The following is a 54,926-nucleotide window of genomic DNA, read 5'->3' on the forward strand; positions in this document are numbered from 1 at the left end:
GCTCTCCAAGATGGATTTCTGGCCCTTGATGCCTCATGATGATGATGACTTCATCTGCTTCAATCCCTGCCTTCAACCATCACTTCGCCACTCTAGCTACTCCCTGTGGTGGTTGAGCAGAATCAAAGACAAGCCATGCTTCAAGAATCTCCTCTAGCTGGCCGAATCTTCTTCTTCCATTTTTGAGCATGAAAGGCTCAAGATAGCTTCACCAAATCTAACCACATTTGGTAAGCATCTTAGCCACAGCTCATCTTTCTTTTGGTATGTTTTCTTGCCATCATTAGCTTGATGGTCTTGATGCATGCTACTCTTTTCTTTTCTTCGTTGAAGAGCACGGCGTCCATGGTTTACTGGACAAGGACCAAAGAGAAAAGAAGAAAGAGATGAGAGAGAAATAAAGAATCTGAAAGAAAAGCAATACAAAGTGGTTGATCAAATTAATTAGGCATAGCTTGCTTTTACTTCCCTATTGAGTGGTGTGTAAGTCATAATAACCATCAATCACATCAGCTGAATTTTATAAATAAATAATTTAAAATTTAATATTTATTGTATATCGTTGTTTAACAATTTAAACTTTAATTTGAAGTATTATATACTAAAAATCATTCAAACTAATTACATATATAACAATCGATTAGAATTGACCAAATAGTTAATTTATTCGTCTATTTAATTATCAAAAATTTTAATTTCGTTTTATACATGTTATAATTTATTAATTAACGATAAATTTTTAAATAAAATTTAAATTTATGATAAATTATTCTTTAATTTGTTAAATTAAAAAATATAATAAAAATAATTATTTATATAAAATATATATAATATCTAATTTTTAGGGTATACGAATGCTTTTAATTAAATACCAAGAACATGGACAAGAACACAGCACATATATAGAAGAGAATAAGAAAATAATAGTATTAAAATAATTTAAATCCTATTCCTACATGATTGGTATTAAAAACTTTTATGTCATTAGGACTTTGCAGCCATTGGGCAGAGAGTATTATAAACTAACTTTGCTTCTGGCCCCAGATTCGGGGTGGCGCTCTGATTAAAAGTACTTTACCAAATCTCACTTTCTAACTTCCCTAGCAAGATCGAACATACATACATTAATAACGTTAAAGATATGGAGCATCTATAAGCATTGCTCATTATTATGTTAACAAAGCTAGCCTGTCATGGGCCTCCACACTCTCTATATATTACATGACTAATTACTTTCTAGCTACAAATTTTGTCTTCACTTACAAATTGTCTCATAATTGACTCTATTCTTTTCTTTTTGTGTTATCTTAGCAATTTTAATTTCTTTATCTTAGATGATATTATACATGATATATATGACATTCTATATATATGTCACATAATATATATCATAATAATGTATCTTAATTTTTATTCAACTGATCAATATTAGCAACCCTTCTTTCTCGATAAGTGTAATCTTATTCTAAAAATTTAAATTATTAGATAAAAATATATAAATAGTTATATGTAAACTATATAATTTTTTTAAAAGAAAAAAAAGGAAGAAAAAATTATTTCTTATCTCATAATGTTTTTTCTAAAAGATTAAATTGATAAAAAAAATATATGAATGATTATATATATTTAATATATAGTTATATTTTTAATTTATTTTTTTATATAAGAGTCTCTTTTTGAGTCTGTACAAATTTTAGTATAGACTTTTTTTTTTGCGTATCCTAGAATTTTTTATTATAAAAAAATCAAACTCTAAATTTTTAAGTTATAAAAATTTTAATACTATGTATAATGTCACTTTTTTTTAAATTTAAACTGATAAAAAAATACATAAATAATCACATATCTAACAATTAGTTCTCACTAGTTTTTCGATCTTTAGATAATAACAAAACTCGTTTCGTTTGTGTTTTTTAATAATTTGTGTGGCATAATTCTAAACGTGATTGCTAATTAATCAATCGAATGTCATCGATACCAAATAAAAGTACAGTATATATGGATCAATCAAAGATGAGGAATAGAATCTTCTACAAATTGTTTAGTTCTATATATTATCAAAATGTCCAAATTAGATAAAGATTCCTTAGTTTAATTATTGTATGCCTTTAATTTTTCTCAACTTTTGATGCTGCGCTGCCCCTATAAATATAAATACAACTCTAGCTTAGGGACTAATATTTGCTTAACTTTCACTTGAAGCTGTTAGTGTTGCAAGTGTGAGGAGTGTTGAAGTTAGTCCCACATCTAAGAAAGCATGGAAGAGTGAGGAGTTTATAAGATGAGAGACCCATTAACTTGACACCTTAAGATTTTGAGTTGGATGTGGCGTCATCTCATCTTATGTTCTCTCACTTGATTCCTCCCCGAATCTCCCCGATTGTCGAGAGCTCTCCACGGTTGGCCTAACAGAAGCTTCATTCAATCATGTTGAGCAGTTTATAAATACACAAACTAAAGAGAATAGAACAATATATAATATACTTTATTAATTAGTTATTAGCTCATCAATAATAAATATACTCCAACGAACCTAGCTTGTTAAGAAGACCACGTATTAATTATAAAGTTTTATTTTTGTGTAGATTCCATTCCAACAAGATTTTCTTAGAGAGTCATGTGTAATGTCAGGTCTACTTCATCATGTTTGATAGTCCTTGGAATCCCAAAAGAATAAAATAAGATAAAAATTTGAAATTGATATGGTGAAATTGATGAGCGTGGCTATAATAAGCTTTTGTTTTACAAATTTTGTCATGAAAAGATGGAACTATAGATGGTGCGTGCAAAGCCAGAAGTAGAGACTCATGGATCCAAAGGAGTGATAGGAGGAAGAAAAATGGGACAAAATTGGACAAGAATACGGAAAAATGCTCTGTGAATCACATGACACTCATGCTTTCAATTTCATTTATTTCTTTCCACGGATGCATGCCAATTTGCTTTCTTATGCATGGATCATAGGCTGTCTAATCACTAACTTTATTATTACCATCTTATTTCAAAACCCAAATAAATCTTGTTAGAAATTTGAAATTTCTCCAGTCATGCCAATTTTAAAGTTTGAATATGCTAATTTTATGTATACGATACAAAAACTATTTTGCTATCATACATTAAATTTTATATTCATGTTATATAAAGTAAGATTCAAACTCTCAATTTTAAAACTATTAGACTACCACAAATTGGCTAGGAAGAGTAGAAATTAAATTTTATTCAAGTCTTACATTATCTATTTAAATACTAAAATAAATTCAACTGAAACAAAATTATATTCTAGTATTGAGTAAGAAAATAAAAACTCTTTTTCCCCCTCTGGCATTCATCCAAAAGGTGTAGTAACATGTTGGTACTCTAAGACATCAATGGCTTTTCTTTTAATTTTGCACTCTCTGCCTTTTTCTGCTCTATGGCTTTTTCATTACAAACCTCACTTGTTTGCCTTTTACCATGAGACTCAAGACATGACAAAATTAAACAGAAAAATTACAAAACAGAGAACATTGAAGGAGAAGAGAAATCTGTTAGCTCAGGTAGCTCTGAGAACTCTGTGCCTTGCACTCTCAAATTTTCTCCTTGCCTCAAACAGTGGTTGTTTCCCCTTTTTAAACAAGAAGAAAGCCTCCACTCTTGAAGCCAAAACCGAACCAACTTTCTTCCTCCTTCAACAAACAGAACCGGTTCGGCCACTTAGAGAGAGAAGAGATAACCATGCATTAACCAACATGCAATTACCTCTAGTCCTTTCTTGATCATCACCCTTCATCAATCCGGGCTCTCCATCCTTGGCTTGCTCTCCAAGATGGATTTCTGGCCCTTGATGCCTCATGATGATGATGACTTCATCTGCTTCAATCCCTGCCTTCAACCATCACTTCGCCACTCTAGCTACTCCCTGTGGTGGTTGAGCAGAATCAAAGACAAGCCATGCTTCAAGAATCTCCTCTAGCTGGCCGAATCTTCTTCTTCCATTTTTGAGCATGAAAGGCTCAAGATAGCTTCACCAAATCTAACCACATTTGGTAAGCATCTTAGCCACAGCTCATCTTTCTTTTGGTATGTTTTCTTGCCATCATTAGCTTGATGGTCTTGATGCATGCTACTCTTTTCTTTTCTTCGTTGAAGAGCACGGCGTCCATGGTTTACTGGACAAGGACCAAAGAGAAAAGAAGAAAGAGATGAGAGAGAAATAAAGAATCTGAAAGAAAAGCAATACAAAGTGGTTGATCAAATTAATTAGGCATAGCTTGCTTTTACTTCCCTATTGAGTGGTGTGTAAGTCATAATAACCATCAATCACATCAGCTGAATTTTTCTCTCTCATGTTCCCCATGCATTAATTAACAATGTAATAGATTTTGAAATCCATCACATGGTTAACACCTTGGTTCCGTTGGAAGCACTTAGCTTTCATTTTTCCTTTTGTTTCGGACCAAGAATGGAAATATTCATCATTTGTGAAACTTGGGCTAGTAGTGTTGAAATTAAAAGCTGGCCCAATTAGTAAGCATTTGCTTTCCTGATAAGTTGTGTAGCGGATCAAGCATAGGAAGCAAACAAGAAAGCATTTGTTTGGGCTTGCAATCATTAACAATTATTCTGGCCCAATTATAACTAGCTTTTTAACACAAAGCTGAATTAATAATGCAACAGTTGGGCTTTGTTAATTTTTTTTTGTTTCGGCCCAACAAAATCTGCACAACAAAATTATTTTAATCAGCACATTAATCAAAATTAGCTTAATAATTTTGCTGTTAATAATGTTTGATCATCATCAATTTGGTTTAGAGTTTTCCAAACTCATCAATCTCCCCCTTGATGACAAACATTATTAAAATTGAAATGGAAAGAAATTAAAAGATTGAGTAAGGAATACTCCCTTTGATTTTGAATTTCTCCCCCTTTCAAAATGTCACAAGGCTCCCCCTTAATATATGCTATTTTACCAAGGGAAGCATAAACCTGTAACATTTAAAATCAAGCTTCAAGTAACAATGTTATTTAGCAAATTTTATAATGCTAAATGCTTGATTTATGAGCAGTTTTAATTGATAATCAAAACTCATTTGATATCATAACTGATTTACTGCTCAAACTAATTCATACAACACAAAGCTATCCAAATATTTTTCAAACATTTTCCTGTTTAGAATATCAGAGCAAAACAATATGATGAAAAATATTTGAAGAACAAAACAAGGCAGTTTTGATATGTTACACAATTAAAGGAACTGCCAAAAATAAATTTTTAAACCAACAAGTTTATCAATGATGAATCAATCAGCCAGGCATCAAAATAAATCAATCATTATAATCCAAATGCCAAATAAACTAATCATGATAAACTTCAACATGCAGTTCAAACAGTAATAATCATAGTAAAACTGATGCATTAACAACATGCATGTATTCTTTGAACAAGGGTAATCATGAATTTTCAAACTGAAAATTTCAACCCCTGTTGCCCTGTTTTTCCAGCCCCTGTTTTGTTCCAATTTCAATTTTGGAACCTAAATTTCCTCCCCCTTTTGTCATCAAAGGGGCACCTGCAGAAACCATAATTATCATAACAAAATATTAAAGATAAAGTAGCAGAAATGTATCAAAGCATCCTAGGAAGTATCCTAAAGCAGTGAGTATCAAGTCATGCTTATACAAAAAAAGATTGAGCCTAATGGAGCCAATATCAAACAGAAAAAAAATCACTAATCATCAGAGAATTGCATGTCCTCTTCTTCAGCGCCTCCTTCACTCTCTTCTCCCAAATCCTTGTGAAGATGTTCCAGCATCAAGTTGACCCTTTCTTTGCAGTTTTTCCAAGCTTTCTCATTCTCATAAGCCTGTTTCCGGGCTTCTTTATGAGACCGAAACATCATGTCAGCCATGTTTGAGAATTCTCCCAAGATCTGTTGAAAGGACCTGATGGTTTTGGAAGATTCTGGCCTTCCCTCATGCTCACTGTCCGATTTTCTTCCTTTGGTTTCTTTAGTCATGCCTCCACCTCGGATTGTAGACACATCGTTTTCTACCTTCTCATTCAACAAATCAACTTTAAAGTACTCAAATATTCCAGTTAAAAACATACCATAAGGCAGGTTAGCCTTTCTGGTGCTTCTAACAGAATCCCACATGTGTCTAATCATAATATAACCAAAAGAGATAGGAGTAGAAGTAACCAAGGCAAACAATATGAGACAGTCAGAAAATGTTACTCGGTTATGTGAGCCGCTTTGGGGTGTCAGAATATGAGTGATGATCCTGTGAAGCAGGGAGTTGATTGGTCCAAGGGATTTGTGGGTTGGAATGGTGCCATGCAAACCAGAGAGATTCTTGCAAATATGTTGGAGAACGGTTTTGTGTGAAACACCAACTTGTGTGTCCCATTTTTCCGCCATATATGCACGCGGACCTTCATCCTTGAAACCCAGGGCCGCTCCAATTGTCTCAGCATCAAGGGCTATTTGAACCCTTTTGACATAGGAATGAAGAGTTCCATCAATGAGTCGCATATTAGCATAGAATTCTCGAACAAGACCTGGGTACACTGGCTTTTTGATAAGGAGCAGAGGTTTCTAGTTGAGAAGTTCAAACAGAGAGGGAATGTTGGTGTTCTTGAGATTGTCGAGACTAACAAGATATGTAGTGCACAAGTGACGTTTCTCCACAACCTCTTTGTGAAACTCATAAGATGTGCATGAGTTGAATCTGCTTGGATCAAAATGAGAGTGAGACTTGACATACTTGTCTCGGAATTCCATGGATTCCAAGTTCTGAGGTTCGGTTGTGTCATTTAGTGCAAACCCTTGATTTTTCTTTGAGCCTTTTCCGGGGGTAGTCTTCTTCGGTGATGATGGAGGAGGTGAAGGAGTAGGAGAAGTGTGAGATTCTTGCTCTTCTTCTTCAACTGCGGGTTGTTTGTTCTTTCCTCGGCCTGAGCTCTTGTGAGCAACCACCTTCTTTCTCATGGTGGTTGTTTGTTTGGATGGTGGTGAAGGAGAAGATGATGAGGTTGAATGAATGTGGATATGGGTGTGGGTTTGAGGTGTTGATGGTTTCCGAGAAAGAAGAATTCTCTCACTCTTTCTTGGCGCGGTTTTCTTTTTCATAGTAATGGAGAAATGAGAATATGAAAGGGTGTGGTTGATAACCGAGTGGAGTGGGAGAGAAGCAAGGTGGGTGACGCATTAAATGTGGCTTGGAGAGAGAGAATGATGGAGATAATGATCATTAGTGGGCGGTTAATGACCATTATGGGCGGTTATTGCCCAAAAAAAATGATTTCCCTTTTAACTTTTGAAATCAAAAAACTGAAAAGTGGTTACCTTAAATCAAGGGATTAGATGGAGAGAAGGATTTGATTTGACAATAACCACTTCCAAGAAGATATTATGACACAAGAAGGAAGATTCTTAAGTACATAGAGAGATAACCAACAAAACTGTTAGGGTAGGGTTATGGAAATTTTGGTGGGGCCCATAAAATTTTGAATTCTGCGTTCCCTCCCCCTAGACCACAGCTCTTCCATTGTGCCATTTATTTTTATCTCGTCCAAACCTACGAGCAAAACAGAACAGAGTCACAAATTCACAGATTTTCAATAAAACTCAAATCAAACATTCCCAAACTTTTTCTCATGGTACAGAATCTGTCTTCACAGAGAGGTTTTGTAAAAATATCAGCAATTTGGTCTTCAGATTTTACAAATTGAATATCAATAGTACCCTTTTGCACATGTTCCCTAATAAAGTGATATTTTATCTCAATGTGCTTAGTTCTTGAGTGCAGAACAGGGTTTTTTGAAATGTTTATAGCACTCATATTATCACAAAATAAGGGTATACTATTGATTTTTAATTTGTAATCTTCCAATTGTGTTTTTAACCAAATTAATTGTGAACAACAAGCAGATGCGGAAACATATTCGGCTTCAGCAGTGGATAGAGCCACTGTGGCTTGTTTCTTGCTTGACCACATGTTGAGTGAGCTTCCAAGGAAGCAACACATGCCGGAGGTGCTCCTCCTATCCACCCGGTCTCCCGCATAATCTGCATCACAAAACCCTACTGCACAAAAGTCATCAGATTTAGGATACCATAATCCATAATTACAAGTTCCCTTAATGTATCTAATGATGCGTTTAACAGCCGTGAGGTGGGATTCTTTTGGATGAGATTGAAACCTTGAACATACACCCACACTTTGGACTATATCCGGTCTAGAGGAGGTAAGGTACATGAGTGAACCTATCATTCCTCTATACCTTGTTTCGTCCACATCTTGGCCATCATCATCTTTTTCAAGTTTAGTATTGGGATGCATAGGAGTGCCCATTGATTTGGAATTTTCTAGGCCAAACTTTTTGATAAGTTCTTTTGCATACTTTCCTTGGTGAATAAAAGTACCATTAGGAGTTTGCTTAATTTGGAGGCCAAGAAAGAAAGTAAGCTCTCCCATTAAACTCATCTCAAACTCACTAGTCATGAGTTTTCCAAACTCTTCACACAAGGAAACATTGGCCGAACCAAATACAATGTCATCAACATAAACTTGAACAAGAAGAATATCATCATTAGATGCTTTAATGAATAAGGTAGTGTCGGTGGTTCCCCTTTGAAAATGATTTTCCAACAAGAAGGCACTAAGCCTTTCATACCAAGCTCTTGGAGCTTGTCTAAGACCATAAAGAGCCTTAGTTAATTTAAAAACATGATTTGGAAATTCTTTATGTTCAAAACCGGGGGGTTGAGCCACATACACTTCCCTATCAATAAAACCATTAAGGAAGGCACATTTAACATCCATTTGAAACATTTTGAAACCCTTATGGGCAGCATAGGCAAGAAGCAACCTAATTGCTTCCATTCTAGCTACCGGAGCAAAAGACTCATCAAAATCAATACCCTCTTCTTGATCGTAACCTTGGGCCACTAATCTAGCCTTGTTACGAACAACTTGTCCATCCTCACCAAGTTTATTCTTAAAAACCCACTTAGTACCCGTTACCTTCTTACCATCCGGATGGGGTACTAGTGTCCAAACCTTATTCTTGTCAAATTGAGCAAGATCCTCTTGCATTGCTTTGACCCATGATGGATCCTCAAGAGCTTGTTTGACATTGTTGGGTTCTATTTGTGACAAGAGAGCAAGATTGCTAGGTTCGGTTGGCCTTTTGGTGGATGATCTTGTTGTTATTCCTTGAGAGGGGTCACCAATGATGAAGTCATGAGGATAACCCTTCATAGACTTCCATTCTCTAGGCTTTCGAACAGGTGTTGAGCTTTGATGAACTTCTGGTGGTCTTACTGTTTCAGTTTCTCGTCCCTGCTCAGGAGACAAATCGAGAGTTTCTCCTTCAATCTGACGAGACAAAACTGGACTGGCAGATTCTTCATTCTGGACAGATTTGGGATTTTCTTTGCTTGTTCCAGCTCCTTCTCCATCTGAATCATTATCTATCACAGTACTGGGAATTAAGTTAGAATCACAAAAAGTAACATGTATGGATTCCTCTATTGTCCTATGTTCCTTGAGATAAATTCTATAAGCCTTGCTTGTGGTGGAATATCCAACAAACATTCCTTCATAGGATTTTGGATCAAATTTTCCAAGATTTTCTTTATTGTTAAGTATAAAGCATTTGCATCCAAAAACATGAAAGTACTTAAGATTGGGAGGGGTTCCTTTCCATAGCTCATAAGGAGTTTTCTTTAACCCTTTTCTAATGATTGTTCTATTCAAAATATAACATGTTGTGTTCACAGCTTCAGCCCACAAAAATTTAGGAATTTCATTCTCACATAGCATGGCCCTAGTCATTTCTTGAAGGCTTCGATTCCTTCTTTCAACCACCCCATTTTGTTGGGGTGTTCTAGGGCATGAGAAATTATGAGAAATCCCTAAGTCATCACAGAATTTTTCAAAATCTTGATTTTCAAATTCTCTTCCATGATCACTTCTCAAATGGGCAATTTTCAAATCCTTTTCATTTTGAAATTTCTTACAAAGGGTGGAAAAGGCATAAAATGCATCATTCTTATGAGCAAGGAAAAGTACCCAACCAAATCTAGAGTAATCATCAACTACAACAAGACCATAATGTTTACCTCCCAAACTTTGAGTTCTAGTAGGACCAAAAAGATCAATATGTAACATTTCCAATGGCCTTTTGGTTGAGATTCCATCTTTTAATTTAAAAGAGGATTTTACTTGTTTGCCCAATTGGCAAGCTTCACAAGTAAGATCCTTATCAAACTTGATGTTTGGAATTCCTCTAACCAAATTCTTTTTTGACTAGCTTAGAAATTTGGTACATGCTAGCATGTCCCAACTTTCTATGCCAAAGCCATTTTTCAGATTCAAAAGATGTAAAGCATGTTACATTTTGTTCCTTTAAATCCTCAAGAGTTAATCCATACACATTATTGCATCTTTTAGCTTCAAATAAAACTTCCCCAGTTTTCTCACAAACAACCAAACAAACAAACTTCTTAAAGATAACATCAAAACCTAAATCACACAATTGACTAACACTAAGTAAGTTATGTTTCAAACCATTTACAAGCAGCACATCATTTATACAAGAAGAAAAGTTTTTACCAACTTTCCCAACAGCCACTATTTTTCCTTTTGCATCATCACCAAAGGTAACAAGTCCTCCATCATATTCATCAAGCTTTATGAAGAAGGTTGTCTTTCCGGTCAATGCCTAGAGCAACCGCTATCCATGTACCACATATTTTCCTTTTTCTTGGATGCTAGGCAGACCTACAAAATAAACTCAAGTGACCTTAGGTATCCAAATTTTCTTGGATCCTTTCACGTTAAACCATCTCTTATGTCCCAAATCATTGTAATCAAAAACAACTTTGTAAACTTTGTCACCAATCATTCTTTCACCAAAGAAGCATTGAACTGGAAAATGACCGCTTCGGTTGCACATTCTACAAAATCTTGGAGTTGTAGTTTTGTTAAAGTGAGTTGGGTCTTGATATGTTACATCATTTGAAGATGAAGCAATATTTTCAAAATGTGATTTTTCAGATTTATAAAAACCCAACCCAGTTTTATCATAAAGAGGTTTTTGACTAGCCAAAATTTGGTTCAAATTTTCAGAACTTTGGGTGAACTTGGCTAGGTCATCTTTAAGTCTCTTAACCTCTTTGTGCAACTCTTCATTTTGCTTAAAACAGTTCACATATGCGAGAACGGAATGATCACTTTCACAGCTTCTAACTTGGGCTTTTAACAGCTTGTTTTCTTCCACAAGATCACAAGCAGTTTCGGCCTCTCTTAGTTTTTCTTTGAGAAAATCATTTTCAGCTTTAAGAATGAAATTTTGCTGTTCAAGATCTTGGTTCTCATTTAGAAAACATCTTATTTTTTCAGAAAGGTGATCTATCATAAGATGAAGGTCTTCAGTGTTGGAGTTTTGAAATGATACCTGATCTATCTCATTTGCCATGAGACAGTGCTGTGATTTAGTCTCAGACTCTTCATTATCATCATCTGAGTCATTTTCCAAATCTTCCCATGTGGCCATCAGTCCCTTCTTCTTCACCCTTTTCGGCTTCTCTTCTTTTTTCAACTTGGGACAATCAGATTTGAAATGACCCATTTCCTTGCAATTGAAACAGGTTACCTTGCTAAGATCTTTCTTTGTCCTCCTGGAGCTGCTGCCTTTGCTTTTGAGCTTTGCCATTTTCCTGAATTTTTTTGCAAACAACACAAACTCATTTTCAGAAGAGTTATCACTGGATTCATTATCCAGAGGGTTAGTCACAGAAGAAAAAGCAATTCCTTTTTTTTTGAATCCTTTTTCAAATAGGAGTTTTCAAAGGCAAGTAAGTTTCCTCTCAAATCATCAAGTGTCATAGAATCTAAGTTACTACTCTCAGAAATAATTAAGGCTTTTGTTTCCCACTCTTTTGTGAGACATCTCAACACTCTTCTCACTAGCACAGATTCTGAATGTGTGATTCCAAGAGCATCTAAGCCAACAGTGATGACATTGAACCGTTCGAACAGTTCATCAATGGACTCTCCTTCCTTCATTGCAAACATTTCATACTCCCTGTTTAACATATCTGTCCGAGTCTTCTTTACAATGGTAGTTCCTTCATGAGTGATTTGCAACTTGTCCCAAATTTCCTTTGCCGTTGTGCATCGTGATACTCGTCGGTATTCCTCAAAGCTGATAGCACAGTTGAGCAGATTGGTTGCCTTGGCATTTAACTCCACCGTCTTCCTATCTTCCTCAGTCCAGCTTGCTTCTGGTTTAAGAGAGACTACACCTTGAGCATTTGTGGTGGTTGGAAATTTAGGACCCTCCAAGATGATCTTCCAAAGTCTGTAATCCACGGCTTGAACAAATATCTTCATCCTCTCCTTCCAATAGGTATAATTTTTCCCATTGAAGAGGGGAGGTCTGTTGCTTGATTGACCTTCAGCCAGATTGTATGATAACACATTTGTGCCACTGTTTTCTGCCATGAGGATCTTTACTCCAAGCTGCAAAGCTTGATCTCTTTGAGACCAAGCTCTAATACCAATTGATGGTTTCAGTGGCTAAGAGAAGGGGGGGTTGAATCTTAGCCCTCTTTTTAAATGCTGGCACTTGCTGAACTTCAGAAAAGACTTTTCTGTTTTTGCTCGTCACTTGACACGAGCAACTTTGTTTTGTCTCGTCCCTTGCCACGAGACTTTTTGTTTTGTCTCGTCACTTGGCACGAGATAATTCTGGCTTTTGCTCGTGTGTGGTAGAAAACAGAAATGGAGTAGAAAGAGAAAGAACTTGCACCCAGATATATCCTGGTTCGGCTGCTAAGTGTAGTGCAGCCTACATCCAGTCTCCATCACAAACATGATGGAATTTCACTATAATCAATCTGATTACAACTTGTAAAGTGCTAACCCAACTTACAAGGGGATTCCCACAGAATCATGATACACAACAAAGATGTACAAAGGAACTCTAAGACATCAATGGCTTTTCTTTTAATTTTGCACTCTCTGCCTTTTTCTGCTCTATGGCTTTTTCATTACAAACCTCACTTGTTTGCCTTTTACCATGAGACTCAAGACATGACAAAATTAAACAGAAAAATTACAAAACAGAGAACATTGAAGGAGAAGAGAAATCTGTTAGCTCAGGTAGCTCTGAGAACTCTGTGCCTTGCACTCTCAAATTTTCTCCTTGCCTCAAACAGTGGTTGTTTCCCCTTTTTAAACAAGAAGAAAGCCTCCACTCTTGAAGCCAAAACCGAATCAACTTTCTTCCTCCTTCAACAAACAGAACCGGTTCGGCCACTCAGAGAGAGAAGAGATAACCATGCATTAACCAACATGCAATTACCTCTAGTCCTTTCTTGATCATCACCCTTCATCAATCCGGGCTCTCCATCCTTGGCTTGCTCTCCAAGATGGATTTCTGGCCCTTGATGCCTCATGATGATGATGACTTCATCTGCTTCAATCCCTGCCTTCAACCATCACTTCGCCACTCTAGCTACTCCCTGTGGTGGTTGAGCAGAATCAAAGACAAGCCATGCTTCAAGAATCTCCTCTAGCTGGCCGAATCTTCTTCTTCCATTTTTGAGCATGAAAGGCTCAAGATAGCTTCACCAAATCTAACCACATTTGGTAAGCATCTTAGCCACAGCTCATCTTTCTTTTGGTATGTTTTCTTGCCATCATTAGCTTGATGGTCTTGATGCATGCTACTCTTTCCTTTTCTTCGTTGAAGAGCACGACGTCCATGGTTTACTGGACAAGGACCAAAGAGAAAAGAAGAAAGAGATGAGAGAGAAATAAAGAATCTGAAAGAAAAGCAATACAAAGTGGTTGATCAAATTAATTAGGCATAGCTTGCTTTTACTTCCCTATTGAGTGGTGTGTAAGTCATAATAACCATCAATCACATCAGCTGAATTTTTCTCTCTCATGTTCCCCATGCATTAATTAACAATGTAATAGATTTTGAAATCCATCACATGGTTAACACCTTGGTTCCGTTGGAAGCACTTAGCTTTCATTTTTCCTTTTGTTTCGGACCAAGAATGAAAACATTCATCATTTGTAAAACTTGGGCTAGTAGTGTTGAAATTAAAAGCTGGCCCAATTAGTAAGCATTTGCTTTCCTGATAAGTTGTGTAGCGGATCAAGCATAGGAAGCAAACAAGAAAGCATTTGTTTGGGCTTGCAATCATTAACAATTATTCTGGCCCAATTATAACTAGCTTTTTAACACAAAGCTGAATTAATAATGCAACAGTTGGGCTTTGTTAATTTTCTTTTGTTTCGGCCCAACAAAATCTGCACAACAAAATTATTTTAATCAGCACATTAATCAAAATTAGCTTAATAATTTTGCTGTTAATAATGTTTGATCATCATCAATTTGGTTTAGAGTTTTTCAAACTCATCACTAATAAGTCCAAATAGGTCAAGATGTAACAATTCTAATAGTTTCTTAGTATAGACACCTTCTTTGGATTTGAAAGAAATTTTAGTTTGTTTATTCATTTGATAAACATCACATGTGATGTATTTATCAAACTTAATGTTAAAAAGGCCTCTAACTAATTCTCTTTTGACGAGTATAGAGATTTAGAACATACTAGCATATTCTAATTTCTTGTGCCACATCTATTTTTCAGATTCCAGTGAAGAAAAATAAGTTACATTTTGAATCTTAAGATAATTTAGAATGATACCATATACATCGTCACATTTTTTTGCTATAAACAAAATAACCCCTGTTTTTTCATTTATGACTTTACGATCTAATTTTCTAAAGATTATTACATATCCAATATCACATAGTTGAGTTATGCTCAAGAGATTATGCTTTAACTTATCTACTAGAAAATACTATCTATACAAGTAGAAAAATTTTTGCCAACCTTATCAATGACAATTATTTTACCTTTACCATCATCTCCCAAAGTGACAAATTCTCCATCATATTTGTTGAGTTTGATGAAGAAGGTAGTCTTTTCAGTCATATGTCTTGAACATCCACTATCAAGATATCACATGTTCTTTTTCTTCTTAGATGTAAGGCAAACTTATATGTTCTTTAACTAATCTTAGGTATCCAAATCTATTTGAATCATTTTATGTGAAATATTTTTGGTTGTCCTAGAGCATTATAATTATGAACAATTTTATACAATTTGTTATCACCAAAAGACCTAAAAAAAAAGCATTGTTGAGGAATATGACCATTTTTATTGCATTTATAGCAATGATTCCTAATTGCTGAAATTTAGAGGGTTTCTGAAAATTTTAGACTTAACATTCTTGAAAGAGGAAATTTTAATTTTTTGAAATATTTGTTCAATAACAAATTTGCTTTCCTCTTTAAATTTAAGTTCAGAGTTTTCAAAATTACATCTTTTGACAAATAAGTAATTTGTCAAAATTTTTTGAACCTTAAATAAATTGTGCTAGATCTCTATTAAGATTTTTAATTTTTTTCATTCAATTTTTTATTTTCAGCAATTAAATTAATAGAGGCTAAGACTGAATGCTTGATTTTGAATTTATTTAATTCATCTCTTAAAGCATCATTTTTTTTCTTTCAAAGATTTTTCATCAAAAGCTTCGGTTGCCTTTACTTTTTCTAATAAAAAATTATTTTCATCTTTTAATATCTCATTATCTTTCTTGCACTTAACATATTTATCAAAAAAAATTTTTGAGTTCACAATAAAATCTTTGATAATAGAATGCAGTTCATTAGTGGGTAAATCAAAGAGATCTACCTTATCCATGTCCGTGTGATCATCCATCAAGCACATTTGAGCCTCATGATCAGAATTTTTTTCATCTTCCGAATCAGCATCATTTTTAAAATTTTTTTAAGTTGCCATTATCACCTTCTTTTTGCCCTTCTTTGATTTTTCGTCTTTTTTCAATTGAGGGCGGTCAGACTTGAAGTGACCTGGCTCCTTGTAGTGGTGACAAGTAAATTTGGATTGATCCTTTTTTAAAATCTTTGGATGAAGTAGTTTCTTTGCGTTTGCTTTTGAATCTCATTAAACTCCTCATTTTTCTTGCAAATAGCACCATCTCTTCATCTGAGATACTGTCATCAGATTCTTTTTTTCTTTAGCTATCATTCTTGACTTCAATACTATATTTTTTTTTTTGTTATCTCTGTCTTGAGACATGTAGGTAGTTTTATAGACCAACAGCTTACCTCTTAGCTCATTATAATGATTTTTATCAAATCATTCCTTCCAAAGATGGCAATACTTTTCACTTTCTATTTTTTAGTGAGATTCCTCAAGATCTTCTTTACTAAAGTATCTTTAAAATAGCTTTTTTTTCAAGGCATTCATGTTGTTGATGAATATTAAAAACCTCTTGAACATCTGATCAATGTTTTCATCCTCCTTCATGAGGAACATTTTGTACTCCTTCACCAGCATGTCTATTATTGTCTCTCTCACTTGTTTTTCTTCATGGGTGAGTTTCACCTTGTCCTATAATTTTTTTTTGTAGTTTTTCACCTTAAAATTTTGCTATACTCTTCAAAATTTATTGCATAGTGCCTTAGTTTGATTGCCTTTGCATTGAGTTTAATCTTCTTCTTCTATTTCTCTATCTATTCATTGTCTTCATTTGGTACCACATCTTCATCAACATTTTGTTTTGTTGGGATATCAGATCCTTAACAATAATCTTTCAGATATTGTAGTCAATTGACTGCACAAAAATTCTCATTTTCTCTTTCTAATATGAGTAGTTGCTATACCGTTGAAGTAGAAAAGTCTATTGTTAAACTGACCTTCAATGAGCATGTATGCCATGATGTTTGTACCCATGTTGATAGCCATGGATCTTTGTTTCAAGTTGTGAAGCTTGACTCTTTGAGATCGGGCTCTTGATACCAATTGATGGTAATGCTAGAACTTGATAAGGGAGTTGAATCAAGTTTATTAGAAAATAAGTTCTTTTAACAATTTTTTGCGGAAGCAGATTATGCAAGAGATTTTTTACTTTTTGTCTTTAAAACTAGAATATAATAAAGTAAGGAGGAAGAGAATGAGACAAGTATGTATTCTTATTTACTTTTCTTGTGCCATGAAACCTACTCCACCACAACCATGGTAGAATTTTCACTATAATCAAACTGATTACATACACAAATACCAATGAATTATATCCTAATTTATTTAGTACCAACCACTAAATTTCTGCTCAAACCTAACCATCACCAAGCATCAATAAAGGAGAACCCACTAGTTCAATCAGCTACTGAGTGCTATCCCAATTTGGCAAAGAAAATTAATTCTAATTCATCAAGTAACAAGTACAAAATTTTTTTTTTTGGTTTTTTCAATGCACCTCTCTTGCTTCTTTTACTCTCATGAATTTTTCAATTTTCTCTTCACCTTGATATGTCTTTTTCTCCGTTACAAAAAGATGAACAATAGATTACCATAACACTGAAATTTCAAATGAAGTACAAAGTTAAAGAAAAATATTTTAGCTCAAGTGTCATTCTATTTAATTTTTCTTGCCTTCAAATATTGTTGAGAACCAGTTATACAGTGAGAAGCTTGCTTCATTAAATTAGTTCACTGCCTCTTCATTTTTCTTGCCGATTTTACTCGTTGTACATAGTTATCTTTTTTGATATGCAATACTTTTTCATTTTGCTCCACTAAACTACAAAAATTGCTGGCCCCTAAACTTTTTCTTAAATATATTGTACTGAAACTTTAAATTGGTGTATTGAATATTTGCTGAAACAACATAAATTTAGACTGAGAGATAAAATATTGAGCCTACACCGCTAACATACACACATTAAATTGAATTTAGAATTTTAACCCAATAAATATTTATCATTATATTTATATACCCAAAACCAATATCTTAATCCAACAAGTTATGTTGTGAATTCTAAGACATTTCGTTTTCATTCCTGAATCTTTTCAGTTCGAGAGAGATCTTCGGTTTGTTGAAAACATATGAATAATTGATACTCTTTTTGCAGAGAAAAGCTAAAAGCTCAAAGAACCACACAATCACTTTTCGTGCACTCTTTTACTCCGTGATTTTAGTTATCCAACATCATTCAATTTTAGTCTTTATGTTTATAATTTAAAATTTAATTTTAAAAATTAATGATTTAAGATAAAAAATTTAAAATAAAAAAATAATTTTAAAAAAATGAACTGATGTTAACTGAAAAAGATTAATTACTACCTGACATTATTCATTTTGAATACATGCACTAAGCTTAATAATAATAATAATAATAATAATAATAATAATAATAATAATAATAATAATAATAATAATAATAATACACAGGGAAAATGATCAATAATTTTATGGTATGCAGTCTAATCAACAATCAAAATGTACAACTAAGAATCTTCAATAATTTATTTTTCATTAGAATTCAATTAGCCGGCTCAAGCAGGCTGGCCGGCAATGTTATTGTAGTGAAAACTTCAATATACCAATAGCATGCAAACCATAGCGTATATATATAGATAACACTAAAACACATAGACAACATTAAAACTGTATACTATTATTATTGTAGAGAGAACAATATGAGACAAGCAGGTGCATATTCCGGGATACTATGTGGGGGCATTTCTGGAAGAACAGGGCCACACTCTTTGCCATTGGCAAGGATCAAGAAGATCATGAAGAAATCTGGTGAAGATGTTAAGATGATTTCTGGTGAGGCACCTATTGTTTTCTCAAAGGCTTGTGAGCTCTTCATTGAGGAACTTACTAGAAGGTCTTGGATCGTCGCCATCCATGGAAAGAGGAGAACCTTGCATAAAGATGACGTGGCATCCGCCGTCGTCGCCACTGATATCTTTGACTTTTTGGTCACTTTGGTGTCTCATAATCATGGATGCGCTTTGAATAATAATGCCAATAATGATGGTGCTGTTATGGAAATTCAGACATTACAGTATTCTTAAGCTGTCTTTGAAAATATAAATACAAAGAGATATTATTAGAAGACACAAACTTATTTGATACACAGATAAGTATATTGATAGAGGAAAATTTTTAAGTGTTTCGTTTACTTTATTGGAACACCAGTGTACCACGTATTATTCGGTAGTGAGTTTTGAAAAATAGAAAGTAAGCACATGAAAAATTACATGTATTTGGATATACTTTTATCTTGTTTCGGCGGCATAACTTTACATATACACTACTGTCTACTGATTCATGAAGGATTTGAAGCAAGTTAACATGCATGTTATGGGCAATAAAAATTAAAATATATATTATATATATATATATATGGAGTTTGGGTTCCGTAAAAAAAATGAGTGAAATTTTTTTCTTTACTCTGTATTGTCTTTGCTGTTGCTAAGTTCATATTTCTTTTTATTACAAAGTATAATGTTACATTAATACATTATTATTATAATTTTATCTATCTATAATTATATTATTTTAAATTAAGTTTAAATTTATAATTAATAAACAACAATCTTAATTATTATTTTTTTAAGATGTTAAATTTAATTCATAATTTAACATGTTACGGCCTGGCCCGAGGTCCGCACGGGTCGACCCGACCCAAGCTCTACCCGACCCGGCTGCGCGCCCTCCAACCGGCCCGGACACGCGTCCTGTACGGCTCGCACGCGGCTGCAGGACAACGTCCTTGAGAATATGGGCCTGTTCCCATAAGGGACCCATTACTGACATGTATATAAAGGGAAGATTGGCTCTTCCCACGAGGTACGTCATATCCTTTCACCTCATTATTCTACCCGCCTGCACGTCGCTGACTTGAGCGTCAGAGTGTCTTTGCAGGTGGCATCCCCCCCTCATCCTCTCTCCAGGACGAGTGCTCGTCTGCTCAACTCACCCGCAACCAGTGCGACCCAAACTAAGGCGTCCCCGCCCCCTTACTTGCACACCCGACCTGTCCGGAACCCGACAACCGAACATTGGCGCCATCTGTGGGGACCCCTGCCTAAATGGAGGTCGCGCTAGGTCCCGGCGACCGAGCTCGAGCAGCCGGAGCGGAGGGAGCAGCCTCCGTCGCCTCGCAAAGGGGGAGGCGGAGATCCCCCCAACAACACACGAGAACACGACCATTCGGGGGAACGGGAGGCGATAGCGCCATAATAATGCAGGAGCTACGCCACAGAGTCCAGAACCTAGAACGACAGCTGGCGGACCGGGAGCGGGATGGACGGTCTACCGATCCCAGCTATACCCCATCTCCCGGGAGCGAAGAGGAAGACTCTCACCGAAGCCGCCCGCGGCGTACATCCGCATCCCGGACGGAAGCGGAGAGCACGCGGGAGGAGTCACCCATAATGAGAAGACGAAATGACACGATCATCTACTCCCGCGGCAGACCAACCCGCCGAGCGGCAAGAGGTCACGAAGACGGGGAAGGAAGAACCGAGAGGACACGACAACCCGTGATAATGGGCGTCACCCCGTTCCACCGATCTATCCTCGAGGTCCGGTTGCCGAAACACTTCGACAAACCAACGGACATGAGGTACGACGGAACTCAAGACCCTCTAGAACACCTCACGGCCTTTGAGGCCAGGATGAATCTGGAGGGAGTGGGGGACGAAGTAAGATGCCGCGCCTTCCCGGTAACTCTAGCAGGGCCAGCGATCAGATGGTTTAACGGCCTCCCACAAGGTTCCATATACAGCTTCTCAGACATCAGCCGCGCATTCCTTGCCCAATTTACAACGCGGATCGCGAAGGCCAAGCACCCTATTAACCTCCTAGGGGTAACACAGAGACAAGGAGAACCGACGAGGAGGTACTTAGATCGGTTCAACGACGAATACTTGGAAATCGACGGCTTAACCGACTCGGTGGCCAGCCTTTGCCTAACGAACGGCCTCCTCAACGAGAACTTCCGAAAACACCTTACCACGAAACCGGTTTGGACGAAGCATGAGATCCAGACGGTAGCCAAGGAGTACATAAACGACGAGGAAGTCAGCCGAGTCGTGGCTGCCAATAAGCGGCAGTCCAGTTACAGCCAAGCTCGGCAACCAGGCGACGGAGAAAGAGCAAAGGAAAAAGCTAGGGAGGAGGCATCGAACAGGGCACCTCGACCGTTCTCCCGGGTCGGGAAATTCACTAACTACACTCCACTCACTCTCCCCATCGTGGAAGTCTATCAACAAATAGCGGAGAAGGGAATCCTGCCGAAACCCCGACCACTTAAGGACCGTACGGGAGGAAATAAGAACCTCTATTGTGATTATCATAAGGGTTATGGCCATCAAACACATGACTGTTTTGACCTGAAGGAGGCACTAGAACAAGCGATAAGGGAAGGAAAGCTAGCCGCGTTCTCCCACCTCATCAGGGAGCCGAGAAGACGTTATCGCGATCAAGACGAAGAAGGCAAAACCCGTTCGGCCAAACGGCGACAGGAACCCGAAGACAGAGACCACGGCCTCACTGTGATAAACGTGGTAACGGCCAAAAACGCCGCGCCAAGATCCCGGTCGGCACAGAGAAAAGACGTTAAGGTTTTGACGGTCTCATCCCCGCCAGTGCAAAGCTCTAAGAAACCTCCCTCCATTTCTTTCGGCCCGGAAGACCAATGGTTCAACGACGCCCCGGAAAACCCCCCATGGTCATTACGGCCAGAGTGGGAACCGGCCTCGTCAAACGGATCCTCGTCGACACAGGGGCTGACTCAAATATCATGTTCCGCAACGTGTTCGACGCACTAGGGCTAAAAGATGCCGACCTGACGACTCACCAGCACGGGGTCATCGGATTGGGCGACCACTTCATCAAACCGGACGGAGTAATATCCCTACCAATCTCGGTGGGGCAGGCCCAAGGCCGAAGGTCGGCGATGGCCGAGTTCGTAATCCTCCGAGACTCCACTGCCTACAACATCATCTTGGGAAGAAAAACAATCAACGATTTCGAAGCCATAATCAACACAAAGCTGCTAGTCATGAAGTTTGTTACCGACGACGGATCCATAGGGACTATAAGGGGAGACCTCGAGACGGCGGTCGCTTGTGACAACGCCAGTCTCTCCCTTAGAAAGAAGTCCAAGGAAGCATCTGGTGTGTTCCTAGCCGACCTCGATGCCAGAGTGGACGACAAGCCGAGGCCAGAACCAGAAGGAGATCTGGAGAAGTTTAGAATTGGTGACGAAGTGGAAAAGTTCACATTCGTTAACAAGAACCTCCCCCATGAGTTGAAGGAACCCTTGATCGAAATGATAAGAGCCAACAGTGACTTGTTCGCCTGGACACCAGCCGACATGCCGGGCATAGACCCAAAAATCATCTCACATCATCTAGCCGTCAAGACGGAAGCACGCCCGGTGGCCCAACGGAGGAGGAAGATGTCGGCGAAGAGAGCAGAGGAGGTGGCCAGGCAGACGGCCAGCCTCCTAGAAGCAGGCTTCATACGGGAAGTGGACTACTCGACATGGCTCTCGAATGTGGTATTGGTGAGAAAACACAACGGCAAGTGGAGAATGTGCGTGGACTATTCTAACCTTAACAAAGCATGCCCCAAAGATTGCTTCCCCCTCCCCAACATAGATGCACTCGTCGAGCCGCGGCAGGATATCGGTATCTAAGTTTCATGGACGCCTACTCGGGTTACAATCAGATACCGATGCACCGTCCTGACGAAGACAAGACGGCGTTCATAACGCCAGGAGGAACTTTCTGCTACAAGGTAATGCCATTCGGCCTGAAAAATGCGGGAGCAACATATCAAAGACTGATGAACAGGATATTCCATGACCTCATAGGGAAAACAGTCGAAGTCTATGTGGATGACATCCTGGCAAAAACAACACGACCTGACGACCTCTTGAACGACCTGGCAAGGGTATTCGCGTCCCTCCGTCAACACGGCATGCGGTTGAACCCCCTTAAGTGCGCCTTCGCCATGGAAGCTGGCAAGTTCCTGGGATTCATGATAACCCAGAGAGGGGTAGAAGCCAACCCGGAGAAATGTCAGGCACTACTCCAGATGAAGAGCCCGGGTTGTACCAAGGACATCCAAAGATTGGCAGGGCGGTTGACCTCATTATCCCGATTCCTCGGAGCTTCGGCAACAAAGGCCCTGCCATTCTTTAACCTCATGAAGAAAGGGATGACGTTTGAATGGACGCCCACATGCGAAGAGGCCTTTCGGCACTTCAAGGAAATCCTGGCGGCGCCACCCGTCCTCGGGAAGCCAAAGGACGGGGAGCCACTATACCTATACCTCGCCATAACGAGTGAAGCCCTAGCCGCAGTTCTGGTACGGGAGGACGGAAAAGCTCAACAGCCAGTCTATTTCATAAGCAGGGCCTTACAAGGGGCAGAATTAAGATATAGCAAGTTGGAAAAGCTAGCCCTAGCACTTCTAACCTCCTCACGAAGGTTAAAGCAATACTTCCAGAGTCACCAAGTTGTCGTGAGAACGGACCAAGGGATCCGACAAGTACTCCAAAAACCCGATCTGGCAGGAAGAATGATGACTTGGTCTATCGAACTGTCCCAGTATGACATACGATACGAATCCCGGCAAGCCATCAAGGCGCAGGCGATGGCGAATTTTCTAGTAGAAGTAACGGGGGATCCAAGCGAAGAAGTGGGTACACGGTGGAAGCTCCACGTGGACGGAGCCTCCAACCAGACCTTCGGAGGTGCCGGGATCATCCTGGAAAGCCCGATTGGGGTTGTATACGAACAGTCGGTCAGGTTCGAGTTTCCCATCTCGAACAACCAAGCAGAATATGAAGCCCTTATAGGAGGCCTAACCCTAGCAGAAGAAGTCGGCGCAAGAAGACTAGAAGTATGCAGCGATTCCCAAGTCGTCACCTCCCAAGTAAACGGTAGCTACCAAGCCAAAGACCCTTTGCTACAGAAATACTTGGAAAAGGTTAAAAGCTTGAGCCAAAACTTCGAAGAGGTCACGGTCCACCACGTACCTAGGGAAAGGAACACACGGGCAGACCTCCTATCAAAGTTGGCCAGCACTAAGCCAGGGGAAGGGAACCGGTCTCTCATCCAAGGCATGACAAGAGAACCGGCAATCACACTGCACATGACAACCCTAGGTCCTTCATGGCTAGACCCCATCACCGACTTCCTAGAACACGGCAAACTCCCTAGTGATGAAAAGGACGCGGCAAAATTGAGAAGGGAAGCAGCCAAATACGCCGTCATCCAAGGACAGCTGTTCAGGAAAGGGCTCAACCAACCCTTGCTGAAGTGCCTGCACCCCGACCAGACGGACTACGTCCTCAGGGAAGTCCATGAGGGCTGCTGTGGGCACCACATCGGAGGCAAGGCCCTAGCGAGGAAACTAATCCGAGCCGGGTACTATTGGCCGTCGATGATGGCGGATTCCAAAGAGTTTGTTAAAAAATGTGTAAAGTGCCAACAAAACGCCAATTTTGCCAGGGCGCCGGCCTCCGAGTTAAGCTTGCTAACGACCTCCCGGCCATTTTCTCAATGGGGAGTCGACCTCTTAGGGCCCCTCCCGGTCGGCCCTGGGCAAGTCAAATACCTCGTAGTCGCAATTGACTACTACACCAAATGGATAGAAGCCGAACCACTAGCTAGCATATCCTCGTCCAATTGCAGGAAATTCATGTGGAGGCAGGTGATAACGCAATTCGGAATACCGGAAGTCGTCATCTCAGATAACGGCACGCAATTTACTGACAAAAAGTTCATGGAATTTCTCAACGGCCTGGGTATAAAGCAAAGGTTCTCTTCGGTAGAACACCCTCAGACGAACGGACAAGTGGAGGCCGCCAACATGGTTATCCTTTCAGGGCTGAAAAAGAGGTTTGACAATAAAAAGGGCGCTTGGGCCGATGAACTAGCAGCGGTTCTCTGGTCCTACCGAACAACTGAGCAATCCTCCACTAGGGAAACTCCTTTCCGACTAACGTACGGGGTGGACGCAGTAATACCCGTAGAGATCGGTGAGCCGAGCCCGCGGTTACTTTTGAAAGGAGTGGAGGAAACCATAGAAAAAGACCTGATAGATGAAGCCAGGGAAATGACCCATTTGACAGAAACGGCGATGAAACAAAGAATGGCTCTGCGATACAACACCAAAGTGCTCAAGAGAGAATTCGAGCCAGACGACCTCGTCCTGAGGCGAAATGATATCGGCTTGCCGGCTCCTGGAGAAGGCAAGCTAGCGGCAAACTAGGAAGGCCCTTACAGAGTCAAAAAAGTGATGGGAAAAGGAGCCTTCAAGTTAGAAAGGCTTGACGGCAAGGAAGTCCCGAGAACATGGAACGCGAACAATCTAAGAAGATTCTACTCCTAAAGGATGGCACGACGAGCCGACCAGCCTAGCTAAGTAGTCAATTTGCAAATTTAACTTTTGAACTTATCAAAGCGACTTACGAGTCCTTTATACGATTACCGAATAAGATATACTTGTGCAAACTTTCTATTCTGTTTTGTCACTCAATTCTCCAGATAAACTATCTCGTCACAACCAGCGACGACGCGCGACCCCGGGACTGATCACCCCGGGAACCCGTTAACCCCGCTGGTGAGAAAGGCCATGGGCCATTAACATAAACGACGACAATAAACCAAAAACGGTTGATAGAAACGATAAAACGACTAGACGAATAAGAAAGAGTTTACCACGACAACACGAGCAAACGACTAAAAAAGGTCATTGTTCACAAGCCAAAATAAAACGGCCAAAATCAAATTGTTCATAAGCCAAAACGGCTAAAATCAAAACTGTTCATAGGCCAAAACAAAACGGCTAAACAAAAATTTCAAACAGAGGATTCATTTCTTGGGGGCGTCGACAACTTTGCCATCCTGAATGATTTTGAGAACACCAATCGCCGACGTATCAAATTCGGGAGCAATGACTTTGACCTGAGCCTTAAGAGCCTCCTCGGTCGCCAAAATTGCACCCTTCCCCTGCTTCAAAACATCTTTGTACTTGGCCTTCCACGCTGCTAATTCGGCCTCCACGACCTGCTTTTCCTTCTCTATCTCGGCCACCCGCTTTTGCGCAGCACCGACCTGGCTCTCCAAGGTCATCTCACGCTCGACAAGACGAGAAACCGTGGCGCCCGACTCTTTCAACTTCTCCTCAGCAGTGGCAGCTTTCTTCTCGGCGGCAGTAGCCTTTTTTTCGGCGGCGTCAAGCTTCTCATTTGACTGGGTCAACTGCTCCCGGAGAGTTTCAACTTCACTTTTTAGTTCATTATTCGCTTTCCCAGCAGATTCTAACCTTCTGCGGAGGGACTCCATCCCGGATAGCTCAAACTCTGCCTTCCGGGCTATCACGGCGCCACGCAAGAGGGTACGGTACATCCACCTCGCCTGCCCGGCAAGGGAAGACTCATGGAAGTGCTCCTCGGTACCGGGGATCAGCTGGGAATCAATAAAGTTCCCGGCATCAAAGTTCCTCTCCATGACGGTAAGAGCTCCCTCGGGACTGGAGGACGTCTTCCTCTTCCTCTTAAGGCTGGGGACCTCTTCCACCTCCTCATCAACATCCAGGTTAGACGCCGAACCCCCGGTGCCTATCACTTCACGAAAGGGGGAGGCATGAACTGCTGCGTCGCCCCCGACCTGGGGAGTTTGGGTCGAGGTCCCGGTTCCATCAGCCGCAGCTTCTTGCTCGGAAGTAGCCTTGCCCTCCGGAAGAACCGCAGGCTTCTCGGCAGCAGATTTTTCTTTATCCCCTTCGTCGTCGCTGCCGCAGAGGAAAGTTTGAAACAAGTCGGGAAGGCCCGTCACCGACGCAGACATCTCCACTGCAGGAAAGCAAAGAAGGTCGGTTAATCGCAGCAAGTTATCAGCAAAAGCAAAAAGATAAAAGGTAAAGTAAAAGTTTCTCACAGATATAATTACGACCGGACTCCCGGTCACCCATGAGGAGGTGGGGATTTACTTGGTTCTTCCCAAAGACTGCCATCAACACCTCGGCAATCTGCTTATCCACCGCCGACATACCTCCATAGGTTACCTTAATAAAGGTATTGGACCCTGCTCCGAAATTCCAATAGGTCGGGATGAGCCGTACCCCCTCCAACGACAACCAAAAGGGATGACGACCTTTGACAGTGCGGACCTTAAAATATTTGTCCTTAAACCCGTGGTAAGAATCTTCAAACAAACCGAAGATCCTCCGACCCTGGGCAGACCGGAAGGACATGAACCCCTTTTTGTGCTTCCCCTCCTTTGAAGGGTTCGTAAGGGTGAAAAAGAAGAGAAAAACATCCACAGACATCGGCAGTTCGAGGTATTCACAAACCATCTCGAAACAGCGGATCGAGGCCCAACTGTTCGGATGCAACTGCGACGGCGCCACGGAAATTCGACCTAAAAGCGCCATTTGAAAGGCTGAGAACGGAATACGAACTCCGACTTGGGTGAACATGGCCTTGTAGAACCAAATCCAGTCGGCGACTTGGCGAGGTTGGAAGTTGATTTCGTACAGGCGCTCATGAGGGGCCGGGACAAAGACGTCATAATTAGCTTCCTCGTCAGTTCCCCCACACAAGTACTAGGCTTGTCGGAACTCGGTGAGCTCCTCCTCGCCCATTTGGTTGGGTGAATCCTTCACGTCGGAAACAACCCAGGCATACGGATCATACGCCGCGGGGTTAACGGAAGCCCGGGAGACCGTGCGAGCCATACCTACACGGGGGGATCATCCAGTTAGTCTAAGAGATCGGTAGATCGGTTGCTCAGTTCAAGCACACCACTACTCCCCAACTAAGGACAAAACACTAGAGGTGGACAGGGAAAAGCCTACCCTGGAATGGCTCCCCCCTAACACGTATAACCGCCATTGGAAGGCCACACAACAGCAACAGAACCAGGCAACAAGCATACAAAAATAATGCATAAAAGGGAGAATGATTCGAAAGTTACCTAAACTGATGAAAAGAAGATGAAGTTGCAAGTCTGGAAAAATGCAAGAAGGATGAACAAAGGCACCGCAGCAACGCTCTGAAGTCTCGCAATAAGGAAGAGGAAGGAGAGGAATGGGAAGTGTGGAAAAGCACAGAAGCATAGAACCGATCGTTTAAAAACTGCTTCCCCAAAGCGCGAAACACCTGGGGGCAGAATAGTCTTTTCAAACAGGGTTTTTCCACCCCATTATGAGCATTCAATGCTCGGCACAAGGAACGAAGCGATGAAACGGTTGCTTATGCAACCAAGGGACACGCGCGTTGAGGGCATATCCTTCCCACGAGCGGCCGACCAGACGAGATGCGAGACGACACGCCATTGGTAGCTCCCACGACTACCATTGGCGCGTGGGGGCACTGTTACGGCCTGGCCCAAGGTCCGCACGGGTCGACCCGACCCAAGCTCTACCCGACCCGGCTGCGCGCCCTCCAACCGGCCCGGACACGCGTCCTGTACGGCTCGCACGCGGCTGCAGGACAACGTCCTTGAGAATATGGGCCTGTTCCCATAAGGGACCCATTACTGACATGTATATAAAGGGAAGATTGGCTCTTCCCACGAGGTACGTCATATCCTTTCACCTCATTATTCTACCCGCCTGCACGTCGCTGACTTGAGCGTCGGAGTGTCTTTGCAGGTGGCATCCCCCCCTCATCCTCTCTCCAGAACGAGTGCTCGTCTGCTCAACTCACCCGCAACCAGTGCGACCCAAGCTAAGGCGTCCCCGCCCCCTTACTTGCACACCCGACCTGTCCGGAACCCGACAACCGAACATAACATAATATATATCAACTAATAATTATTTTTTTATTTTATATTATTCTTGCATAGTAAACTAGTCTGCTGTATATATATCTTGACTCTTACAGAGATTAAGTTCGTTCTTATTGTCTTATAACGAAATATACTTCTCCTTTCTTGAGAAAATTAAATGGTACCTATAAAAGATATTCTTATTTTTAGGTTAGCATGAGAAGTATGTTAGAATAAAAAATAATTTATAACTTAGAACTTACTTTTTGAGAAGTAAAAATTGTTATAACTTAATACAAATGACTTTAATATTATGACTATTTAGTTATTAAATTTAAAAAAATATTTGATAATCTAAATAAATTAATTAAAAACAGTCAAAATTTATCTTATTTACTATTTATTAATTATTATAATAATTTATAAATATTAAATAAGATAAATTTTAGTTTTTTTTTTCTTTCAAACATTACCATTAAACTTATAATTAAAACAATTTATTACACATGCAAGCGCATCATTAATTCAAACAACAACAAATTTCTAATTAATGATTATAAAATAAAGTCAAGGGCTAAATGAGACTCAAAATTTTCTAATAATTAAGCATTAAATTACAAGTATGTTATATATACATAAAATTTAACTATTAATCACCATGTATAAAATATGTATTTGACATATTATAAAAAAAATTAGAAAAAGTATACGGAACCAAGAGGTTACCAGCCAAAAACTAAACAAAACTACATTAATTTATATTAATAATTAATTTTAAATTTTTAAATTCAAAATTTAAAAAATTTAAAATTGATTAACTAAACCTAATTAAAACCTATAAAAACATTCCTCTTCTCTCTCACATTAACCTACCCACTTCTAACAATCACACACACAAATCTCTCCCTCACCGTCAGGCCCTCTCCGCCTCTCCACCGCGACCCACTCCTCCGATCGCTTCCGCTTCCAACCGGAACTGTCTTTACCAGATCGAGAGCTCGTGAACCTTATGTTCGGACTCGGGTTCAGGTCTCAAAGCTTCCGCGCGTCAACGCACATGACTTCCCCTCGGAGCCAGCATCAACAGTGACAGAAACAGGCGCGTCGAGACCGAGTAGCTCCAGCATAGGCCTGAGGAAGCCTCCTCGGAGCACCATTTCAACGGCGGCCTGGCACATGTGCCAGTTTTCAGTCCACAGTAGTCCAACGTCATCGTTAACCGGGTTAACCGTTCGCCCACATGCTTCGAAAAGTAGAGACTGAAAAAGAGCTACACAGAATATATGTTCTTGCTTTTGAAGGTGGACTTGGTTGGAGGGTACTATGATGCAGGTGATCATGTGAAGTTTGAATTATCAATGGCTTTCACAGTAGTCGCACAGTAGCAGCATCATCACGATGTTGCTCTCTGCGTTTTGGAATATTAGGTACCATTTTGATGATTAAAGAGACGCAAACTATACAATTACAGAAATATAAAAAAATATTCATTTAATATGAAAAAAAATATCCTAATACTTAACAAAAGAAATATCCAGTTATATTTTAGCAAAAATAATTAAATATCTATAAATTTTTTAAAAAAAAAATATGAAATTCTTAAAGAAATAGAGACATTCACATTTGCAATATAAAAAAATTCGAAAAATATATAAAAGAACATCCATTTAGTATGAAAAAGAAACATTCTGATACTTAGCAGAAGAAACAACCATATATATTAATTCGTAGAGATTTTGGATTCAACAAAGATATTTTGGCTGATTTTTTACTAATAGCCTTTTGGTTCCTAGCATTGCTCAAAAAATTATTATACTACCAAACAATAAGTTTAATTATTGGTTTATTAAAGGTCTTATTATTTTAGGGTAAAATATTTTTTTGGAATTTATCAAAAATTTTAAAAATATCCCTAAATTTTATTTTGTTTTAATTTTGTCTTTAAAATTTTTTATTTATATCAAATATATCTCTGACAATTAAATTTTTAAAAAGTTTAAGATCAATTTGATTAATGTTTGGGTGTACTGTGTGAAGGTACCAGATTTTAGAGGGTGAGGATTGAAGAAGAAAGGAGACTGAAGATTGAGGAAGAGAGCAGAGGAAAATGAACTTTATTGATTACTCAGCAAAATGAATGAAAATCAATTCAGTACAATAGCATGCGTCTACTTATAGAGAGTGATGGAAGCTTCTGGAGGTCTTAAGGGTGTGGAAAGGTGTGACTTATGCTAAAGGTGTGACTTGTGTTAACTCATAACAGAGCTACCTGTCTTAACTAACACTCTCATCATAACACCTATCATCATCTCTACTTGTCTTTGTTCTGTTTTGTTGACAGCTATACACTTATCATCATCTTCAGCAAACTTCATTCTACTTTGTTGAGGATGAACAATTCTGACTTCCAGCAATAAGTTGCTGATCATGAACAGTGAGCTTGGCACAGAAATGGAGAAAGCTCTCTGAGGGTATTGCCTTTGTAAGAATGTTAGCTAGCTGCACTGATCCCTAACAAAGTGTAGATCAATCTCGAAGTACTTGGACTTGGAGATGGAGGATAGGATTGGCAGCAAGCAAAACGGCGCTGAGATTGTCACAATACAACATTGGTGCTTTGGGTGATGGATACAACAATTCACTCATCATGGTTTTTATCCAAATTAACTCTGCTACTGCATCTGCCATACTTCGATATTCAGCCTCAGTACTTGATCTAGCTACTGTCGACTGCTTTTTTGATGCCTAAGAGATCAAATTTGAGCTAAGAAAGACACAATGATCACTGGTGGACTTCCTATCATCTGGATCCCCAGCCCAGTCTGAGTCACTATAAGCAGTTACGCCCATAGAGAAATCCTATTTTATATGTAAGCCGTAGCTAGCTGTGCCACTCAAGTATCTTGGTACCTGTTTAACCATTCTCCGATGACAGTCCAAAGGAGCTTGAACAATTTGAGACAGCCTGTTAACACTGTAGCAGATTTCAGGACTTGTTATTGTGAGATACTGCAGGCTGTCAATGATCGATCTGTATAGCTTTGGATCATAGAAGCTAGACCCACTAAGAGCTAAGACCTTCACAGTGGATGGTAGAGGTGTGTGGCAGGAGGCACAGCCAACCATACCAGCTTTCTTGAATACTTTCCCAACATATTTCTGCTGAGTGAGCACTAGACCACCATCACAAGTTCTGGTTACTTGAATTCCAAGAAAGTAGTATAGGTCTCCCATATCTTTGAGAGAAAACTTTTTGTTCAGCTTAGCTATCACATCTGTTACAAGCGCAGAAGATTCACCAGTCACAATGATATCATCTACATATACAAGCACATAAGTTTGGAGTTCATCAACAGTTTTGACAAAGACTGAGACATCATACTTGGTAGTTGCAAAACCAATCTCCCTTAATTCACTTGCCAGCTTATGATACCACTCTCTTGGGGCTTGCTTCAGCCCATAGAAAGCATTTGTAAGCTTGCATACTAAGGAGGGATCTCCTTGTTCATACCCTGGAGGCTGTCTCATATAAACTTCCTCCATTAAATCATCATGCAAGAAGGCATTATTAACGTCTAACTGTCTGATTATCCAAGATTTGGATACCGCAATGGATAGCAACAATCTAATGGAAGTAGGCTTCACCATTAGGCTATAGTTCTCTGTGAAGTCAGATCCATGTTTTTTAGCATACCCCTGAGCTACCAGCCTCGTCTTGTGCTTTTATAAAGAGCCATTTGCATTGCATTGTATTTCAGCCTGAATACCCACCTGCTGCTTATGGTTTCTCTATTGGGTGGAAGCTTATGGAGATCTTAAGGGTGTAGAAAGATATAATTTGTGCTAAAGGTGTGACTTGTGCTTATTCATAAAAGATTTATGTGTCTTAACTAACACTCTTATCATAACACCTACACTACAAGGTTTTTATTTATTTGTGGCAGTTTTTTTTCTTATTTGTGGAGGTTTATAACCCCCACCAAATAGTTTGTGGAGGTTTCTAAAACCTCCAAAATTTGAGGTGCCACGAGGTCTTTTGTGGAGGTTTTTAAAAACCTCCACAATTTATTCAGTGGGGGGTTTTATGTATGTTTAGTGGGAGTTTTATATTAGACTTTTATGGAGGTTTAAAATCACTTTTGTGGCAGTTTAAAACTCCCACAAATTGATTTTTTAATTTAACAAAAATTAACTATTTTGTGAGATTTTCAAACCCCCACAAATTCTATGATTATTTGTTTCTTTTTAATTTCAAATCATTCATTAATCTCATCTTATTTACATACTCTCAAATTAAAAATTTATTTTTTAATATCAAAATTTAATAAATATAGATGCCATGGAATATAGAACTGAAAAGTGTTCCTCCTAGATTTTCATTAATATATAATTGGTCCTTGCTGTTACAAATCAATAAAGAATTGATTCCTCGACTGAAGAATCAAAATCTAAAGGGAAATATAAATAAATAACCATCAGAACCAAAAACCAAAATAAAAACTAATGTGGGATATATAATACACATTTATACAAAACAAACAACAGTGTACAGTGTTACAAATTTACAATTTTTGCTCAAGGTTAACATAGATTATTGATTTTACAATATGGTTCAAAAGTGATGAATTACTTCACCTGTTTTCCAGCAACTTGAAGACTGTCTCAACCAGTGAGTGAATTGTTAGATTGTGCCTGTTCAATCCAACAGTACCAGAGAAAACATTGAAGCTTTCAAGCTCTGATGTGGTTTCTAATACACCTTCCAGCACCTTCTCCATTCCTATATGCTTGAAGGTATCTATGTTTTCTACTTTGTCTTTCATCATCCAAATCGCAAACTCTATGGATAAGTTCAATCTGTATAGAAACATAATATGAAGTTAACATTCTGATAACACAAGATCATAATGACGAGAGTAAAACTTACTGTTGGTGCTGCGGCCATAACAACCTTTAGCTGGTTGAAGCATTCTGATCCACTAAAGTAGAGATAACATTAAATTGGGTGCAAAATATCATTAATATACAAAGTAGAGATGACTAAAATTAAAGGAAGATATCATAATCAAGAATGGAAAAATAGATGTCACTAAAGTAGAGATAACACTCACGTCTCACATTATGCCCAACCCAAGAATCTATAATTCAGTCATGTCAAACCAAGTTCTTAGACATTCAGAATCTATAAATTGATCAATCACAACTTTCGTTGACTTATTTTATATTTTCTAATATTTATTGTTATGTTCTAAGACAATTAACAACTAAGTTCTTACACTGGAGGCATGTATCCAATTAAATGCACCTAAATTGTTCAGAGTCAAGTTGAGATTCACTGAATGCCATAGAAACTTGACCTTTTGGTGTAGAAGAAAGTAGTTACCAGATTCAAGTGATGAACATGTTTTAAGACCTTCAACTCTGAAAGAAACTCTGTTGATCCTTGAACATTGATCTTCTTAATTGCTGCTTTCTGCATTGAACAAAATTATGCAGATAAAGAACTAAATGGTTAAAGATAATTTATTTTTCCTTTTAATTCTGGAAGATTATATAACATTATTAAAGATATAATTGGCTTGTTCTTACTTGGCCTCTCAATTCTGCAAAATAGACAGCTCTGAATCTATCCTGACCAATTTTGTTATCAGAGCTGAAGTTATTTGTAGCCTTGGCTAGTTCTTGATAAGAGAATTCCATTGATTTTCCTGCCATAATTGTCGGAAGGCCAGAAGCACTAGCAGCTGGGGATCCTAAAGTTTCATATTCACCACTGCTAGATGCTTTACAAGGATAAGGAAGAAAGAAACAAAAGGTGTTATTATTATGAATTCATGATCACAACATAATTAATTCATTGAACATTTTAACATTGTGTCATAGTTAATATAACTTAATCAACTAGAAAGAAACAAATAGTAGATTAAGAAGCCTAGAATTTCAATAAAATACAGTTACCATCTTGGGTTGAACTTGATATAAAATCTTCTGTTGGTAATTTAATTTTTTCTTTTTCCTTCTGGAATTATCTAACACAAGCACAAATTAATAATGGCAGAACCCAACTTGTTCCAGCTATAGATATTCCAACAGCAACACCTTTAGCTAGACCTGTTTATATATAAAAATAATTAAAAAAATTAATAATTTTAAGACCTGTTTATATATTAAAGTAAGTACTCTTTTCAAGAGTTAATATGGTTTCCCATCAGGTAACTATCAAAGATGACAATTATGATTTCCTGTTTTCTCTTCTATCCCTTTTTTTCTGAAGACACGGAGTCCGGGAGAAGGAGATTTAAATCGAAATAAAACAGCTGATCATGTACAAGACCAAGTAAAGGCATGCAAGAAAGGAGCACAATTGAATATACCTCATCAACATAATGAATGTTACGCTAGTCAGCAGTATACATCAGAACATCCTGTTAAAAGATAAAAAAGGATACAATAAATTAAAAAGCGAAACATTTCCTCTTACATTGAATCATTTCAATAATGAAATTTTGAGAAATAACTCTCCTTATTTAACAATAAAAACCATTTGACCAGAAAAGAATGAGATTCTTATGAAAGAGATGAGATGAGATGAGTGATCAAGATACCTTTTTGGTTAGACCATGAGCTGACATAACATCATAGAGCTTGTGCATAAGCATTTCTTCTTCGCCCTATTAATTAGAACTCCATAACTTAGTGATGAATTAGTGTTGATGAATTAATATTTAATACAAACATGTCACATAGAAAAATAAATCATTATTCGAAAATTCATTGATACATGCCACCAGAAATTAGTATCACAATCCCAATAGATACCAGAAAGTACTTTCTCTCTTACAAACTTCACATTTGTTATTTGTTACTGAAAAATGCAACAAACTAGGACTATCTAAATGAAGTATGTAATTTCTATTTCAAAGAGAATAGCTAAAATAGTAAAAAAGCACAAATTAAATTAGAGACAAGAAAATTCAAGGGTAGTGCCAAGCAAAGAACCTGAAGTTTTTGCAATTCATGGAGCATTGATCTGTAGGCTTCCATAAGGATCTCATTCTGCTTATCCATATGTCTATTTCAACTTAAAAATCAGAATCAAACCAGGATAAGCAAAAATATCAACACTAATTGTTTCGCCATCAAGTTATTAAATAATCACAAAAGTAACAAGTCAAATCCGAAATCAGAGAAGTAATCAATCAAACTAATTAATATAGAGAAAATCACAAAATTAACAAAAAAGAAGCTTCCATAGGAATGCACAAAAGAACGCAGAAGGAGATCTCAGAAGTTACCGTGAAGTGATCTCAGGAGACGCGCCGAAGGAATAGCTCCTCCTTCAACAATCACGTTCACCACTTCCTCTGCAAGACACAACCACCGAAGGATTTACACCAAGAGACATGCATGACCGAATTTGCCAAAAACCGAAATGAAGGTAGCAACACGCTAGGAGATCGTGGAAGAGGAATGGAGGATTTACCGTTTTGGCGAGATCGGCAAGCGCGTGAGTGGCGCACTTGGCGGCGGCTCGATCTGACTCCTTCCATGAGAAAGTGGAGTTGAGGATAGAAACCTGCTCCTGGACCTCGGCAAGAATGGCGTCGCGGGCGTCGCTGGTTACTCTCCCTCGATCTCAGCGCTACGGCGAGTTTGATTATGACAATGGCGAAGAGATGAATACTGCGATGGCGAGTAAATCTGCTAGGGTTTCATTCTCCCTCTTCTTCCTCTTCCAATTTTTTTGGTCAAGTTTTTGTTTGGAGTTAAATTTGTTTGGGCTTAATCAGAATAGGTTAGAGACTGGTTATTGGTTTAGAAAATTGGGCTTAGAAATTTAAACTAGTTTTAATTAATGGGAGTTTTATATTTTGCCATAAATAAAATATGTTACGGAGGTTTTCTAAAACTTCCACAAAAAAATTCCCATAAACAAGCAGAAATCTTGTAGTGCTATCATCATCTCTACTTGTCTTTGTTCTGTTTTGTTGACAGCTATATACTTATCACTGTGCACACAGCAGGAATTCTAAAGGTGGCATACACTCATATATATGGAGAAAAATGCAAGTTCAACCACTAATATGCTTAGGCTCATATTTTAGTTTTGGTTATGAAGGAGGTTATTATTTGTCTAATTTATATTTTTATTTATTTTATTTATTTTTTATTATAGGTTATTCTTGGACTGTATATGAGATGACTCATGCAAATGTGAAGGTAATATTGTTCTACAAAGACAAATTAAAAGACAATTAAATTCATATGTATAAATTGGCACGAAAATTACCATCAAATTTGCATCTAATTGTTTCTGTATTATATTATTCTTTTTTTTTTTTTGCTGTTGTAGCTACTATTTACTGTGTTTGCTTCTACAGTTTTAGAAAAAGATCGACTATTTATAAAATAAAAAGTTCATTTCTTTGAGATAGATACTAGCAGACTCTTCTTCACGGAAGATGAGACTGAATGTGTGAAAATAATTAAAAGAGCCTAAGGTGCCATCCTTTCAAATTGCAAGAAAAGTTTTCTAGAGTAGGAGACTACAATTGCATTGCATCATGTAAAAAATGTTTGTCTTTGTCATTACTGATTCCTTAAAATATGTTTGACTAATGTAACTCGTTTTCCTCGGTGGAACTTTCTATCCAATATAACATTCTATGTATAATACAATTTTTAATAAGGTAGTGAATTTTTAGAAATTGACATGTTATTTTAAATATTTCATTTAAGTTATTGAATTATAATATTTGGTCGCAAATATCTTCTTTGGATGGACATATACTACCATCTTGAAAATTCCAACAACCTGCAGAGAATTAGAGAAACATTACTAATACAGAAATACTATACTTCAATTAAGAAGAAAAAAAAAATTAAAAACAAGAAAGAACAGAAGTCTTGGCAGTCTACAGGTAGAGAAAGCATTTATTAGCCACATCAATTATGCCAAAAAAAATTTACAGAGACATGTGCAATGAAGAACCAAATTGTTGGCAAGAGAATACAATTGGGGGAAGAAAATTATTGATCCCACTATTTATATGAAATTTTTTATATCTAGCATAAAAAAATTATGACAGACAATGATAAATCACTATAAACTATTAACTTTGTGTTGGTCGAGTGATAGAAAAATCGTTCTCTTTATAATAATCTCGTCTCCTTTGTGAAAGTCTGTAATAACCTAATAAGAGAGATAATCACGACTTTCCAAACCAGATCAGTCAAATTATGAATGCTACATTACTACTCATTACTTACTAATTAGTATCCTTACACAACTATAATATTTTTACATCATAGCAACCGCCTTAATTGAATTGTCCTTGCATTGAACATTTAGCATGGGACAATTTATTTGGATAAAATTATTGGTAAAAATGATCTTATATTTCACAATATTTTCTTATTTAATTTGAATCAAATGATAGAAATGAAAATTTTAAAGTAATTCATTTTAATTATGGCTTGCGTTTGGCACATTATCTAATAGAATTAGAATTTGTTAACAAGTATCCTGAAAACACTTTCATCCTCTTAATTAATGTCTTTATAATACTCTTTAGCTAGATTCATAAAATTAATGTAATTTGATTATTAAAATTTGCTAAAATTTAAATTGTCTAACTAAAAAGTTTTTAGAGACTAACTTGAGATATTATTCTAAATTTTTTGACAACTATAATTTAAAACCGTGCTATTTAATTACACCTGTGTTAACTTAAATAATTAAGTTTCAATATCGCTCTAATATTATCTAAATGTTTATTATCACAAATACTATATATAAAAAAGTTGATCAATTAAATAAAAAATTATTTTTATATATCTCAATATATTGTTCAAAATATATGATCAAAATCTGCTTACATAATAATAAAGGTACAACACTATTCACTTAAAAAAAGTGTTTAAATAACCATCACTTAAAATGTGAATTTTATATCATTTAATTTCTCTATGCATAATAATAAGTTTACATGTACAATATTATTGAACTCTGCACATTATTGCAAAGCTACTACATTTACATAAGAAAGATAGCATGGCAGCAACGCACATAAATTTAATTGTCTAATTAACACAACTACAAATTAAAAATAAAATAAAAAAAAAAGTTCAATATGCACTACTCTTTTGAATCGGGTGTATGAACCTCTATTGCTAATTAAATATATCTACTAAAAAAATGATCAAATTACACGTGAAGGTTCATTCGAACCTTGTACCACCCTTTTTTGAAACAACCCAAAAATGTCCATCCATATTTTACTACAGATCTTATGCTTTTGGATTCGTTTGCCTTTGATTCACCCATCTCTAAATAACGATTAATCACCAATAGAAGAAGATATAATAAAAAACGAAAACAAAAACTGTAGTATATTATAGCAATGTGATGAATTAGGTGATGATGATGGTGATAGGAAACTCAAGTAATTAATCAAGGCTAGTCTTAGGTGATTAGATGAAAAAAAATCTTTTGTGTTGAGGGAATTGAAGAGGTTCTAGTATTCTTATAATTGGTTTTTCTCTTTATGTTCATCACCTATTGTGTTATTGACTGTTTTTTATAATTGGATAGATTATGATAGTTGATAAGATAGGCAAATGAATGATGACAACTGTTGTAACAGATTATCATGATCTAATAATATTTTGATATGTGTCAATTATTGACTTGATGAATATTAGTGTAAAGTACGTGTATGCTGTATTTACTATTTAGTGTGTTTTGACTTTTGAATATGATTCTGTTTTTGGATAACCTAGGATTGTTTGTTAGTTATATATATTTATTGGCTATGCCAGGTTCAAGTTCAACTACTGTTTAAGGAATGTTATTTACTTATTTATTTTTTTCAAATGAAAATCAAAGTAGAATTAAACGGTAACAGATAATTGGATTGAATCTTGTTTCTTCAAGTAAGTAGAACTCCAATAGAACTTCTCAACCACTTAAAAATAGCTACTGGAATTAATTTCTAGTGATGATGTTAATAATATGGGTAATGTTTTTAATAAAACTTCATGTTCAGAGAGCATATATATAGCTCGATTAATTGTGTTTGGATGAAATTATATAATATTCTTAGTAAAATTTAAATTTAAATTGTTTGAAATTATATAAATATTGATAATATTTTTTTTTCTTAAGGTTATTTTATATTGGACAGTGTATCACTTTTTTAAAAAATACGAAATTTCTTGTTTTTAATGAAAAAACATTTAAATTGTTTGAATATAATATAAAATAAAAGTATTTTTATTAAATTATAATTAAGAACATAGATTTAAAATTTTTTAAACTGAATTTAAAAGACATAAAAAAATTTTTTAGACTGAAATTAAGAGGATGAAAGAGAGAACGGGAGGTAGAAAAAACAGAAGAAAGAGACGAAGAGAACGGAAAGAAAAAGAAGAGAAAAGAGGAATGAGAGAGAACGAATCAAGTCCACTGTCAATCCTTTTTTTAGACTTGTATATATCTTTTTTTTAACCTCTGCTGTGGTTTGTTGGGAGTGGAGTTGTGTGGCTTGACAGTAGCGGCCAGCAAAGGTAATTGTAAGGTAACAGTGTTTCCCTTTAGAAAGCAAAAAAAAAAAGGAAACTAGAGATAATGTTAGAGATCATGTGAAGCAAGTAACCAGTAAGCCCAGTAAGAGCCCAGCCAACCCCTCTTTCTATTTTTAGTCTTTTAGTTATTCTGTTTTCTCTATTTTTTTGTACTTACTGCTGAACTGTACTTGCAGAAACCTCTAGAAGTGTGTGTCAGTTAGTTTTTAGTCAGTTGCAAATGAGTGCTAGCTGTTAGGTTGCTGAGTTAGTTAGCCCATGTGCTAGAAGGTTCTAATAGTCTATAAATGCTCTTTCTCTCTGTAACTTGGTGATCACATTTTTCTACATAATGAGATTCAATTCACTCTTAATTCAGTTTTAACCTTTCTCTCTATTCTTCTTCTTTCTCTGAAACCTGCCTCTGGGGTCTGATACCTTTCATGGTATCAGAGCCATTGGCTTCACAGCATTCAACACACCACAAGTAACCAAGAGCTGTTCAATCAACAATGGCACAAAGCTTCATTGCAACACCAATCTCCATGAAACTGGATGAGAACAACTTCTTGCAGTGAAAGGATCAAGCAATCACAACTATAGAGGAGAATGATATGCTAAGTCACATCACAGGGAGAGGAATTCCTCATCAGTTCATAGCTTCGGAGAATGGCACAAACACAGCAATCAATCCAACTTATCAACAATGGAAACAGCAAGATGCACTCCTTAAGTCTTGGATATTGGCTTCCATGAGCAAACCTTTCACCACAAGAATGGTAGGCTACATGTATACACATTAAGTATGAAAAAGATTGGAAGATCATTTCTCCTCACAGATCAAAGCTAAGGTGATGCAGTTGAAAAACAAGCTTAGCACTCTTCAAATTGGAAGATCCGTAACTGAATATGTTCTGATGATCAAAAGCACGATTGATGCATTGGCCTTGGTAGGTGAATTGGTAAAAGAAAGTGATCATGTTAATGCAATCTTGCATGACTTAACTGAGAAATACTCTTCAGTATATACACAGTGCTTGCTAGATCTGAAAGCATTACAGTGGCAGAATTAGCGGCATTATTACTTGCTCATGAGAGCATGCTTGCAAAGTTTTGAAAACGTGCGGCTTTTATGCAAGCCAATATAGCACAGTTCAGAAACTATGATCAAAACTATCAAGCAAGGAGAGGCTTCAGAGGTGGATTTAGAGGAAGAGGAGCTCGATCATTTAGAGGAGGCAGGAGTTACTCTGAAGGAAGACAGATGCAAGAAAGAACAAATAGTGAACATTTCAGCAATGATGATAGACAGTTTGCAAATGGAAGAGGTCAATACAGCAGAGGCTAAAGGATGTACAATTCAAGGGAAAATAGTAGTAGGTCACAGTGTCAATTGTGCAACAAAATTGGCCACACTGCAAGAACCTGTTGGTACAGGTACAGTAAAGACCAATATGAGGAGGAGGATTATGGAAGAGAAGCCTACAACAACAGCCACAATCAAGTGTCTTAACCTGAGGCAAACTTCTGCAACATGTCAGCAACACCAGCAATAGTGCAAGATCCCAGCTGGTACCCTGATTCAGGGGCTACACACCACATGACACATGATGCAAAGAACCTGATGGAGAAAGAAGAGTACTGTGACAAAGAGGAAGTTATAATCGGCAATGGCACAGGTTTGCAAATTTCTTTTGTTGGAAATTCGTGTTTCAAAACTGATTTGAGCTCTAGATTATTGCACTTGAGAAAACTGTTATGTGTGCCTGAAATTACAACAAATATGATGAGTGTGCATTAATTATGCTGTGACAATCAAGTTTTCTTTGAATTCTATGATGATAGGTTTTGTATAAAGGCTAAAGAGACATGGAAAGTGGTGCTTCAAGGCATTATAAACAAAGGTCTCTATAAATTTATCAATCTACACAACCTACAAATAATTCCAGCTGCCTATTCTTCTTCTGTAAGAAAAAAAATGAATTTGTAATATGGCATGCTAGATTAGGCCATGCCAACCATTTAGCTGTTTCTAAAATTCTGAAAGCTTGTAATATTGCTACCTTACATGAGAAAATAAACTGTTCAGCTTGTTGCATTAGAAAATCTCACTAACTACCATTCCCTTCTTCACAATCCTTGTATAAACATCCTTTAGAACTTGTGTATTTAGACATTTGGGGGCCTGCTCCTATATCAGATCGCAATGGAAATCGGTATTTCGTCAATTTTATTGATGCTTTCTCTAAATATACCTGGCTTTATTTAATCAAATTTAGAGCTCAATTGAAAATAGTTTTTGAAAATTTTCAACAAACAGCTGAATTGCAACTAACACTAAACTCAAGATGTTATAGAGTGACAATGCTGCTGAGTATATTAGCCTATCAAAGACATTGCAAGAAAAGGGAGTGCTGCACAGATTCTCCTGTCTACATGTCCATCAACAAAATGGATCAGCAGAGAGAAAGCACATGCATGTTGTAGAGATGGGACTCATCCTTCTAGCTGGAGCCTCCATGCTTATTCAATTCTGAGGAGAAGCTTTTTGCACTGCTACAAAGCTTATTAACATCCTCCCAACACCAGTTCTAGATGGTGTATCCCCTACAGAGAAGCTACTTGGAAGAAAGCCTTTCCTATGAAAACCTGCGTGTGTTTGGTTGCCTATGTTTCCCATGACAAAGATCATATAACAAACACAAGCTAGACTTCAGATCCTCTCCCTGCACCTTTATTGGCTACAGAACAACACATAAAGGGTACAAGTGCCTCACTCAATAAGGCAAGGTCACACTAACTCCTAATGTGGTGTTCTTCGAAGATCAGTTCCCTTTCAAGCAAAGTACTATCAAAGCTAACCAAGAATCCTCTGTAAGTGAACTCTCATTGCCTACAATTCCAATATTACCAAAGCTGTCACCAAACTCACATGAAGATAGCCATCCCTCCTGCCAAAACCAGTCCTCAAGTAATCAATAAGAATCTGTAGATGACAGCACCTTCTAATCACTAAACCCTTCACCCAACCATCACAGCCAAAAAGTTCTTATAGAAGAGTTATCAACACCAGTCCCCATTCCTATTAATGACATTGAAATTGTTCTCCCTAGCTGTGAACCTGAACCAAACCCCACAATAGCTCTACAGAACATTCACCATATGATAACCAGAGGCAAAGTTGGAATTGTTAAACCAAAACTCTTTTTGGCAAGTGTTGAACCAAGAAGTGTCAAACATGCTCTCAAGGTACCTGAATGGAAGGCAACAATGGATCTTGAATATGAAGCATTGATGAAGAACAAAACCTGGGAGCTGGTTAAACTTCCCCTAAACAGAGATGCCATTGGAAGCAAATGGGTATTTAGGATCAAGTATAATGCAGATGGCTCCCTGCAAAAGCATAAAGCAAGACTAATTGCTCAGGGGTTTGCTCAGAAGCCAGGATCTGATTTCTCAAAAAACTATAGTCCAGTGGTAAAACTCACCTCTATAAGAGTGCTACTGTCAATTGCTCTATCAAGGTCATGGATGATCAGGCAGCTAGATGTTAACAATGCCTTCCTACATGTTGATCTAGTTGAGGAAGTGTACATGAAGCAGCCTCAAGGCTATGAACAAGGAGATCCTTCACTCGTGTGTAAGCTTATCAAAGCTCTCTATGGACTGAAACAGGCTCCAAAAAAGTGGTATTGTAAGCTTGCTAATGGCCTAAAAGAACTTAGATTCACAGCCACAAAATCAGATGTAGCAGTGTTTATTCGAAATGATGCAAATGTCAAAACCTACATCTTTGTATATGTAAATAATATAATTGTAACTGGTGAATCAGCTGAGATTGTTAAGGAGGTGATATAGCAGCTAAATTCAAAGTTTGCCTTCAAAGACTTAGGAGATCTGAACTACTTTCTAGGGATACAAGTAACCAAGACAAATGATGGAGGCTTAGTTCTTACATAACAGAAGTACATTGGCGAGCTCTTGAAGAAAACTGGTATGATAGGCTGTGCAACTTGTCACACTCCATTCCCTTCCACAACCAAGATCACAGCCCTTAGGGGAGCAAGCTTCAGTGATCCAGGCCTATACAGATCTATCATTGAAAGTTTACAGTACCTAACCATCACAAGGCCTGAAATTTGCTATTGTGTTAACAAATTGGCATAATTTGTTTAGTCTCCACTAGACTCTCACTGGAGAATGATGAAACAAGTGCTGAGATACTTAAGTGGCACTGCTAGTTATGGCCTACACATGAAGAGAGACACTGATCAGAGTACATCTATAAAGATTGTTGCCTATAGTGACTCTGACTAGGCTGAATACCCAGATGACAGAAAGTCAACTAGTGATTATTGTGTATTTCTTGGCTCCAATCTAGTCTCCTGGACCTCAAGAAAGCAAACAACTGTGGCCAGGTCTAACACTGAAGCTGAGTACAGAAGCATGGCAGGCACTGTGGCTGAGCTAGTTTGGATCAGAAACTTGATGATTGAATTGAAGCTGCCTGCTCCTGAAGCACAGTGATTTATTGTGACAATTTGAGTGATGTGCTTGTAGCAGCAAACTCTATCCTTCACTCCAAGTTCAAGCACTTCGAGATAGACCTCCACTTTGTCAGAAATTATGTCAACAACAAGCAAATCCAAATGAACCACATCATAGGAGCTGTGCAAGTAGCAGATATCCTCACCAAAGTGATACCCTCAGAAGCTTTCCTCAATCTTCGAGACAAGCTCAACATTAATGACTAACAAGCAATTACCAAGGAAGCAAACAGCACTAATCAAGATCATCATCAGCAGAATGAAAAAGGAAGCTAGAGATGATGTAAGGTAACAATGTTTCCTTTTAGAAAGCAGAAGAAAAGGAAACTAGAGATAATGTTAGAGATCATATAAAGCAAGCAGCCAGCAAGCCCAGTAAGAGCCCATCCAGCCCCTCTTTCTATTTTTAATCTTTCAGTTATTCTATTTTCTCTGTTTTCTGTGCTTACTGCTGAGCTGTACTTGCAGAAGTCTCTAGAAGTGTGTGTCAGTTAGTTTTCAGTCAGTTACAGTTGAGTGCTAGCTGTTAGGTTGCTAAGTTAGTTAGTACATGTGCTAGAAGGTTCTAACAGTCTATAAATGCTCTTTTCTTTTATAACTTGGCGATCACGTTTTTCTGCATAATGAGATTCAATTCACTCTCAATTCAGTTCTAATCTTTTTCTCTACTCTTCTTCTTTCTCTGAAACCTGCCTTTGGGGTCTGATACCTTTCAGTAATGGCGATGGAAAGAAAACAAATAATAAAAAATTTGATAGTAGAGTTTAAATAAGAGATGATAGAAATGATGATAAGAACGGGAGGGACAATATGATATTTTTAACAAAATTAACATACAATTAATGTTTTGTTAGTTTTGTCCCGAACAAATATTATTTTTTATGGGTATTAGATAAGTTTTAATTATTTATGGTTAATTTTATTAGCATTCAAATGTTTAATAGTTAAAAAATAGGGCAATTTACGTTATTAAATTGTTACACCCTCAATATTACGCAAATGCATTGTTTCAAAATTCAATACGCAAATACGTTGTTTTACAATTCTATATAAACCGCTATTGGTAGTAGCGGTTTACAGGTGTGCATAAACCGCTACAACCAGCCGCGGATTATGTGTGTGCGTGTGTGAGGGTAAACCGCTGCTGGCAGCAGCGGTTTAGGTGTGTGCATGTGTGAGTGTAAACCGCTATAGGCTATAGCGGTTTACGTGTAGTGTGCTGCCTATATAGTCAATACATATATATAGTTTCGTCTCCTTATATTGTAATTAAAATATAAATGTTATACCAAATAATTTTATTGAAAATTAAATAAACAAAAGGCACATGTATATATTTTTCAAAAAATAATGTAAATTGTACTATCTTCTAAGAATTAATGGAGGTCATGTATAATTCAGTTAGAGAGTAAATTACACCAAAAATAAGAACAAAAAATACTGTTTTAATATATTATGTGTATAATACACCTATATATCTCCCTATTTTTATGTACTCACGTATCTTTTTATTTTGTATATGTTTGATTAAAAATATTATTTATATACTAAAATAAATTATATAGGCGTACGATTTTTATGTACTCGCTGTAACATCTTAATTAGACTTTTCTTATTAAATATCAGAATTTTTTGTTTGTCAGTTTTTTTTCCTTAAAGACAAACATGACTTCTATGTTTTAACTCTTGTTCACTGAAAATAACTAAGTCTAGTTTTTACGTTCTGTTCAATTATTAAATTGAAAAATAATTTTAAAAAATATTATTTTTTTGCTAATTTTGCCATTCGATTTTATTTGTAATAAAAAAATCAAGAATAATTATCAGAATTTTTGTATTTTTTTCATAGCCATGTTTTATAAATAAATAATTTTTTGTACTATTATTTTTAGTATTCTTTTATAAGTTTTGATTTTTTTAATCAATTTTTCATTTATTTTGTTTGTTCATAGTAATATGTTTTTTTAGAATTTTTTTATATTCTCTAATGCATATTGTTATATTTTTGTAACGAAATTTTTAGTACTCATTATTCATATAAAATTTTTAATTATTTCTATTAATACATATTCTTTTGTATGGAACTTAGTTTTGTATGGAACTTAGTTAATTTTTATTTAATTTTGTATAATTTGACTATATAGGCAGCACACTACACGTAAACCGCTATAGCCTATAGCGGTTTACACTCACACACACACGTAAACCGCTGCTGCCAGTAACGGTTTACCCTCACACACGCACACACATAATCCGCGGCTGATTATAGCGGTTTATGCACACCTGTAAACTGCTACTAGTAGTAGCGGTTTATATAGAATTGTAAAACAACGTATTTGCGTATTGGATTTTGAAACAATGCATTTGCGTAATATTGAGGATAAAACAATTTAATAACGTAAATTGCCCTAAAAAATATGTTATACTCTATATAATATACATAAAAGAATATAAACTTTTTTTATAAATTAAATATAAATAATAGTAATACTTTAATTTTAAAAATTGAATCCGTCATTAAACTACTCTAGCTACTAATTTATTAATTTAAAAATTTAATCTGTTAAATCATAATTCAATTAAAAAATTAATTTATAATATAATAATGTATAAAATTATAAATAAATACATAAAAATATAAATATTAAAAATACATAAATTAAAAATACAACAGCAACTATAGTCTCATAATTCTATGTAAATAAAGATTTAAAAACTAAATTAAATATTAGATACTAGATAGTAGTTGAAACTATAGATTCAGAAGTTTAGATCAAATTCATTTAACTAGAGTTCAATTGAAATATATTTAATTTAATCTTTTAATATATATACAAAATTATTTACATATTATATATTATGGAATCATTAAAAAATAATAAAAAAAATAACATTTTTCAGTTAATAACAACAACAACAATGCAATAGAAGATAGTTACAGTAAAAATTAATATATCCTAGTGTTTAAATTAATATATTCTAATATTTTGTTTTGTATTAAAAGTTATAACTAACAAATTGTATAATTAAAACCCATTATTTTTCAATTGGGCCCAATAGCTAATTTCAATTTTTAATTTCAATCTTTTCACCACGTGTTGATGGAGCACATCTATTGTCTTCTTCAATGGAAGAGTCAATAGAGGAAGGTAAATGCAGAAGGAGTTGTAAGTGAAAAAAAGTGAGGTTGCGTGGTTGACGAACACACAGAGAAAGAGAGATGTTACGGGATAACTGCACCGGTGAAGGAAAGGTGAAGACGGTGGTTAGCTGCGACGACAAGCAAAACCATGCAGTCTGGGCCTTGGCTTTTTAATTTTTTTTAGTTTAATTTTAATATATTGACAACGTGTACAATTATATCCATCTTTTTAAATAATTATTTATGTGATTAATGAAAATAATAATTATTTTTTATAATATGATATTACGTAATTGAATGCACGTTTAAAATTGTTTTACACTGTGCATCAAAACTAAATTTGTTGACTTTGGAGCAAAACTAAAAAATTGGCCAATTTTAGTCGATCGATTTTCGTCTTATTTAGTAATTCACAAATAGTTTTTAATTTAACGATTTTATCTTATTAGTCGAATCGCATAAACAATCAATTTTTAGTTCGAATGATTCGACCAGCCAGTTTAACCCGACTTTTAAAATTTTAGTTACGAAGATCATTTTTAAAGTTAACAAAATATTTTTTTTATAAATTATATAAATTATATAAGATGAAGATTATTTGGGAATAAAATTTTTATATAAATTCTCTCACATAGTCATATTTCTATTCTAAAGTCGCAAAGAATTATTAAAAAAGATTATAATTAAAATAAAGTACCAACTTAATTCTTTTTTTTTTTAAATGACAATACGATATTCGACAAAAAAAAGTCCATACTGATCCCTGTCCCAAATCTCTATTATGAGACAACGCGAGATTTTTGTCAATTGATTACGTAACATACATTATTGGTACTCTTGGGTCTTCTTATCCTCAAAGACTATTATTGCCTATTGACCTTGACTCTTCCCAAATAAAAATTATCACCACAAATTGTGCTTTCATTCTAGTTTTGAAATTAAATAAAATTTATCCTTCGGATATTATAGAATTAAATAAAAACTATTTTAATTTATTTTAGATCAATTTCAATTTTATTATATTCCAAAGGCCGAAAAGAATGCCAAACAAACCTATGAGTGCTACCATTCAAAGGTTTGTTTCTTGTACATCCCTGTTTAAAGATCAAGTAATATTAATAAGCATAATCAGTTGGGGACTTAGGTGTGAAACCATTCAAGCACACAGAAGTGAATACTGAATACACATGTAATGAAGCTATAACTAACTATCAGAAACAGAAAAATAACTAACTTGATGACATCAGCACGTCTAACTAACTAACTAATTTTAAAATAGGAGATTGTTGTTTTGGTTTTCTTTTAAGGGAAAGCCTTTGCCCTTTGCCTTATAATATGGAGGCGATGGCATGGCACAGGATATACATGTACTATCCAAATTGAACTACATTATTATGCAGAACTCCATAGCAACTAACACAATGCACCCAGGCAAAGAAATAAAGAAAGAAATTAAAAACACTACTAGCCATGCCATACTGCATAGGTTTGTTACATTTATGTGTGCAGCATATTGTGATTATTGAGGCATGCTTCCGAATCCTAACGAGCTTCTAAAGTTGTAATACTTAATTCATTGAGAGATGAAGGATGTTGTTGATCCGAATGATCTCCAAGAAACAGAGCTGGTGGATTTGGCTGAGGCAAGCTAATTTCACTGCTTAACATCATAACCACTGATGACATGTTTGGCCTATCATGTGCATTCTGCTGCACACAAAGGAGACTTATATGAATGCAGCGCAACGCTTCAGAGAGATCACCTTTGAGGTATTCATCAACTACTTCTATATGCCTTTCTTCTCTCCATAAATCCCAAGCCTATATATGCATATACCAAATTATGTAGCATTCATTGTGAAGTATAAGTTTGGATAGACATGATCAAATGATAACTGATCTATACTTACATATCCAACAAGGTATGTACTTTCTTTATCATGATGGTTTGCTTTGTTCTTCTTTCCGGATACTATCTCCAGCAGCAAAATGCCAAAGCTAAAGACATCAGATTTCACTGAAAAATTTCCGTCTATTGCATATTCTGGTGCCATGTATCCACTAATGAATAATATAAGAAAAAGGATTAGTTTGGTATTGACATTGTATAATTAAAATTAAGAGGCATTATGAATCCTTACTAGGTTCCAACCACTCGACCCGTAGTTTCTGCACTTTGATCTCCTTTAAAAATTTTGGCCAAACCAAAGTCTGATATTTTGGGATTCATATCACTATCAAGTAAAACATTACTTGCTTTGAGATCTCTATGAATGATTTTTAGTATTGAATCTTGATGAAGATAAAGAATGCCCCTTGCAATTCCACAAATTATTTGAAAGCGCTTCGACCAATCCAAGAGCATTCTTTGCGTTTTATCTAGTCATTTTTGAACAATGTATAATATTTTTAGAACAAACAGACAGTTAAATATGCATTTCTTGAAGTGCCACAACTACTATGAGCAATTTAACATGGATCAAAGCATCTAGAAATTTCATACCAAATATAAATAAATCCAGACTTTTATTAGGCATGTACTCATAGACGAGCAATTTTTCTTCTTCATGAATGCAACATCCATAAAGCTTTACAAGATTACGATGCTGAAGTTTGGCTATTAAGACAATTTCATTCTTAAATTCTTTAAGTCCTTGGCCAGAGCTTCTAGAAAGTCTCTTAACAGCAATTTCTTGTCCATTTTCCATTGTCCCCTGCCATTTACCAATAGCAAATACTGTATGTAAGCTACAAGCGGCTTTAGTTTGTTTTTGCATGATTATGAAACCAGCTTATCATGCATATAAATATTACCTTATATACAGGTCCAAAACCACCTTCTCCGAGCTTGTTGTCGATTGAAAAGTTGTTTGTGGCGCTAGCTATAACTGATAGGTCAAACAATGGAAGCTCCAAATCCTCTTCCTGTTCTTCCTTGAAATGATCTACTACTGCTGCATTATCTGGATTATATTTTTCGACACAAGTTACTTTATGTACTAAGCCCTAAACATAATTCAGCAAGTTATTTTATGTACATCAACAAAGAGATTTCTTACTTTTCATCGTGCCACTTCGTCTTATGTATATGAAATAAAGAACTAAGAGAAGTACACATAATAAGGCAACAGTGCCTCCAATTGCAACACCAATCTTGACCTTGCTTCCGTTTTTTGTCTCTTCGATGGTTTATTTTCACACATAGCACAAACTTTAGTTTCGATTGTAGATAATAATCAGTAGCACAATCTTATGAAAAATTAATTCGATACATATAAGTATTTGATGTGCATATGGTATATGTATGTAGGTAGCGTTTGTTTTCAGGTATTGAGACAGAGATTGAGAGACTGAAACTCAGTATTATGTAAATTTCTGTCTCTAACTCTCTGTATTTCAGTACTTCCAAAAAGTGAAGATACATGAGACTAAAATTTTTAGAGATAAAAACTGAAACTTTAATAATATTTTATACCTAAAATACCCTCATTTCAAATAATTAATTTCAATTTTAACCTTTATGCAAATTAAATTAGAGTTTTATTTTTGTTTCAATTTCTGTCTCCCATTTTACACCAAACAAAATACTGATTTATTTCAATCTCTGTGTCTTAGTCTTTGTCTCTTAGTCTCAGTTCTTCTGTTTCTGTCTCTCCACCAAATGCTACCTAAAAGTACAAAACCGTTTAAAAGTTAAATTGAATAGTAAGGGTATGAGATACCTAACACCGAAGCAGGAACTCTGACATATAGATCGTGTTCTGCATCAGCTAGGTGAACCCTCAAGTCATTAAGATCACCAAACCACATAGCACAACCACTCCCTGATCCTCTGGTGTCTGAGTTTGAATAAGCCATACAAGAACAGTTTCTGAAGCATTTCTCTCTGCACTCAACAAGATTCATGCTCTGGTTCAACCAACTATGTTCTGTATCAGGCATTTTCATCTTAACATACTTAACAAATCCATCACTTTTGCAATCCAGTGGTGTGTCACGCACACAACCTTCATCGTACTTCCCACCTATGTCACACAAGTACCAATACAATCACTAAGAAAAGAAAGAGCTCAACAAATTAAGAGTGGAGCTTACTACAATAAAGAATTAAAGAAAACAATACCATTCCATTGACGGGGTGACTTGGGCTTAAATCCTCTCAAACATTGGCAAGCTGGAACCTTGTTACCATCACAATTCCCATTGGGGCCGCAAGAACCGTATTCATCGCAGAAATCTCTGGGCAGAAGAGCATACACCTTCCACTGTTGCTCATTCTGATCCCAAGCAGTATGAACACGCTTCAAGGTGCTCTGGTTCATGACCATCCTAGCTTTGACCGAGGTATTCACAAGGTGGAACATGAAGTACACTTCATTCTGGTCAGAGAAGTATGTGAAGTTGAAAACCATGCTGGGCTTCCTCGTTGGTTTACCACTATAATCAAGTCCTGTCCATGGACCACTGTTGAACTGTTTCTTGGACCCGATTCTCTGCATTGGTTCTGGCCAGTTGGTGACATCCATTTCCCATGTGAAGCTTCCCGGTGAAGGATCACTTTCATTCTTCCACGCCGATAAGCGTCGATCGAGCCCGGTCTTCAAATCCTTACCAAGCTTCATCCCTGGCAAGAGTGTATCACCAGGGTAATCAAAGCTTTGCCATAGATAGTTCTTCTCTTCATTCTCATCATTTTCTTCTCTCAGAACAAGGTTCCCTGAATCCAATAGCTGTAAAATTGGATTCTTGGGTTTTCTTGATACGCTCACGGACCATAGAACCGAGTTATTCTGATGGAGGACAAGTAGTGCGCTGCTATTCTGTGTGATGTTTATCGTCAGCAATGCAGAGATGTGTGTTGTGACAGGTTCTTCTCTGTTTGCTACCCATACAATGGTTTGAATGGCGATCTTCTTGTACCAAATGCCAAGGTAGCGGTTATCGGAGTTGCGGGGAGAAAAGAAGCCAAGCTCGAATTCTCCGTTCTTGGAAACCAAGGTTTGGTTTTCAGTTAGAGGATGTAAGTGAGTTATGGTATCAGTTGCTGAAATGGTGTTGGAGATTAAGAATATGATGATTGCTATTATAACGGCAAAGTTTCTGTTTTCCATTTTTTGCTTGTCTAAAATATTTGCAAGCTCTTCTTGGAAGCATCTTTTAAGCAGGTCTTTTATACAGGATTGCACCACATAAAACATATATTAAAATATAAAATATATAATAAAAATGAATTAGATAGTATATGTACTGCACCCAAGAATCTCGGTCACGTCCGAGATATACCTGTGTACTGCACCCAAGAATCTCGATCACGTCCGAGATATACCTCGACGCAACGGTAAGATATCGAAAACCGCCCATATACTCGAATCACGGGGCTAACGTATTTACCAGCAAGTCCGGATCAATCCACTCACGGAGATCTCGGAAAAGGCTGACCGAAAAGGCTCTGCACTGGGCCTATAAATCCGAAAAGGAGACGTTGAGCAAACACAACACATTCTCCTATCTTATAAGAATTACTCGACCTCGTCCTGCGCTACTCATCTCCAATTTACATCTATAGTTTTAGTAGTACTTTATTTTATCACTGACTTGGGCATCAGAGTCCTTTTTGCAGGTACCACGCTTGGGTCCGGGTTCGCAAGGGTAACGTCGGCTCGGAGTTAACGTCGGCTCAGGAACTCCTATAGTGATACCAGACCGACGTATAGATCAAGCGCAATATCCTTGCCAGAACATTTGGCGCCCACCGTGGGGCCGACATTTAACTTCTCCCCGCCGAGAATATAACCGTTTACAAAAGCTTACCCATATCTGCACATTTTTCTTTTCCTTCCTTTTTTGCAGGAATAAGACGATGACAGATCATTCCGAAACTCATCACTCTCCCCAGGTAAACGCCGATCTCCTTGCCGCAAACGCCGCACTGTTGGCGGAAAACCAACGAATAGCCGAACTATTGGCAGCCCTACAAAACAACGGAGATCGAAAAGAGCATAGCAAAAAGACGAATCCAGAGCAGAATGAAGAACATCAGTCAGAATCCAATGCCAAAACAGCAGAAAATCTCCCCAAGAACGGGAGGAGACGAGCCAATCCATTCTCTGAAGAGATAATGAACTACAAAATGCCCCTGAACTTCACACTCCCAATGACCCTGACGCCATACAAAGGCATCAGGGACCCAAAGGTCCACATCACCAAGTTCGAGTCCATGATGTTCCTCAACAGTGATTGTGACCCCATCCTGTGCTGCTCTTTTCCCACTTTTCTGGACGGAGCCGCCCTATTGTGGTTCTCCAATCTGCCTGCAGGATCCATAACTAGCTTCGACGAGTTCGCCAAGATGTTTATCAATCATTTCGTAGCATAAAAAATATATGTCAGAGATTCGGACTATCTAAGTACCATCAAGCAGGGGCCACACGAAAGCCTCAAGGAGTACATGACACGTTTCACCACGGCGGTCATGGAGATCCCCAACCTCAACCCAGAAGTACAACTACACGCCATTAAAAGCGGGATCCGACCAGGAAAATTCCAAGAAGCCATAGCTGTGGCAAAGCCAAAAACGCTAGAAGAATTCCGAGACAAAGCTACGGGACAAATTGAAATAGAAGAGCTTCGTGAAACGCAAAGGAACGAACGACCGACCCCACGAAAGGATGAGGACAAGCCGAACAGGTCTAACACTAAAGAACATAGAAAATCCTTTAAACTGACCCCAAAGTTTGATTCATATACCAGGTTTAATACAAGGAGGGAGGACATCATAAAGGACATACTCCATAACAGATTGATCAAACCGCCAGTCAAGGCCGGAATGTACCAGGACCAGAGGTATGTGGACAAAGGGAAACATTGTGCTTTCCACCAGAAGTTCGGTCACACTACAGACGAGTGTGTAGCTGCTAAGGATTTGCTAGAAAGACTGGCACGACAGGGCCTATTAGACAAATACATCAGCTCAAGGAATCAGAAGGA

The 54,926-nt window shown here is 37.2% G+C and overlaps 5 protein-coding genes across 9 annotated transcripts; 3 read left to right on the top strand and 2 right to left on the bottom strand.

Moving 5' to 3' along the window:
* The first annotated feature begins 18,556 nt into the window (after positions 1 to 18,556).
* Positions 18,557 to 19,278, top strand: LOC130946906 (nuclear transcription factor Y subunit C-1-like). Its single transcript, XM_057875802.1, has one exon. The coding sequence runs from the start codon at positions 18,579 to 18,581 to the stop codon at positions 18,960 to 18,962; it is 384 nt and encodes a 127-aa protein (XP_057731785.1). The 5' UTR covers positions 18,557 to 18,578; the 3' UTR covers positions 18,963 to 19,278.
* Positions 19,279 to 19,982: 704 nt separating this feature from the next.
* Positions 19,983 to 21,725, top strand: LOC130945946 (uncharacterized). Its single transcript, XM_057874633.1, has one exon. It carries the CDS (start codon positions 19,983 to 19,985, stop codon positions 21,723 to 21,725), a length of 1,743 nt encoding a protein of 580 aa, XP_057730616.1.
* Positions 21,726 to 22,701: 976 nt separating this feature from the next.
* Positions 22,702 to 25,182, top strand: LOC130945947 (uncharacterized). The gene has a single exon (XM_057874634.1). The coding sequence runs from the start codon at positions 22,702 to 22,704 to the stop codon at positions 25,180 to 25,182; it is 2,481 nt and encodes an 826-aa protein (XP_057730617.1).
* Positions 25,183 to 33,058: 7,876 nt separating this feature from the next.
* Positions 33,059 to 36,634, bottom strand: LOC130943307 (lysM domain receptor-like kinase 3). Of its 5 annotated transcripts, XR_009071775.1 has the most exons (10): positions 36,169 to 36,631; positions 35,981 to 36,049; positions 35,685 to 35,766; positions 35,291 to 35,356; positions 35,060 to 35,110; positions 34,644 to 34,796; positions 34,275 to 34,468; positions 34,069 to 34,158; positions 33,613 to 33,664; positions 33,063 to 33,542 (listed from the first exon to the last, which is right to left on the bottom strand). XR_009071775.1 is itself a non-coding variant. In XM_057871129.1 (3 exons), exons 1-3 carry the CDS (start codon positions 34,398 to 34,400, stop codon positions 33,566 to 33,568), a joined length of 315 nt encoding a protein of 104 aa, XP_057727112.1. In that variant the 5' UTR covers positions 34,401 to 34,637; the 3' UTR covers positions 33,059 to 33,565. The 5 variants fall into 5 exon arrangements, 1 of the variants encoding a protein (XP_057727112.1); XR_009071776.1 differs by having other exon boundaries at positions 33,062 to 33,542; positions 33,613 to 34,158; positions 36,169 to 36,634; XR_009071777.1 differs by having other exon boundaries at positions 33,062 to 34,158; positions 35,685 to 35,757; positions 36,169 to 36,630.
* A 12,556-nt stretch (positions 36,635 to 49,190) lies between these two features.
* Positions 49,191 to 53,088, bottom strand: LOC130944524 (G-type lectin S-receptor-like serine/threonine-protein kinase At4g27290). The gene is made up of 8 exons (XM_057872872.1): positions 52,063 to 53,088; positions 51,662 to 51,964; positions 50,999 to 51,118; positions 50,754 to 50,902; positions 50,443 to 50,653; positions 50,081 to 50,318; positions 49,850 to 50,000; positions 49,191 to 49,760 (listed from the first exon to the last, which is right to left on the bottom strand). Exons 1-8 carry the CDS (start codon positions 53,048 to 53,050, stop codon positions 49,482 to 49,484), a joined length of 2,439 nt encoding a protein of 812 aa, XP_057728855.1. The 5' UTR covers positions 53,051 to 53,088; the 3' UTR covers positions 49,191 to 49,481.
* Between the last annotated feature and the right edge of the window lie 1,838 nt (positions 53,089 to 54,926).

This window comes from Arachis stenosperma, chromosome 8 (genome assembly GCF_014773155.1).
Source record: "Arachis stenosperma cultivar V10309 chromosome 8, arast.V10309.gnm1.PFL2, whole genome shotgun sequence".
Lineage (NCBI taxonomy): Eukaryota > Viridiplantae > Streptophyta > Magnoliopsida > Fabales > Fabaceae > Arachis > Arachis stenosperma.

Coding starts and splice junctions, on each gene's coding strand:
- LOC130946906 (XM_057875802.1), top strand. CDS start 18,579: ATGAGACAAGCAGGTGCATATTCCGGGATACTATGTGGGGGCATTTCT.
- LOC130945946 (XM_057874633.1), top strand. CDS start 19,983: ATGGAGGTCGCGCTAGGTCCCGGCGACCGAGCTCGAGCAGCCGGAGCG.
- LOC130945947 (XM_057874634.1), top strand. CDS start 22,702: ATGCCATTCGGCCTGAAAAATGCGGGAGCAACATATCAAAGACTGATG.
- LOC130943307 (XM_057871129.1), bottom strand. CDS start 34,400: ATGGCAGGAAAATCAATGGAATTCTCTTATCAAGAACTAGCCAAGGCT. Junction 34,159..34,274: donor TTGCAGAATTGAGAGGCCAA/GTAAGAACAAGC, acceptor TGTTCAATGCAG/AAAGCAGCAATTAAGAAGAT. Junction 33,665..34,068: donor ATGTTCATCACTTGAATCTG/GTAACTACTTTC, acceptor TCTCTACTTTAG/TGGATCAGAATGCTTCAACC.
- LOC130944524 (XM_057872872.1), bottom strand. CDS start 53,050: ATGGAAAACAGAAACTTTGCCGTTATAATAGCAATCATCATATTCTTA. Junction 50,654..50,753: donor GTTTTGGACCTGTATATAAG/GTAATATTTATA, acceptor GGTAAATGGCAG/GGGACAATGGAAAATGGACA. Junction 49,761..49,849: donor GTACATACCTTGTTGGATAT/GTAAGTATAGAT, acceptor ATGCATATATAG/GCTTGGGATTTATGGAGAGA.